The following is a 72,089-nucleotide window of genomic DNA, read 5'->3' as shown; positions in this document are numbered from 1 at the left end:
AAGAGATGTTAGGTCAACTCTAAGAGGAAGGTGACTAGAGGGGGTTCATGGGTTGCTCTAGTCTTGATCTTAAAATGAATAGTATAGCCAAAAAAATGGGCAGCATAACTTTACTCTACATCAAAGATGATTACAAGATAAGAGACACATTTATTTATAGGCTAACGATGTCTCCTAAAAACCCTAAAAGCATGACCTCCCACCTTTTCACTCATTGGCAAAAAATGAAGTCTTCTAAGAAGTGGACAAGTGTCCACAAATCCTCTCCAATGATTGGAGGACATGTGGCCACTCACAAAAAAAAAATCGTCTTGATTCCTAGAGTGTGAAGTGGCCACTACCAAAAACAAATCTTCTCTAATGGAAGTATGACACATGGGACATAATTTCCACATGGTTTGGATTTTCAACTAAGGAAAAACCTACATTAATTAGGCCTTACTACAAGACTTAAACAAACCTACAATACTTGGCCAAAATGCATGGCCTATATTAAACCTATACTACTTCAAGCTATGCTCCATGATGGCTCCAAAGGTGGTCCAAATGGTAGAGTTTAGATCATCTTCATAGATGACTTCAACTTTTTTTGTAGATGCTTGACCATCCCTATGGAGTATGTCATCATTCTCTCCCTCTTGAAAAGGATTTGCCCTCAAATCTTCAACTTGGGCTAAGGCAAACTTCCTCATCTTCTTTGGAGTCGTTATGTCTTTTTACATCGGGCTCAAATACCTATCTTATAACAAGTGTTATGATAGTGAGTAAATGAATAATATAGCTCCAAAGAATGATACACATTAAATCAAATGAATGATAAAGGTCTTGGAGAGTAGGAGCATCTTTAAAGCTTTTATTTGTCTTGTGTTGGATGTATATGTTTGAAAGACTATCCATTCCAACACAAGAGTCAACTTTTAGGGATATCCATCATACCCTCCTTTTTGAAAAGAATTTGTCCTGAAATATTCATGTTCTTTTATGACAAAAACCCTTTCTTATTATTGGTTAATTTGTGTCTCATTCCACCGGGATCAAAGATCCATATGCAAGTGTCATCAAACACAAATCCAATAATTTTATGAGTCATAAACAACATGTATCTAAATGAAACATTTGAAGAAGACCTTATATTATTTTCAGAATAATTTACTTGAAAACTTTGAAGGTCTACTCCACAAAATTTTTTGTGTTTACTTTGAATTAATTGTATCCTAGAAGGTAACATTAACTCAAAGTTTGATTTGGAAAAATTTGAGGAGTTAAAAATAGTGGGAGGTGAAAAACAAAATTGAAAATTTTTCAAAAGTAAAAGTTGGAGTTATAAAAAGTGGTTGGATGTATTGAGAAAAGTTCAAGGATTAGAAAAGAAGAATGCATACAAGGATTTATTATGGTTATGTCCCGTCTCTTAAGCCATTACTTAAGAATTTCACTAATCAACACCTTTGATGAGCATGAATATCAACCTCTCCAGGTTACAACAACTTTAACCTCTCCAGGTTACAACGGGTTTAACCTCTCGAGGTTACATCAAGTTTAACCTCTCCATGTATCACAAGGAACTCCTCTCCAAGTATGACTTTAACCTTTTCAGGTATCACAACTACAAACCTCTCCAGGTTACAACGAGTATTCATCTAGTCAAACTTCTAGTTAGATCTTCTAATGGAAGTAATCGTCTAATAGATGTTTTCATCATTTAGCTCATTTATTTGACTTTGACTCGTCTAACATAGATATACGTTTAATGCCTTATTGTGCTAGCGTTTGACTCATCTAATAAATACTCATCTAGTATCCTTTATATGCCTTTTGCATTGACTTGTCTGACCATCTAATGATTTTCCCCTACTTGTCTACTTGCTTGACTTGATTCATCTAATCCTTCTTTTTACTCATTTACTCTTTTGTAAAAGTCCAACATTTTGCTACTCTAGGTTTACTTCTCTAATACTATGTTTTTCTCTTTCACTATTTGAGTCATTTGGTCCTTATGCTCTAATTTATTGTCCTCAATCGTCTAACGTATTCAACTTCACCCAAGTCGTCTAACACTTGTGTAGAACCTGAGTCGTCTAATGGCTTAGTCATCTGATATAGACTTCCATATGCATATAGATATTCATATTCACAAGCAATACGTACACACATTCTTGGCTCATCTAATGGTTATGTTCATATGTCTAATGAAATTTAATGTTTGTCAAGTCCTTTTTTATGTCTAATGCTTTGTCTAAGATATAGTTTTAATTAATCTAAGCTTATTTGGAGTATTTATATTTAGTTGTCTCTATTTGTTTCATCATATATTTTCTTATCATCAAAACATATTTAACCTTAGACTCATCTAATGGGGTTTCTAGCTTTTAATGCTAACAACTTTGACCCTGAATCACTAATGGTTATGATCATTTAGAATTGATGTTTAGACTAGAAGATATAATTCTATAAACTCCATTAGACATTATAATCCATATAAACCATCTAATAACTTTTATGATAACAAATACTCTAACTTTTGATGTGAATCTGTTTTATAACTAGAATGAGCGCAAGATGTTTTTGTTAAATTTTCTTAAGAAAATTCCAAGAAGATTATTATTTGACATTAAGCTAACCAAAAGGTTATCTATAAGTGAAGGTGCACTTCAAAAGCTCAAAAGAAAGAAGAGAAGGTCAATAGAAACAAAGGAACAAGACAATGACAATGAATATAAAAGGTGTGGAAGCATAAAGAGCGACATAAAATAACATGGAATAGAATAGGAAAAGATGAAGAGAATAGAAAGGGATATAGAATGGGATGAGGCATGCCACTTGGGGAAATAGGCCACTCAAGATTAGTGGTGGTTGTCGCCACTTAAACCAAGGTTCAAGATAAGACTAAGAGTAAACATTCTCATAAGAGGAAAGCTCACAAATGCACATAAAGGTGTCTTTCAAATTCAATATTAATCAATTTTTTATATGTGCACTAAAAGTTCCCTTAAATAAGCATGGGTGCGAACCTCTTAGTAAATACAAAATACTATGTTTTGGAAATTATGTCAACCTAAACACCTTTTTGCTCTCCAAGTGATGTGAACCCATTTACAAAAGGGTTGATTAAGGATCACTCTTTCCAAGGAAGGCAACACACAAAGGATGAGAAGTCATTTGCTAAGTGTTCTTGAATCACTTAATAACATAGGATAATCACTCTCACTAAGATAAAAGATTACGAAACTCTAATATTTTGTAGAAAAACTTCACTTTTATTCTATTTTATCAAAATGGTTCAGTTTATATAGAAGCTTAAACCATCAAAACTATAAAAGATCATTAATTGCAATTGCATTACACTTAAGCTAATAATAATCCAACTAAACTAATGGCTGATTGTGACTGCAACTGTGGTAACCAAAATTCACCGAAAAGCATTCAACTTTGCATCCTTTTGGTCTCCAAAAGGCTTATGACTAAGTGGCCAAGTGGGCCCTTCTTACAACTTGAAATAAAACCAAAAATAAGGCCAATTTAATTTATTAAACCAAAACATAATTTGGTCAACTAATTTTACAAAGGATTGGACCATTATTTAAACAAACTAATTACTTAAAAAAATTGAAACAAAGTGGCACGTCACCATCATTGATTGAATTCACATCATATGCTCCTTCTTTGAGAAGATTAGTCCTGAATCTTAAAGATTTGTTTTCCTACTATTTTTAATAAAAGTTTATTATGTCCATATAAAGGACTTTATTTTTCAACAACTCGAAACTAATTCTCATCCTACAGGACAAATACAACTTGAATAAATTTATATTTGTTCCTTTTATAAAGGACTTTGTTTTTCAACAACTTGAAACTAATTCTAATCCTAGAGGACAAATACAACTTGAATAAATTTATATATGTTCCTCTTCAATGGTTGCAGTTCATTCAACACCTCTAACTCCATTACTCTCCCACCTTCATATGTAACAACAAATAACTCCAAGTGTTGTGTTTCATCAGCGAATTGGATGCATGATAAAGCACTACAAACAAGCTTCCTTTTCAAACACAACAATTGATATATTTCATTGACATGCCCATCCTTTTGTTATTGAAAAATGACATCACAAACAATAGAAGAAATATCATTAACAAATAAAATCCACATACTTTGTTTCTCTAGTTCTTTTTCTTCATTTTCTCTTCTTTCTTTTTCTCTCATTCTTTCTTCACTCTCTTTTTCTTCTTTTTCTATTCTTTCTTTTTCTTTTTTCTCCTTCATCCTATGTTGATATTTACTAACTTGTTCTGGTGTCATAAATTTCAACTTAATTTTATGTCCCTCATGCCTCAAATAAAGCGAGCATTCTTTAAGATTGAATGTTTTAAAACGAAGTCATGACCATCCTAAAAGAAGATGACAAGAGTCAACGAGAGAAATATCACATAATACTTCTTACACACACTTCCCCGTAGTGAATCTGATCCACGCTTGATTCGGATGAGAGCTTATTGGTAAGTGTAGTTTCTCAACAAATCTTTGGCTCACAACATAGTTAGCACTTCCATAATCATATGCAAGTAAACATGAGTGACCTTCGATTAAAAACCTTGTATAGAAAATTTCCATTAAGATTCCAAACATCGGTAACTTCAATTTGATGTTTAAACCCTTAAATCAAATCTTTGATACCAAATGATGAGAACCTCATTTTCACAAAGACTAAATTAGGACTTTTTTTAGGATTAGAACCTTAAGAAAAAATTTGGGAAAATTAGTGAAAAGGTTCACAAAATTTTAGAAACATTGATATCTCAAGCTACATAACTTCAAGTGGAGTGTTTCCAAAACGAGGTGAAAGATCACTTTTGAAATTCATTTTGGCTCAAGAAACACTTAATTTAGACACGTAAAATGTGTAAGTTATAATTACAAGAGAAACCCTCCTCTTTTATAGAACAAAGTAGTGCAAATACATCTCTTTTTCACTCATAGTAGTAGTAGGGTTTTTATGCCTAAACTTCACCTTAAGACTTTATTAATAAATTATGCTCAGCCTAATCATATACCCAAATCACCCACCAAGCCCTTTTTACTAAAATAGTTATCCCTCACCTGATAAAAAACCAACTAATCAGCTTTAGAAACTGATTTCCACTCAAAATTATCGATAGGGGGAGCTAAACCTACCCTTTATATCTTTGTTTTTTATGATGAAAAAAAGAATGATTTTATAAGTCACTTGCACAACAAATGGCATAACAATTGTTTTATCCATATGTGGTTTGTGATTGATATGAGAATTCATTTGTATTAAATGAATCATGTATTACACGGATTCATAATCTCATTTTTGGATGAAATAATCGATTTAACATAGTATATAATCTATTAGATTTCACGAGTTCATTTTGTATGCTTAACAGGGGCAAAATGCTCTGTAATAATCGATTACATAAGTTGTCTAATCGATTAAAACAGAAAGCAATGCCATTATTTGTTTCATAAGTGAGTAAATTTGTCTAGAATGGAAATTGGATTCAAAATTTGCTTAAGTATATGATTAATCGATTACGTAAGTTGTCTAATCAATTAAATCAGTTTACTTTGTTTAAATCCATTTCATTTAATAGTCTAATTTGTTGTAACTGTCAATTGAATTTATAACTGGCTTATATGATTAAATAATCGATTACATGCTCAGAATAATTTGTTAAAACATAAGCAAAAGCTTAACAGATTACATAAAAACCTTAATCGATTATAATGCGTTAGAATTTGAAAAATCTTATATATATGCAACTTGAGCTCTATTTCAAAACAATCAATTGCTATCATTTTCAAATACTAAGGTTTACATTGAGTTTTGAATGCATGCGCTCAAGAAGAGATCTTGGAGAATTAAGGCTACATTGGTTGCTTATACATCAAGATTCTTTCAAGAAAAGTGGACTAAAGTTGTTCTGATTTGATATGCACTAAAGGACTGTGACTTGGAGATCAATGTCATCATAGACAATTTGTATTTGTATACCTGTGCGGGTTGGCCAAGTGTTGAGATTTGTGAGTGTTCTCAAGTGTTGTAAGAGAGTAAGGTTATTCATCTCTTGTGTTGCTATATTGATTTTGAGTGTGGAGAGAAGTGCATTGAGAGAAGTATCTCTGTATTTCTGTAAACTGAATCAACTTTCAGTGGAATTCCTCAAACTAAGGTTGTTGAAGGAGGACTATATGTAGGCTTGTGATTAGCCAAACCAATATAGATTGTCTGTGTTGATCTTTCTCTCTACTCTTTCTCTTTTATTGTTTATTCATCACGTCTTGTTTATTGATTTCAAGAAAGCTAGAGATTTCCCAGAGATTTTCAAAAGAACAGTTTTTAAGGCTTAATCCAATTCACCCTTCCTCTTGGCTTGAGATATAAGGCATTTCTTGTTTATTGATTTCAAGAAAGCCAAAGATTTCACAAAGATTTTGAAAAGAACAAGTTTTAAGGCTTAATCCAATTCACCTCTCCTCTTGGTAGGAGATATGGGGCATTTCTTTTCTTACAGAAATCAATATTTTTCCTATTTTTCTACTTAACTGACTGAGGTTCAACTACCTTAAAGCCAAACATGTGGCAACTGATTGAGGTCGTACCCGAATCAAATTAATAGAGTGTAGTATAGACTAGGAAGTGACTCCTAGGTCGTCTCTCAAAGACCAAACAGTGGTTCAGGAATTAAGTCGAACACTTGGTGGGGGTGTTTATGGACAGTTTTGTGAACTAAAATGCTACCAAATTCAAGCCCGAATTCAAACAACAGTGCAAAACAAGTTGGCCACTAGTTTAGTTGTAAATGTTTCAATCCTAGATTAACAATAATTAATTTCTCCTCTCACCCTTAAACCAATAGAATCAATAAACTAAGCGAAGACAAATCTCATTTTCATAAAATGTGAATTAAGTAAACGCAATGCATCAATAATTAGTCGATTTTGGACCATACAACTTAATTAACTAAGCGATAATTAAACCCAATTACTACACTGAGCGTGTCCTAATTGGAATGACCAAAATAGATTCAATTATGATGCAGGGCACTCAAGAATAACATACGCTTAAGCACAATAATCTCATGAAACAGCGCAATCTTTCTAGTGTCTAACCCAACAGAATTACCCTTTCATTTCAACCAATTTCAATACAGAACCAACCAATAAATTCTACAAAAACGAAAACCCAAAAACAGAAAACAAAAACCCTAAAATAGAAAACGAAAACTAAGACCCAATGCAGAAAACGAAATTCCAATGCATAACAACGAAAACCAAATGAAGAAAAATGCAACTTCAAAGCACAAAAACGCAAACCCAAGAAAACGAAATTGCAAATGCAGATTGGGAATCCAAAATGAAAGTGCACAACAAGAAGGTAGAGAAAAACGAAAGCAATGGACAAAACAAAAGTGCAGAAATAGATATTAAATTGCTCCAATTCAAAGTGCTGAAAAATGTAAAATGAAACCTATGGGAGAGAGTTCCTTTTTACTATCCAATCCTAAGAATACGGAAATGAGATCATAAAGAATGTTTTGGGGGCTGCCCCCCCCCCCCCCTTTTTACACAAAACCCTAGGTCAGATTTCACTAATGGGCCTCTCCAAAAACGGCCCAAAACTTAAATATGTTCAAAAATGCCTAAAAACGAAATTACAACTTAAATTAAATTAAAATGCTGATGTGGCAAGTGAAGGATAACGTGGCAGCTCCCTTGATTTCCCAAATTAATATTCCAAAAATTTCCCAACAATTAATAATGGAAATAATTAGCCTCAGATAATTCAAATTAATTAAAATAAAAATTTCTGGTCAAATTAAGCTCAATTAGCAAAAATAGGGAAATAATGGACATTCAAGCACAATTCCCTAATTAAATCTAGTACAATAAGCCAAGTGAAGTCAGGAAAATATTGACTCATCAAACTCAGATAATTTAAATTAATTAAAATAAGAATTTCTAGTCAAATTAAGCTCAATTAGCAAAAATGGGGAACTAATGGACATTCAAGCACAATTCCCTAACTAAATATAGTACAATAAGCTAAGTGAAGTCAAGAAAATATGGACTCATCAGCAACCTCAAAATAAAAGCAATGCAAGCAAATACATAAAACATTGACCAAGGTTTAAAACCTTGCACCTTGCACTCTAATTTTCATGCCATACATTTTTGCTCAAACAACCAATCAATCATATTTATCTATTGTTACAACTATGCACAATAATTCACATAAATAAATTCAAGAACAATGCTCGAAATAAAAGCAACATACTTAAGACAACTTATTGCACACATAAGAATTGAACACAAGATCAAAAATTCTATAACAAGGTACTCTCACCAACTAGGCTACACAAGTCTTGTGGAAAACATACATATTTCTTATTAAAACACTAAACATGTTCAAATCATCCTTTACATTATATTATTCTCGAGTCTTAATTTAGATTGTATTAATTATTGTGAAATGAGTAATTGGATATTATTTTGATACATGAGATATATGAATTTGGTTTTTTTGGCTTTTTTTTAGTAGTATAGAGAGAAAAACTTGTTTTAGAATGTAAAAGTATACTTGTCTTAATTAAATTAGAATAAAAGGCTTAGTTTATTTATTGCACTTAAGTGCCCAAATCTTGCTCAAGCAATGATTGTTTCTAAGTTATGGATGGAAGCTTATTAGTGAGGGAGGTTGTAACATTTCTCTCTTGGTGTCTTGGTGTTTTGATGATGTATGGTTGCTTAACCAATAGAAGGACTAACAATTATCTCTCTTCTAAGAGTTTGGTCACTCATGTAATGACATTTAAGTAACAAAATGTAAATATTTAAATGTCAATTAGAGATTTAAGGGAGGAAGTGACTAAAAAAATTCTCTTTCTTTGTTCAAGTGAGAAAATCTCATTCAATTAATCACCCATTATTTTGAAACATTTCCCATGCACTTGTTTTACTTAAATTAAACAATGTCTATGTATGCTTTATTTGATATATAATGAATAATGACATGAAATGAAATATGAAAAATGATGAATTAAATATTATCAAATATGTAAAATTTTGTTTGCTAACTTTAAATTTAGGTTTTTAGTAGGAATCAAAGTTATATAATAGTCGTAGGTAGACAAACCTTTACATTTAACAAGAGTCGGTAGTAAATGTTAATATTCCATATTGCCTTTCAAAAATTCTCTATATATACATATACGTGTATATAATATTTGACTAATAAATGAATTAAATAAACAATATTATTGAATATTGTGAATATTATATTGTATTTTATTTCAACTAGCTTATTTCTTAAGTTGTATGTGTTATTTTTGAATAATTATAATTGTATTTATTTTTAAAGAAAATAATAGAAGAGAAGATGTAAAAAAAAAGTTTTTAATATTTTTATTTTTATTTTAGACTAGTGTATCTTTTTATCATAAAATAAATAGTGAACCAAGGACAAAATAGTAAAATAATAGTTATTTAAAAGTTAAAATGAAAAATTAATTATTTTAATTTAAAATAACAATTATTTAAAGCATAAAACTAAAAAAAAAGTGTACATAAAAAAAATATTCTTTATATATAATATAAATATAAATATATTATATTGGAATTTATGTAGATATTTAAGAAATGTAAATTTTGAATTTGTATAAAGTTATATATATATATATATATATATATATATATATATATATATATATATATATATATATATATATATATATATATATATTATATTCCCCACGTAGCTATAACTTATAAGTCGGTTTGATTTAAAGAAAATGAATGTTTGAATCAATTAAAGTTGAGTGTTAATTATCCAGGTAACTGAGACACTAACTTAAATAGGCTTTTTAAATTTCTAATTCATAGAATGTGAACAAATTCGTCTATTTATTGTAAGATATTTAATAATAACCTTTGAATTTAGAATGGCAGTTTGAATATAATTGCTAAGATGATGAAACCCAAAAAAAAAATTAAAAAATAAAATGAATCTCATATTTATCTTATTTTATTTTATCACTGACCACAAAATACTGCTTAAAATATTAAGAAAAAATATAAAAACAATTAACATGACATTACGGTCATGTCATAAGAATTTAAAAAATTAAAACATGTACCCAATAACCAAACTTTTGGCAGGTTATATATCTTATCATCTTCACATCTTTTTGACATTTAGATTTATGTACATTAATTTCACGTACAACATATCAACTGTGTATTTATTTAATGCATTTAGCTAAAGACATTACATTTAAATCAACTAACTGTATCTATCCCATTGGTCAAATATTTTTTTAGTTGACATTTATATTGAATGAATGAGAATCTTTATCATCTTTTATATTGGTCGACATGTCTGACAAATTAAGTGTAAACTTTATTCCTTTAAAATTGTTTCTATTTTTGAAATATTCTATTTTGATATATTTATATTATTTTCAGAATTTAAATAGCAGTACTTATGTAACTTGTCACTTGTTCCATTGCTTTTTAACAAATCTATAACTAATTTTAAAATATGTATTTATTATTAAAAAGAAATAGATTAGAAAAGGTACTTTTATATCTATATATATAATAAAAAAACAATTCAAAAGAATTCCACACTGATGATAATATGAAGTGATTTCAGCTATCCTCTTATCATAAATTACAATATATAATAAATTTAAGGTTTAATATCACTTTTGATCTCTATTTTCGTCAACTTTGTTTGATGTGAGACTCATTTTTTTCGAATGTTCAATGTAGTCTCTTATATCATAATTTATGTTCAATTTGATCTTTTTTGCTACGACATTTAGATTGTTAACGTCACAGTATTCAGATCAGCCATCATGAATGAGTTGTCACACAATAATACTTACAGTGGTTGACTCACATCATCATCTCGCTACATTATCATCATCTTCCCCAAATCAAAAACCCTAATTTCTGTAGGTTTTTGTGATTTAATGGAAAGCGATATGGAGTTTCGTTCCTTGTAGATGGTTAAACAATGGTGATGCAATTTGGGATTTTACAACTTTTGGGGGTTTATCGTGAATTGGATTTTTGCGATTTGGGTTTTTGTGATTTTTGGGTTTTATGCAGGTTCAATGGTTGTGATTTTGGGGCTTTCACTTTGCAGGTTCTTGTGAAGTTAGGGAGAAGATCAAGATGGTGAGATGTTGATGGTGGTTCTCATGGTGTATAGCTATTTGGGCTCGCGGTTTGGGGAAGATGGTGATGATGTGGCGAGATGTGTGACAGGTCATTCCATTTTTTTTACATGGAATCTACGTCATTAACGATTTAAACGTCGTCAGCCAAAAGGACCAAATTGAACATAAATTACGATATAAAAGACTACATTGAACATTCGAAAAAAATGAGTCCAACATTCAACAAAGCTACGAAAATAGAGACCAAAAGTAGTATTAAACCTAAAATTAATAATCTTTACTACAACTAAAATAAATTATACCAACAATAAGTTTTATTCAACCATGTGTTTATACTGACAATATACATAATCAATAAACTCGAATTGTATATTTTAATAAGTGTGTGTATATCATCATTTATAAATAAATGATGCAGTTTATAATCCAATAAAATATGAAGAATTCAATCTCACATTTTTTAATAAACATCAAACTTTATATACTTTGTTTTCATTTTGAAAAGAGCATTTTAGAAACTTTAGAAGTAGTAGTTTAAAAATAATAAAACTTAATTGTTTTAATATTAAATGGTTTTAATATAAATAGTTTCCTATGTGAAGGCGTTCTATTATTTTTAATCATACAATCTTGATAGAAGCTATTTTTCTAGAGTTCTTTGATTTCTCTCTAAGAGTTTTTGCTCTCTGTTCATCTGTTAGAAGATCAGAGATTGCTTGAGTAATTTTCGTAAGTGAGATTTTCAAGTCTAACTGATTAGTTTCTTAAACAGAGTAAGTTGGTTTCTCCTCCTTTCTTTGGTCAGTTTTGTTTTCTTTTTGCATGTAAGATTTTTGTCGTTGCATGCGATGTTTGAGTCCTCTATACTGATCAGTGGTCCGAACGGTATGCTTTGATCATGTTTTCATTGTTCGTAGAAGTAAATAGGGGTTATTGTGTATTTGGTACTGTTTTAAGTCTTTTATAGTGGTTTGATCATCTATAAGGTAAGTGAGTCTAAATATCATTATACTCAATTTCTTATATAAATTTGATTTGTGTGTGCATGTTTGATGGTCTATGATGGATTAGAATTACTGTTTTAATTGATTTAGTTACTATTGAAATTTGTTTCGAATTTTATGATAGTGTATGGTGTGATATGTTGAAATCGATAATTTGTTATGGTAAATTTGTTGTGGAACCTGTATATTATTGATTGATTTGAAATTATGGTGAAATATTGTCGTGATATGGTAAATTACTCGAGCTTTAGGTTTAAAGTCTCCTGATTTAGAATGAGAAAGATAAGAGGGAGTTGCTTGTTAAATTTAAATGGTATTGTTGGTTTGATTGGTTGAGATTGAGGAATAAATGGTGGTCTGCAATTGGGAACATGAGTAAGTAAAAGGTTAGGATATTTATTAAAAAAAGGGTTTAGTAATGGGGGTTTCGACAGGCAAAATTCTAAAGGAGTTGGTTCTTAAGTCAATTTCGAGTTAGGAATTTAAGTTTGTGTCATTTAAGAATTAGTTATCTTCTTGTTTTGTTGAAATTTGATATTTCAGTATGCTAAGTTTATATTTGGGTTGTGGTGAGTGTTGTTTTGATTTAATGGACTGAGTCATGGAACATTTCATTAAATTGATATTGAAATCAAGGTTTAAACATGTTTTTCAAACAATTACAAGTATAAGGATATCAATTTGGTCATTTGGATATGACTTGATACACACAGATCAAGGATCACAGTTTCTAGTTTTTGTTGTGGTCATGAGGGCCATTGATATAGCGTTGAGCGTTGGCCTTCTAGTGGCCTTGGTTTATTCTTTGGATGTAGGGCGTTGGGTGCTGGTCTTGTACCATTTAACACACCCTATTGCGAGTTGTGTTTTTGGTTTTTGTGTTTCCATATACTGAACTAAGTTGATTTTAGTAATATTAATTCTATAAGTATAATTGAATGGAATTGTTAATGCTTTGTTAATTTTAAATATGAATGTAAGTAGGCTTAAAGTATAATTGTAAACATGTATAAGTAAATGGTTGATGAATATGGTGGTGCATATGATGTTACTTCAAGTATGATAAGAGAGTGGTAATGAATTTTGGTTGTTGGTATCATATAGATGCTTTGTGTAATTCCATGGACCTTGTGGTGAGACTTTATAGTGGCATTCAATAGTTATATGTTTGGCTTAATTCCATGGATCTCCTGAGTAGATTGTATAGTGGCGTTTAGTAGTGTGATGTATTGATGTATGGACTTAATCTTGAAAGTTATCATGACGCTCCAATAATCATTGCATCTCAAGTAAAGAAGGGACTTATGTGGTGAGAAGTAGCATGAGGTCCTAGTATATGGTTTGATTCTTTGGTCATGGGTGGTAGACGAACTAGTTTTGTGTGGTAGCTTGGGTAGGCAAGTTGTTCCACCAGTACAAGTTCAAAACTTGCCACAGTCTGACATCAATACACATATTCGGATGGTCAAGTCTAGTATATATAAATGCATATGATAGGATTCATTGATATGAATGTTTATGTGTATTAAAACCTATATAAATTATATGAAATCTCTTTTGGTACATTAGCTTATCCTTTCTTTCCTTATTGTCTGTCTGTTTGTTTCTTCTTGTTTACGATGATCACCTTAATGGTGGGAGCAAATAAAGGTGTTTCAATTTGTTTAGTGCAGGCGGAAGTGGTGTTGAAGCTTAGAAGTGGACAGTTCCGTGTTATGTTTGATTAGTGTTAGAAATTAGTATTTCGCTTTAGTATTTAGTGTGATAAAATCCTTAAAGGTAAGATCCTTGTATATGTATATATTTGATTTTATAGTTATGTATAAGATAATTGTTGTAACTTTATGTGCATATTCTTTCTTATGAAATTTTTTTCTGTCCTCTCATTCCTTTGTGTGTGACATTTATTTTTATAGATGTATATTATTAAAATGGGATGTTTTATACTTGGTGTAAGCAATATCAACCCGTATATATAACAACAAAAGATATTTGGGGGACACTTAGGATCATATTTACATTAAAATTATATAAATAAATAAGAGTTACAAAGTGAGTCAATTTTGGTTATAGGGATTGGACCATCATGGGCTAAGCTAAAAATGAGTCAACTCAACTTGATTAACATTTTAGTGAGTCAAAATTTTTGTAACTTGACTCAATTTACCACAAGTTGATGGGTTACTGAGTCAATAGTTTAATGTTGTCTTTTTTTTTTTCTGCCAATTGAATGATGAGGTTGTGCACTTTAGTGGTTTTGTTATGAAACCCAAATATCCCAAAGTGGGATTTATTCACCAGGAAGTCGTCTTGAAGTATAACTTTGTTCAATGCATCATTAGGAGTAATTTTGATTCATTTTGTGTCAATCAGATGGTGTTTTAGAATGTCTTTAATTTCCAGCAATGCATTCTTTATGGTTTCTTATGTTTCACAAAGTGGATTTTGATTCATGTAGGAGTAGATTTTAAGTCATAGTCAGTTGATTGGATATTCTCCATTAGCTTATTAATTTCTTGGTACAATTTGTTTCATAATCTGCTTTTGAATCTTATTTTCCTTGCAACTTTACATTGGCTTCTTTATGTAGTTCTTGCTGAATTTTGGTTACCCAAATGGGGTTTCATTTCTCATGCATTTGAATTAGATTTTTTTTTCTTTTTATTTAATTTCTATTTCATTCTTTTTTTTCACCTTCCCTTGTTTGTAATTTCTTTTTCCTAGAATTAACTATACACTTTCTGAATTTAACATGCAATGAGTCTTAGAATTAGACCTTAGTTACCATTAACCTACATTAGTGGAAAATTGAGTTTTGTTGGTTTTTTTGCGATCAGAAAGTTATTCAACACACTTCTTCTAAAAAAATTTCAAACAATTACAAGATTTCATATTTCGCTTACTGAAACCATTACTAATCTAGCTAATTTGTTAGTTTAAACTTTTGATCATTAAATAAAAATTTAATAAATGACTTTTACCTTTCATATCCTTAATTAAGCTTCCATTTCTCTATAAAATTTGTAAGAAGTAAACAATAATCCACTTCAATAGGAAAAAGTATTTTAACAATGATTTTAATATCAATTAAAAAAGATTTTATAATATAAATACAACACAAAACAAGTTATTTTCAAACTATAATAGGTATGGCAACCAAAATTCCTAGTTATATTTTTTGGTACACTAATTAAGTTAATATATAAATAGAATAAAGGACCAGTTTCTTTATTTATTGTTTGAAATGTTTGGTATAAATATTTAAAACTTTGAATAGGTTAACGTAGGACAAAAGCACTAACTAGTATTAGCCGTCAAGTAGCTTTCCATTTACTTTTTTTATAGGCTTGCCTAATAATATTTAGAATATGAAGGTACGGATAGAGCTTATAACGTGAGTGAGTAATATTCTTGCAATATAGAATCATACTTATTAAACTATGGTGGGACTAGTTTGTTTGACACAAGTGAGTGTAAGGATATACACGTTCATACTCATCAAATTAAAAACCATAAAGTCACTCTACAACCACGGAAATTGACTTCTGCCAATTTAATGGCTTCCACGGTTTTCACTCATCATGAATGAAACACGAGTTTCACCAATGGCTAAAACCAGTACCAGTTTTTTTTTTATTATGGGTCCATGGTTTTGGAAAAGACCTCTTTTTCCATTTTGAAACTTTTTTAGAAGTAGCTTATTTCAAAATATTACCTTCTGCGTTTTTTAATATTTTTTTTATTTTATCTTTAAAATATTAACTAGTTTCCCTTTTACTCTTGTATAGTAGATAAAGCTTTATTATTTTATTTTACTCATCCTATCATAAAACCCAACTTTATCTTTTTAGGTAAAGTTTCTTATTTTTAATCTCTGACACTGAATAAAGTACTCTCAGTGATAGAAAATAAAAGTTATTATTATTGTTATTAATATGATAGAAAATAAAGTACCTTTTTTAACTATTATATCATTTGAAAGTCTGCTGTGCTGTTTCATCATTATTTTCAAAACCATTGATAGATGACAGATTTATTTTAAAATGTTTTCCATATTACATAGGGTACTTTAATTATATATCATTACTTCATTTTAAAAATCTTATGTCCATTTAGAATTATGTTATTTTTACTTTATTTTAAACTTAAAGAGAAATATAGTAAGATTTGCCATACGATTAATAAGAAGTACACAATACGAAAAATATAATACAACTGAAAGAAATATAGGTATGATTAGATTAATTTATCTATAAATAAAAGATTATGAGTTTAGAATTAATTAAAAACTAAAATTATAATCCAATTTGCGTCTCTTTGAAACATAGATAAACTGTAAAAAGAGGTTGAATAGAATTTAAGATTTTTTTTTTTCAAGAGAGTATTAGAGGCTATTTGCAGGAGTTAGACGTTATGCAGATAGTGTTGAATACTTAAAAATTTTAAAAAACGTTTAGAAAGCTTTTAAAATAATAACAAGAGCAAAGACTTGTTGATGGAAACATTTTCTGGTCTCTGGAACTTCAATTCCATAAGTCGAAAGCCAAGGTGCAACGGATTGGATGAAGCGTGATGCGGATGAAGGTGCAATTTGATGAATCTATGGTGTGTGCATGATGCCTCAAGCTCATACTGCCTATCCTCTAAGGAAGGAAGCTAGATGAGAAGAAAAAGGACTCCTAAATGAATAGACTCTTAAGCAAGCAAAGGCTCAAGGCATTTCTTTAGTGTTTCATTAATTGCATCAAAAGTAAATTGCAAAGAGATAAGCACTCTTATTTATAGAGAAGGGAAGCTCTTTATTATGTCCATTCTTCCCTTTGAAATTCAAAATAAAAGGCAACTTGAAAGGTCAATTGTAGAAGTTGTTTATCACACCAAGTCACAAGGGAAATGAGCAATGTAACTCGTGTGACAACATAACTCAATGGCGTTGAGTGCTCCTTGGTGGCCGTTGGCCAGTAGCTCTCGGCCAACTTGATTATTGGACCAATAGGCTTGGTTGGATGGTCCATGGACTTAGTGAATGTGTCCTAGAGCTTATTGGATCCTATAAGAAAAAAAATATACAAAGTTTTTAAGAGAAAAAGAAGGAAAAACTAATAGTCAATCTTTCATAGGAGCAAAGTCCTATGTAATCCATCTTCCCCTTGTATTCTTATTGTCATGGCTCTTCTAGAGGTTTTATGCTTCCTCTAGATGGTCCTCATGAAAAACAAGTATAGATGATAACTCTCATAGAGAGGATATTTCTTCAATACAAAGAATATATGAAAACTTATTACAAATATTTTCCTTTCAAATAAAGCATTAAACGATACAAACAAAAGAGAATGTTGACAGCGTAAGAGCAATAATAATTCTTATTGTCTTTTCTTCATGCGATCCTCTTTATATAGACTTCTTTGAAAAAGATTTATTACTCAAAGCATTGATTTTCACATAGGGTATAGTCTTTTGGTACAAGGTTAGATGTTAGGTTCCTTTTTCAAAGGCAATTGTGCTACTTTTACAAATATGTCAAACAGAAGGCATTGAGAAAACATTCTTGTAATGTCTTCCTATCTCTTAACGTTCTTCTGAATCAATGCAAAACTTTTGAATAAAGTTCTATCCTTTATAATCTGCACAGATAAAGAAAAAACAACATAACAAATAAGAAAGTAATATTCATACATTTATTTAAATGTTAGACGTTCATTAGTGTTTAGCTTAATGCGTGTACTATAGCATTTAGCGAAGTCTATTTTAGAGCAACATTATGTGTTTAGGATGTTAACACATGTATAGCGTTTAGCGTGTTATCCTAGACAGTTCCTTTTCATTAGACACTATTTCGTTAGACATTATTGTTAAACTTCAAAGCAAGGATTGCTATAAACGATCTTGTCTTAACACTTTTTTTTTATTTCATTGTTTATTATCATTGTGATTTCCCAAATAATTTCTCTTTCTCTCATTTGATCAAACCACCTTGACCTTTTAAATTTTTAATAAATAAACTTTGATCAAGTCCATCAATCTAAACTTAGAGTTGTGCTTATCGAGTAAGTAAAACAATTTCAGATTTTTAAGATTATAAATTTCGCTAGGTGAGTGGATGACTCAACAACCTCAATAAAGATGTTAGATCATCAATCTTGTTCTAACTAAATGTTTTTACTTCATTCACATACACTTAGCTAAAGAATGACTTGAGATAAATAAATTTGACTAAATTGATATATAAAAAATTCAACAAGTCACTAAACACAAACACTTTTATTTCAATCTTTATTCATTCGGTATTTAAAATCCATATCCCTTGTTCATTAAAAATAGAATCATCATGACAAGTACTACTTACATATAAATAGCCAAATTAACATCAAATTATAATCAATATAATTTCATTAAATGCTCATCAATATTAACTATTAAATTCACATATAATTAATACTCATAACAATTATCAAATTTGATTTATGTTATTCTCATACCAAATAATATAACTTAGAATACGATCTAAAATCCAACTAGCTTTCCTTAGATTAAGTTTCTTGATTCTAAAAAGAATTTTTAGAATTTCCACTCTTCACAAGATATTCTACTTGCACATAGAAAACTCAATTAAATAATCTGAACATATTTAACAATAATGAAAAAGAAAGAATTTGTCTTGAACCCACTCATATACAACAACTTACTATACATGCGTGCAATACTTTGAAAATAACTTAAGGAAAAAAAAAGATAAAAAATAATTTATTATTATTAATATCCTAACATCTCTCCACATTTATATTGTTTTCTTTAAGAGAAGTATTTTTTAAACATTAAACTTTTTCTTTTGGTTTATTATACATAAAGTTTTTTATTTAAATTAATGTAAAATATCTGTGTACGAATAAACATAAACTAATTGTATTGTTTATAATTATTCTCTTTTTCAAGTATTAGGAAGTATTGAAACTTAATTCAACCTCACTTAATGTTTTGACAGCAATTTAATAATAGGAAAGTGATAGATACAACAAACTTTTTAGTATGATAGACCCTAATATTAAATTAAAAATTAAATTTAATCTCACAAAATTAATTCATAAAGTAAATTTTGTTTATAATTATACATTATAGTTTGACTCTCTTTTTACTCAATATATAGCTGAAAAAAATTCAGTGGTTAATTATGTTGCCTATTTGGAGGCAAGTGACAGCAGCTCCTACCATAGTACTTCTAATTGCATGTAACATTCTCAAGTGTCTCTTCACTTTGTTTCATTTGGTCAAGTTTGTCTTGCAATTATGGTTCCATCTACTTAATTTGTTAAGTGAGAAAACCACATCAAAGCCTAAATTGATAACCACACATCCTTCACTCCACATGTTTGTCTTAATTTCACAAGCTTTGTTGAAAGCCCTAGAATAGGAGGAGAAATTATTTGTTTTAGATGCCAACTAAATAATGTTTACATGATATAGATCTAAATTTTATAATTTATAAAATATAATAATGCTTAATTATATATAACACAAGATTAATAAAAATCATGTGATTCACTTTAATAATTTTTTAGTAGGTGGCTCTCCTTGGTAGTATGACCTAGAAGAAGAGTAGCTGTTTTTCTTTCCCAACGGCACCCTTCACCCACACTAAAGCTATTATGCAAATTGCTACTTAGAATTTGTCGTACTCAAACAACATTTAGGGCTAACTAAAATGGACTTACTTCACCTAATCATTTGCGTAATATTCATCACAAATACAAAATAATTGACAATTATAAATAATTGATAAAACTTTTCAATTTGACATGTCATGGTGCTGTGCATAAGAGCAACTTGAAGCTACAAATTTGTTGATCCACTAGTGGCACACACCACTCGGTCCATGTAAACTTCATGTTGAATAACCGTTTTTAAAGTTAAATATAGATTGTCATTATATAAAATTGTAATAATAACAACACAAAGTTTAATAGTAAACTGTGCATATATTAGTAGAATATTTTTGTAGTCCTATAACAAAACGTACACCGGGATATTTTATGACATGTAAAAGTTTACTATGACTATGACATCACATTAAACAAACGACATAAAAAATATATTCTGATGTCACAAAAACTTATAATAAATCTCATTGCGAGATTGCAAAGAAAAGGAATTTCAACGTAGTATGTTAGGTGTGAAATTAATCAACATACTAAAATTTACTATAACATGTCTTTCAAAACTCAACATAATAATTTTTTATTATAATTTTATTTATGTTATTGTATTTCACTTAATATGACATATTTAATGTATCTGTTATAATAAGTTTACTCCGTTCACTTATTCAAAGTATTTTTCAAATCTTATATAAACTTTTCATTAAAATTACATTTATAACACTGTAAGTTTTACTTGACAAGTCTATTATAATTTTTAAATCCCTTTCTATTCATTATAGAATAATCATTTTTAATGCAAAAATACTTGCAATTAATTTATTATGATAGATAGATTACACCGGTTATAATAAGTTATTATTGATTTATTTTTTTCATTAATTAATGTTAATAATTCATGCAACTTTTTAAATAGATCTCTACATGATTAAAAATTGAATTTAACGAATGTATAATCATTTTAACAAACCCTTCTAGAGTATCATCATCATTTTTTGGCAAACCCTTTTACATAATACTATGTTTTCACCTTTTCTTTTATGATAAAAATTAATAAAATTATAACTATCAAAATAAATATAAATAATTTTTACAATTTTATTATGAATCATTTTTATTTATTTTATAGATGACTTTTTATTACAAATAGTTATTTTAATTTAAGAAAATATTAAATAAAAAATGATTAAATTTAAAAGAAATAGTCACTTAAAAAGTAAAGTTAGTAAGATAATTATTTTAATTTAAATAAAAGTTACTTATTAAAGATTAGAAATGAAATATGCACACTTTTTCCTTTTAAATAATAAAATAGATAATAGTCAACAAAGATCTTATAAGTTTCTATATATCACTGTATATTTACTTTAAATTTAAATGTTGAGAATTATAATTACTTTAAAAAATATATTTAGAAGGGTTTAAAACTAATTGATTTTATAAAAATCCTTACCGTATAAGTGTATCAAGTGTTATTCTCTGGTATCAAAATATTCTCGCAAAAAAAAAACGCATATATTATTTTATGAATTAAAATTAAATACATTTCATGCAAATATTTGACATTATTAATTAATATACATTATCGCGAACGATAAAATTATTTATTTTCGTAAGAAAATTTAAAAGATGTATTTAACATTAATATGAATTGACTGATAATGTAAAATGCCTTAAACTAAATGAACTCTCATGTTTTGGAAAAAGAAAAAAACATATTGTTTTTAAAATATTTGTTGATGTTCATTATATAAGATGGTTTGAGATTGCCTTAGGCAATGGTGCAAAAGTGTGAAAATTTCAAAAGTTTTATGTAAAGCATATTGGTCTCAGTGGCTGCAAAAATTATATTTTTTTAATACCTAAAGTTTAAAGAACAGTTTAAAATCCCGGTTTGTAAAGTGTACTGTGAAAACATAAATGGTGGTTTGAGGTTTCTTCCCATGGAGGCATTGTTTGGAGAATACTTTTTGCACAGGCTGACTCATTATTGAGTGTGACTAGAATCCGTCACTAACCCACAAAAGCCAAACACAGTACCACTGGTCAAGAATTAGCGAAAATGGCCCAAGCTAATATTTCAATCTCTGTCACCAAATACTAATTCCCTTCCAATGCTTTTTCTCTCACAACCACAAACCAGTACTATTTATAGAAGACAACTACAATATAAAAATAGAGAAACTCTATCAAACTACAATACTTCCATGTCACGTATAATATATAACACTATCTTTATAGACCCAATTAAAATAAAAAACACATAAACTTTGAAAAGTATATAACATTATGTGATTCCTAATTGATTTTTTATTTCAACTGTTTCTTTATCTGTATGTATAGTTCCTATTTGAAAATTTCTGAGACAAAAAAGTTCAATGGTTGTGAATTGTTTTTTTTTTGCGCTGTTAATTAATTTGATAGTACCATTTTTAGATAATTATTTGAAGTTTCAATACAAATATATTGCAATAATAGTTTGTAATAAGACGATAATATAAAATTATTTTACACTATCTATGCCTTGGTTTGGTTTATATTTATATGATTTTTAATCTAGTTATGGTAAAGTTAACAATTATACATTATACCCATGATTAATTGAAAAATATAGTTTGACACACGTAAAAGTATATCAACTTACACCACACTTTAATAATATAACGATATGTATTAGAATTTTAGTTAAAAGTATAATTGAAATATTATCATTTTGAATTCTTAGGTAACTTTTTTCCTATTTAGTCATCACTTAATTAATGTACCAAACTTTTCATTAGAATTTATAAGAAAGAAAAATAAAATAAAATAAATTTTATTATGAACCAAAGTTAGGTTGTACTTACATAGTAAATATTCTCACAATTTTTCTAAATTTATATATTTTTCAATTTGTACTTAAATTATTTCAATTTGTAAAGTTGATATCTTTTTTTTAAAAAAAATCCCAGATTGATAAGAGGTATTACTATCATAACTGAGTTCAAATATCATTTTATAAATTAGATTCCGAAGATAAATTAAATTTAAAATTTACTTTTGAAGATTAAATGATAAACAATCAATTATGAAGAAACTTTTGTGAAGATATGATGCATATATATAACATCGTAAAGCAATGTTACATGGGTATATATTTTTTATTTATCTTGAAGAAATTAGTAACATAGTTTCTGATATAGAAATTAAGGCAGCAATTTGAATGAGAGACATGTCCATGTGTACGTGGGGATGATAAGGACAGGAGAAGCATATGGATTTGAAGTTTGAAAAAATAGAGAGATGCGATTAAAGTAGAAATTTAGGAGTTAGGTCTGCGCAGCCTCTTTTCATCCTCTCATTATACTTTTGGAAACCAATTCAACTCGTATTGCGGATTATTCAAACTCATTTTGAAACGTCAAAAGCACGGTCACATTTTGCCACATTATTCTTCCTCTCCTTTTCTAGGACCCAATGCTTCAACACTTCTAGAAAAATTCAATAATGTTCTAGTTTTAATTTTCATCAATTTCATTTACTTTTTTACGTTACTTTCTTTATAGATAATATTCTGATAATTTAATAATATTATTTCAACGGATGATTTAGTTGGATATTTTTATTTGAAATGTTAAAGTATTTATAATACTTTGAATGTTTTATTAATTGATACTATTGGAGCAGACTGGGATGACTATAATAAATAAATTAATATATGAAAAGGAAACGAAATTAACCTCCATGATTCCTAACTTTTCCTTCTATCTTGTTTCAAACATCAAGATTCATCTAATTTCTACGAAAATGTCACCAATCTTACGTAAGAGAGGAGAAAATAGGAAGCATGAAGTTAAGAAGAATTATGATTTGGACCCTTGCATGGTCCACCTTCTCCTCCGCGTTCTGTATGGCACCATTCAGGGTGGAATTTCTGAGGGGTTGAACATGCAAGATATGAACAATATTTTTCCATATGTTCCACCAAACTATCGTTTTTATATCCCTTTTGCTTTATAATAAGGCATACAGTACGGAGGTTGTGCTAATCTTGGAAAACCACTTTTGACCATGTTTTCGTTGGTCTTCTCTTTTAGGTCGCTCGGAATATTTGCAACCCATACTTACAATTCACAAACGTTTTCTTTCTTAATCATTCATTTATACAAGCTATGTATATAACAGAAAATAACTTCAAGCTATCGTAATTACTATCAAATAAACTTTATATATGACTTAAATAAATGTTATCTAATACATTTAATTATTTTTTCTATGAATATTTAACAAACTTCCATTGACATGTTTTTTGTATTTTGAAGCAAGTTAGTCAATTATTTTATAACTTTAACTTTTCCTTATGTTACTAAATATCTAATATCTATTAGATAAACTAGTATGTGTTGCTATGACTTTGATTTTTTTCTTCTACCCTACACCAAATGGCAAATGGCACCCAAATCACTCCATTTCCCTTTTCTACTCCTTGTAATCATCATCTCTTTCACTTTTTTTCCCCTACAACAAATGGCAAATGACACCCACATCACTCATTTCCCTTTCCTCCTCCTTGTAACCATCATCTCCCTTTTATTTCACTTATATGGTCGTTCGTCTCATCATCCATGACTTTCACTCGCTAATGTTGTTTGAAGTCATTTTTGTAAAAAGAAGCCAACTGCATTAAAAAAGGAAGTTTACACAATAATTTAAGAATTTTTTAAAATGTTTCGGAAAACTTCGTTTGTTAGATACAAATAGATGAAGTTTAACACTAAACATATGCACCACCAAATAGGTTCTGTAAAAGATGGTGTTTAATGAGTAATTTTTTAGATACTATTTATTTTTTTTTTCATATATTTTGATTAGGTAAATTTCTCCTTACAGTATTAGATACAAATTAATACATAATAATGTAAAAAAGATACTAGGAAACACAACAATAAGAAATTTCCAACAAAATTTTATTAACAAAAAAAATTGTGTCGCTAAAATCAAAATTATTGACAAATTTTACTAATGAATCATAGAATTTTAATTATCGAAAAAAATATTTATGAATAATGAATCGGTCAATAAATTAGAATTTTAATTACAGTTGGTCATGAATCTGTTAATTAGTAAAATTCGTTAGTAATTTATAATAAGTGTCTCTCGTCACACTTTCCCACATTTATCTCTGCACTCTTACATTTTTTTTAAATTTCAAAACTATTCCCTGCATTTTAAAGAATCCTGCAACCCACTTTTTTTCTTTAATAGATTTCAAAATTCTTTGAAGGATTTTTCAAAAACTTCAACAGATTTCGAAATCCATTGAAGGAAGGTTATTTTTGGAATATGGGGGTACATGAAGAAATATGGAGAGGCGCAAGGAGAAATACTCATATTTAATTCTTTTTACTCATAAAACTTTTCGTCATTAAAAAAGATCCAAATTTCTGATTTTGGACTTGACCATTTTGTGGTAAAATCCATTTGTAATTCAACTTCTTTTTTAAATTAATGAGAAGAAAAGAAGGGAAGGAAGAGGAGAAGTCAGAGGCAGCGGTATTGGTGATAAGGCAATGCTACAATAGTGAAATACAGGAAAACACCAGAAAGGGAGATTTGAATAGTGTTTCAAAGCTTTTTTCAAAAACAAAGTTTAATAACTATTGTGAGTGTTAGTTAAACTACAATAGTTATTAAACATTTTTTGTTTTTAAGCAAGCATTTAGGAAAATGATTTAAACAATAAAAGCAATAACATAAGTATTGTTATATTGGTTCACTCAACCTAAGCTACATCTAGTCTCCCTTAAGAAGTCTTAAGGGGTTCAACTAATCTTATACAAGATTACAACCGAGTATAAACCACTCTTGGTATACACCGAGTATTATCAATTACTCTTGGTTCCCTTAATCAACCTAACTAGTCCGAGTTTAACCACTCTTAGTATCAACCTTAAACAACCATCTATAACGTTTAACTCTCCTAAGCTAAAATGTTGATAGGGGGAGCTTTAACCTCCTTATATCTTGATTTTTGATGATGAACAAAAGAATTATTTTATGGTTTCTTGCACAACAAATGACATAATTGTTTTATCTTTATCTTGTTTGTGCTTGATATATGAATTCTATTAGAAAAGAGACGCCTTATATCTCAAACCAAGAGGAGGTGAAATGGATTTTGCTTTAAAAAATTGATATTTTCAAAAGCTTTGCAAAATCTTTGATTTTCTTGAAATCAATCAAACAAGAATGATGAATAAACAATAAAAGAGAAAAGGATAGAGAAAGATAACACAAACAATTTATACTAGTTCGGCCAAGCCTAAATCTAGTCTTCATTCAACAACCTGAGTTGAAGGGATTCTATTATAATGATAGAGTTACAAGAATACAGATATATCCGCTCTCAATGTACTTCTCACCCCACTCAAAATCACTATAGCAAACAAGAGGTGAACACCCTCACACTTTTACCAAACAGAGAACAATCACAGCTCTCTCAACACTTTGAGAACAATCCCAACTCTCAATGAGAATACACATGGCTCTTTTCCTGGCACACCTGCACAAGAACGCAGTCCTCAAATTGTAGATGATAAAATTGATCTTCTAAGTACACTCTAGTAGTGTAGATCCAATCAGAATAATTCAGCCTAATTTCTTGATACAATCTTGATGTGTAAAACCCAAATTTAATCCTTGATTCATCAAGACTCTTCTTAGATGCTTCTATAATAAAACTCAATGAAATAGTTAGTTATGAAATTGATTGCAATTGAATTGATTTGAAATTGCGCTCAAGACAGTTATTTATAGGATTTTCTGAATCTTGACGCATTTTAATCGATTACAAAATTTATGTAATCTGTTAAATTTTTCCTTATGCTTTAACAAATTTGCTTTTATTTTAATTTAACAGATTATACAACGCATGTAATCGATTATACAATACTCATAAGCCAATAAATTTATTTGACCGTTAAAAATAGTTAAAGCTTTAAATGAAATTGATTTTGACATATGAAACATATTTAACCGATTATGAAACTTATGTAATCGGTTATGTCAACACTTGAGCAAATTTTCAAATCAACTTTCATTCCAAACATATCAATATACTAATGAAACATATTGGCATAGCAATGTGTTTTAATCGATTACAACTTATGTAATCGGTTATTACACAACTATTTGCCCTTGTTAAACATACAAGTGATCTAGAAAAATCTAACAGATTATATACTTTGCTTAACCGATTATTTCTTCCAGAAGTGAAATTTTAAATATGTTTTAAAGCATTATTCATCAACAAATAATGAATACATATATCAAGCTCATCAAGCACAAACACAATAAGGATAAAGGAATTGTTATGCCATTTGTTGTGCAAGAAACCATAAAATCATTTTCTTGTTCATCATATAAAATATAGATATAAAGGGTAGGTATAGCTCCCCCTATAAAAAATCTTGAAATTTGTAATTGCATCATTGAGTGATATGATGAAATTTGATATGCTGAATTTGGTCCATTGGATGTTGTTATGTTGAATTGCCTAGGTTAAGCATGCATTGACTGGGGAACTTAGGATATGATCAATTGAGCCAATTAGTATGTGCCTTGAGATTAAAAACTTTTCTTTTACCAAAGTACTAAGAAGGAACTACCAATTTCACCATTTGAACAAGTTTCATTTTTCCCAAATCACAAAATTTTATTTGTTGATGTGTGGTACATCGTTGAACAATGGTAGGCTAGTGAGCACTAGTTCATTGTGTAGGTCTAAGAGAATTTTAGCTTTAGGCTACTAAGCCTTAGTTTTATACCTCGGAGCTTAGAAAATTGCAAATGCTTTGGAGTTAGCAGGATACTATTGAGCATCATCCTTATATTGTAAGTACAACATATTTTAGCTCTAGGACACTGAACACTAGAAAGTGTCAATGAGTGTATCTTTTTACAAGAAGAATGACATTGAGCGCTAGTATTGTCGTTGGACGCTACCTTTTTATGAAAGGTTTTGTGTTGAATGCAAAAATGTATGTTGGAATTTTCTTTTACTATTATGAAAACAATATTGATCTCCACTTAGTTGATTGATTCGTGTTGGATTGGGGTGAGAAGAACGAATGATTTATTGTTACTCTAGGATTGGAAGCATTGCAATCTAACTAGTAGCTAACATGTTCTTAATTTTTATTTTAATTCGTATAGTCTGCTCTAACCCCCCACTACGTGTTTGATCCTTTGACAAAGAGAAAATTGGTCCTTGAGAGACGACCTAGGAGTCACTACCTAGTACTACACTTAATTGTAGTTTAATTTGATCGGGTACGACCTCAATCAACTACACAGAAGCATATGCTCATATAGCAAGGTTAGAAGTCATTCACATTCTCTTATCATTCGTGGTGTTCAACAAAATCAAGCTTTATCAAATGGATATCAAGAATGCATTCTTAAATGGTGATATTAAGGAAAAAGTGTACATGGAACAACCTTCAGGGTTTGAGTGCAAAGCTAATCCTACACACATCTTCAGACTTAACAAAGCCTTATATGGATTAAAATAATCTCCCAGAGCTTGGTATGAAAGGTTAAGTCTCTTCCTTATAAGGAATGGTTTCACAAGAGGTTAAGTAGACACCACGCTCTTCAGGAAGAATGTCAATCAAAGTTTCATAGTCATTTAGATATATGTTGATGACATTATCTTCGGTGCTACTAATGAAAAGTTATGCCAAGACTTCTCGAAAATGATGCAAGAAGAATTTGAGATTAGTATGATGAGCAAGCTAAAATTCTTTCTTGGACTATAAATCAAGCAAGAAGACGACACAATTTATATACATCAAACAAAGTATATAAAGGAGCTAATCAGAAAGTTCAAAATGGATGATGCCAAGGAGATGAAGAATCCAATGCATCCAACAACTAGCCTAGAACTATATGAAAGCTCAACAAAAGTGGACAACACTCTTTATCATCAAATGATAGGTTTACTTTTGTATCTTACAGTGTCTAGACTTGACATTATGTTTAGCATCTACCTTTGTGCAAGATTCCTGTCAGATCCTAGAGAAACTCATCTCAGTGTTGTTAAACGCAAATTTCACTATCTAAAAGGAATAAAAAATCTTAGTTTATGCTACAAAAGAAGTGAGAGATTTGATCTTGAAGGATACTGTGATGTTGATTTTGCTGGAGACAAAGTTGAGCGCAAAAGCACAAGTGAAGGTTGCCACTTCATTGGAAGAAACCTATTATCATGGCTGATCAAGAAGCAGAACACAATCGCACCATCAACTGCTGAAGCTGAATATGTTTCAGCTGCACATTGCTGCTCTCAACTATTATGGATCAAGAATCAACTCGAAGACTATAGTCACATTCAAGGTACAATTCTTATCTTCTACGATAATATGTTGCAATTAGTTTGTCTAAAAATCAACCATTGCATTCACGCACTAAAAATATTGAGGTCAAGCATCACTTCATACGTGGTCATGTTAACAAGGGTACTGTGGATTTACAATATGTAAACACAAAAGATCAGCAAGCTGACATAGTCACTAAGTCATTAGTTGAAGATAGACTTAACCGTCTAATAACCCTTATTGGTATGTGATTGAGGTCGTACCTGAATCAAATTGATATGCAATTAAGTGTAGTATAGACTAGGAAGTGACTCCTAGGTCGTTTCTCAAGGACTAAATATTGGTTCAGTCATTAGATCGAACACTTGGTGGGGGATGTTTTTGGACAGTTTTGTGTAATGAAATCAAACTAATTAAAGCACTAATTCAAACACAGATTAAAAACGGTTGATACTAGCTCGATTATAATGCTTCCAATCACAGATTAACAATAATTACACACTACTTTAACCCCTAATCCAACACAAGCTAACCAACTAAGCGAAGGCTAACCATGTTTTCAAAAAAGCGAATTAAGCAAACACAATGCTCCCATTTAATCATGTCCATGCTGCCACAGATTAAGAAAATGTAGTTTAATCGACTAAGCGAAGATTAAATACAATTAGGCAATTAAGCGTGTACCCAATTGCAAGCATAGAACATAATTAAATATGGAGTAAGGTTAGAACAAAAAAATCACCACGATAAACCAACAATCTCAAGGAAAACGTTGCAATCTCACTAAGACCAACCAAGCACACTTAGACTACCATTAAAAGAAAATTCAAACAACAAACAAAACGGAAGTAAAGCACATAAAACGTAACAGTAGCACCAAATGGAAATGAAAACGCAAAGCCAAATTACAAAAGAAAACAAAACCAAATCTGAAACGTAAATGCAAAGCTTGAAACGAAATTGAACTTGCAATTGAAAAATGGAATTGATTCAATACAAGAAAGAGGAAAACGAAAGCAAACCCCACAAGGGGGGTGGAAAATGCCCAATGCTAGGAAACCTAAATGGAAAACGTGAAAATTGAGGGAGAAAGAGCTTGCAAATCTAATTTGGAGTTTTTAAAAGCTCCATTTACCGTTTTGTCTTTCATACGAGCTTCTACAAAATATGACTTAAAATTGGGCCCAAAAGTGGAAATCTGTCCAAAACTAAAATAATTAAAATTACAAAACGAAATTAAAAGATGTGATAACCCTCTTGAAGTCCTAATCATAATTATAAAATTGTTCTGCAATTAATAATGAGAATAATTAGATTCAGATAATCCAAATTAATTAAAATATGAATTACTGATCAAATTAAGCCCAATTAGTAAAAATGAGACAATAATGAAGAATTAAACACAATTCACTAATATAATTTGGTGCGAAAAGCTAAATGAATAATACAAAATAACGATTCATCAGTATGAGAGACGTTGAATGAATTTTTGATTCAAATATGTTAAGTGTGTTCATATATGATTCATATAGGAGTCTAAAGAGTCAATCGTCTAGGACACGTAGTCCAAAAGACATCATTTTGTTGCATCGTCTATAAGACAACTGCATTCATGCATTAAGTGTGTCTAGTACTAAGCCCATATCTAAAAGTTGTCTAAGATTTCCTAAGCCCAAACCATCTCTCCTATCTACCAAATCTTCTTCGTATCAATCAAGCCACCCTCCTCTCTACTCAAGCCAATCTCTCTCTTCCTCAAAACACTAAAATCTCTTATTTCTCACTCTTACCACTGCTGACTAATACTCTTCACAACATCTTTTCGGTATTTAAAGAGATGTAAATCTCTTTCGAATATTTTCATACTAACTTCATTAAATGGACGAGACTGATCAATCGCCCATGACTAACTTTTTCTTCTATTTAAACGCACTTCTCTTCTTAACCTCTCAACTCATCCTCTCAAACCCTAAATCCTATCTTACTGTCATGTCCTGTCTAAATCTATAGTCTCCCAATCCTCAATATTCCAAGCCAATGAAACCCTCTTCCAAACCTCCTGATCGTCATTGTCATTTCATCCGTTGTCCAAGCTGCAAAAAACTTTAGTGCAAGGGAAGACTGATGGTGTTTTGGAGTTGTAGATAAAGCCTTAAGATTGGCCAAGGATTGGGGAAACTTACCTTTGTTTGTTTTCTTGTTGGTTTGTTTGATGAATAGGGTTTGCTCTTGATTATTTTGAAAGGTAAAGTTGTTTTGATGCATATGTATGAATGAGAATATGTTCTGTATGATGATAGGGTTTATATCATGTTTGTGTTGGGTTTTTCTCTATGAAGGTATGTATGTTTTTGTTGGGTTATCCCATGATAATATGCATTGATGCTAAGGGAGGGAAAATGTATGCTATTTAGAGGTTTTACCATACAAATATATGTTATAAAAGAGTGGTATGATGATCATATGCAGTATGTCAAGTTTGTTCGGGTTATAATATGCATAATGATGGGTTTAGGATGATTCAAGTGATGTAATGTATGTATTAGGGTATGTTCATAAGGGTATATGAGACTTGAATGCATGCATGATGTTCTGGGCGTGTTCACTCGTGATTTAGGATCGATGTATGTGTGTTTTGAACTCTATAAATATGTTCAGGATGTGTTTCGATTCGGTAATAATCGATTATCATTTCTTATAATTGATTATTTGCACATTAGTTTTGAGTTGTGTTTCAGGAATAATCGATTATTTAGGATGATAATCGATTATCCTAACATATGCGATTAATCTGGAAATTTGTTGTGTCAAAACCACTAAAATAATTGATTATCTTAAGTGATAATCGATTATCACAGTGTATTTTGTGTAAATGTGATCCTCTCGAGAATAATCGATTATCACTTTTGATAATCGATTATCCTAGTGTATTTTTGTTGAAAAATTGCGTTTTGATGAAGAATGAATGTGGACCAAGCTGGAGGTGTTGTAGAACATGATGATAACCAAAGAATGAGATTAATGGTTATGTTTAGGGTTAGATTTGACTTGTGGTTGAGATTAGAACATGAGTGAATGTTGGAGTGTACCTCATGGTATGGTTGATGGGCATAAGAGTGGAGGATAGGTCTACTTTTTGTACCAAGTAAATCCTGAGTTTATCTACATATAAGTGCTTCCTTTTTCCTTATTTGCAAAGGAAGCATTGTTCGGGTATTAAACCTTCCTTGTGTGGGAGTGATGGTGTTTTCCTTGTCCTTATGTGGCAGGATTACATGTTCTTTAATTGGATTACAGAACTATTCGAGCAGATCTGTAAGGGAGGCTATAAATTGGTCTGTAGGAGTGGCTACAGATGGGTGAGGTAGGGTAGGGTGTTCATGGAACAATGATGCTCATAATGTTGTTCATGACTGAGATAGTCATTATGATGGTGTATCTATGATAATGATCATAATATTAGAGATGCTCCAAGTGATGCTATGTTGATAGTCATGTTACTATAATGGTTATAGTAAGTAGTTAACATAGGTGCTAATGAGTAGATAACCAAGGGTCTATGTGTGAGATGTTAGTAATGACATCAAGGGTTAAGGAAATCAAAGATCGAGGATCGAAGATCAAGGATCATGGATCGAGAATTGAGTAATTCATTGTGATCAAGGACTAGGGATGCTAGAGGATTATGAATATTATTGTTATTACCATTGGGTATATGATGCTTTATGGTTGATATATATATATTCAGTGTGTTTATATGTTGTTATTATTATTATTATTGTTTTATTAGTAACTTACCCCATATGTGTTTGTATTTGTGTGTTGTAAATGAAATTATCGGCGATGATCATATAATATGTTATATGTGAGATGATGTTGCAGATGATGTTGAGGCATGATAGATTTGAGAGATGACGGGAAACAAACGTGAAATTTTTAATGAAAGCTATTTTTCTTAAATTTAAGACAATGTAGTTGGAGTTATTTTAATTCATTTGTAACTCCCATTATTTGAATAATGTAATTGGACAAGTCTTTTGAAACTCATATACTTTGAATAAATTATGCATGTTTAAATGTTATGTTTTCGAAAAATACATATTCGTGCTATAAGAAAGTTTTGAATTTTACGATTTTTTAATAACTTGTGACACCCTGAAATTTGGGGCATCACACTGAACTCTTCTAATCATTCATACTCATGTAGAGGAGAATGATTAGGTGGTAAGAGTGACAAAAGGTCCTATTATAAGGACGACTCCCAAGTTCTTATGACCATGACGTGAACTAACCTTGTGTGTGTCAACTCGGTAGAACAACTCAGTAGAGTAGTATTTTTGTCACCACAAGTGTATGGCTTCACTAGTCTAGCTTAATGGCACATACCTAGATAAATGAAGTCTAGTAAGAGTCTTTAAATGTGATATGTTTGTTTCATGAATGAATGATGGTGATGAAAAATCTTTATCTATTTTATGAATATTTTTTTTATATATATGACCCTTTCTTCTGTGTTGTTCTGCTTGTGTTGTACTTTTAGTTTGCAATAATAATCTTAATGGTGTGAGCATATGAAGATAAAATTGTTGATCCAGTTTAGGATCATGCGGTAACTTAGATTAGGTTGATGAGCAGTGACTAGAGATGGCAACGGGTTGGGTCGGGCACAAATAATTCCTACCCACAACTCGACCCGCTACCCGTTGGATATCTACATAAAAAAAATCCCCAAATTGTTTTCAACCCACGAATACCCATTGGATACCCGTTTTCAACCTACAAATATTTAAAAAATATATTTTGTGAATTTTTAAATAAGGTTTAAATTAAATTACAAGTTAAAGAAAATAATTTAATATATTTGCTACATATTAAAAAGACACAATGTAATTTTTAAACAAGTTAAAGAAAACAAATACTGAACAACTTTTGAAGAAAAAAAGATATGAGGAAGAAACACCCAGTAACTTAAGTTTCAATTTAGTCATAGGATTAACCCATAAATACTTATCAATGTATGAAACAAAGAGATAAGGAATTTCCAAGAGAACGTAAACAGGAACCCTAAACCCAAATTCTGAAAACGAACGCAATCACTGAAATCTCTAAACCGCGATAACCACCAGGGTCTTCAAAAATCCAATCTGCATCAATGAACTAAAATCCAAAAAAACTCAAAACACTCATTCGAATCATAACCCCAAAATCGCATCACCAATTAACAAGGAAGAAATCAAGAAACGAACTCCCAAAATGCAAATCAAAACATACGAAAGAAACCCCCAAAATCAGAGAACAAATCCTAATTTCAAATCCCAAATCGGAACAAAACTCCAATCACAACCAAAAGAGAGAGAGGAAGAGGGAATGAAGCCTACTCCCTGCACGAGCTGAACCAGAAGGAAGAAGAAAAGAGTCCTCCGTGAGAGAATTTTCTAATGAGATTCTATGTATATGTTTCATATCTCTATTAGGGTTGGGTCAAAAGTAATGTAACTTTTTTTTTCTTTTTTTCTTTTAAAAAAAGGGTAATTGAAAGAATCCTAAGTCATTATTATTAAAATTTTCCTTTTTTAAGAGTAATAAAAAAAATTAATTAAATTATTATTATTATTTTTTTCGTCAAATAACGAATATCTGCGGATTGAATAGTATAATACTCGCATCTTACTCATTTAAAAATGAATATTAAAATGTTCATTACTCGCTACCCACGGATAATAAATATCTGCGGATAGTAACTATTTGTCATGGATTTTATCTATGGATGTAGACTTTTTTGTCATCCTTAACATTGACTTAGACTAAGTTGATAAATAATTGTAATTTTTAACTTTTGAAAATTTTTAATTTTTCTTAGTGTAGTTATGATTATCTATATTCAATACATAATAAGTATAATATTTGTTATCATATCTATAATGTTCTCTTTGATAGCCTATACTTTTAAACAGATCTTAGGTATTTTTATGCATTTAATTATAGATTTTTATTTTTATTTTAATTAAAATTAAAATTGACTAGTATTTCTGTTATATAATTATGATATTATAAAATTCATAAAAACATTTTATAATTTTTAAAATTTTGATATAAATTTTAGTAATATTTTTAATTAATTTCATTATAGCAATTAATTTTTAATTATTTCATCGTATCAATTAATTTTTAACTATTTCATCATAAAATATAATTATTAATTAATTTATAATAATATTTTTGTTTTTATTATCATATTGTAGTAATGACAAATGTAAAACAATTATAAAGAATAGTGAAAACATATTTTTGCTATGCGTAAGTCTATTATTTTTATGATAAAAAAAAATAAAATTATAATTATTAAAATAAATATAAATATTTTTTATAATTTTATTCTAAACAACTTTAATTTATTTTATATTTAATATTTTATTATGAATAGTTATTTTAATTTGAAAATGATAAATTTAATAAAAACATTGAATTAAGAAACGGTTAAATTAAAAAAAAAAACGGAAGAACAAAATTGATAAATAGTTATTTAATAAATAATCTATATATAAAGAGGAGGATTTCTCCTTATCATATATAATATAATAATCTAGAGGAGGATTATTTTTTGTGTCAATATTTTCTAATTTTATTCTATAAATAAAATATTTTTAATAAAATGATTGTTTTATAATTTTATTTTTTAAGTCATTTTTATTAAATTTAATTATTTTTTCAATTTGGAAATTTTTTAAAATTTAATTATCTTTTTAATTAGAAAATTACTTATAAGAAAACTACTTATAATAATATCATAAAAATTAAAATATATAATTTTATAATAATAATAATAATAATAATTTTACTATTTTATTATAATATCATAAAAAAACACATGTTAATAATAGTATAAATATGTCTAATTACCTTTTAAACGCTTAATATTGTATCTTTAATGTAGACTCATTATACTACCAAAAATAAGTGAAAAAAACTCTAGATACAGAGACTTTAGTATTTTTAGATTCTCTACAGATTAAATAAGAAAAACACAATAGTTTGATAACCATATTTTGAACAAGTATCTGCACAAAACTGAAGTTGTACAGGCAGCCATAGGCTATGACCACCACTTTAAAGCCACCAATTGGGTTGCGCTTCCTCCAACAACCGCCGTTTTTTCTTGGTTCCAAATCGTGTGTTTCGACCTCTCCTCTTTCTCAATTGCATTTTGTTGGGACAAATCCTTAACCATATTCCTAATTGCAGGCTAAAGTTCCCAACTACTCAGCTTCCCAGAATCAACTGTAGCCACTCCTCTTTCGAAGTATGTTCTACTCCAGTTACTCTAAGGCCTTTGCTTTACCACTAACCATTTCCATTATTTATTGCACTCACATGAACTAGAATTGTTTTTGTCTCTTGCGAATTATAATTTTGGTAAATATACAGTGCATGTTTGATTGAATTTGGGATAACCTAAAATACCTTTTACCCTGGAATAAGCAATTTTTTTTTTTGTCGTTTTTCATTTGATGTATTGGAATTTATTATTCTGCATTGGATGGATTGGAACATTACGTGGAAACTGCAGGAATGTATGTATTGAAAGGCTATATTTTTGCTTAAGGTTCGAGAGGTTAGCTATCAACCCCCGGGGACTCAGCTTAAACTTCTAAATTCAGTTAGCTTTTCACTTCCAGAGAAAAGGTTCGTAATTGTATGTGTCTTTGTTTCGTTGTATTACTAACTTCAAAATACTAAGATGATTGTCCTTACTATGAAAGTTTCAATGATGCATCTTCCAAGTTTTTTTTTTCTTTTTTTCTTTTGTATTATGTGGCAGCTTATTTCTGTCAATTGCAACAGTTTCGGCCTAATTTTCGGACAGAGTGGAAGTGGAAAAACAACCCTATTGCAGGTTATACGTTTTGTCCCTTTAGTTCATGTTGCTTTTAGGTTGATGGTGGTCATAGCTCACGAAATGGCCTTGCATTTCTTCATTTAGCTTCTTGCAGGAATATGCAAACCAACCTCGGGATCTATTTACATCCAAAAGTATGGGAATGATGGAAATCCTAGTCAAACTCCGGAGCCCTTGGTGCCAGAAAGGGTTGGTATTGTCTTCCAGTTTCCTGAGAGGTATGAATATAAACAAATTGAATATAGTAAGAGGTTTTGTTAATCTCTATCTTGCATTTGTTTTAATTTTGTGCCATAAATCTTGACTACATGTCAAATATGTTGTTTGAGTGTAAGTGAATTGGCTGTTAAGGTGAGTAATTGAGTGTGAAGAAGAGAAAGAAAGGCGATATCAAGGTGAAGGTTGTGGAAAGTGTGAAGGCTAAGAAAAGCAAGAAGGTGTCGTGAGTTGGACTATGTTGTCCGTCAGTGATATATGCTAGAAATTTGTGCTTGTTGTGGCTTTAGGCAAGCCTATGTGGTTTTGCTTCTTGAGTCCTTTGGTGGATTTTGGTTTTTGATTATGTTATTATGGTGGTTGCTTTTATGTTGGTTCAATTTGTGTGATTTGTTTCAAAATTATAATTGAGGCTTAGAATATTGTTAAATGGGTAAAATCAAACCGTGGCATTCTCTTAGAAAATGAACTTTAGTTCTTAACTCTAATTTATAAAACCTGTTTTGTATGTTAAGGTTTGCATTCACTTATATACTATAATTTGCCATACTTGTATTTGATTTAGGATCTACAACAAGCTTCCTCACATCGGCTCAAACATGAAAATAGGGGTTGAATAACAGGTGATGTGATAGGATATGTTAGATACCATCTTATAGAAAAATGGACTTTAAGGATAACTCAATCTTACAAAACTAGTTTTATAGGAGGACTAAAGTGGACTTTAAGCTTGTTTGAACCACATAAAACTGTCTTAGTAAGATGGAGTTTGTGTGTGTGTGTATGTATGTATATATATATATATATATTTATATATGTATGTATGCATGTATATGTATGTATATAGTGTGGCCATCTTTTGAAGATGTGAGATCTCAAACACATACCTTTACATCAAGGACATCAAACATGTGAATAGAGGTGTGTTGAATAGTGGGTGGTACGATAGGCCAACAAACATACTAGGATAGACTTTTTATTTTCTTGAAAAATAAATTTTAAGTCTAATTCAACCTTATAATACCAACTTAGTAATGTGAGATTTGCCCCCACAATAGTAGACAACGAGAGATCTTCAACAATGATAAATGAGTTGTCTAATACACGAGGCTCCAACCATTGAGAGACTTGGAGAGGATAAAATTATGTAACCTTTACCCCTATGGACAATGAGGCTTTTTTTTTGTTTTTTTTTTGTGTGTGTGACTAGAAGAACCATGAATTCATGACTCCAGATCTCGAGGCAGCAGTATTGTTAACTTACTGGCTCACCATCTTCTTGATGGAAAAAAAATGTATTATATAACTGTCTAACATTAAGATGTAAATAACTACGATATTTTAGCTGATATGTTTTCTGGGCTCTTGTCAAAAAACAGGCAGCAGCAGCATAATACCTTTTGTAGCATTAGATATAACTTTCTTATGCTCTTTCCTCTAATTGAAATATTTTGAACTTTGAAGAATAATTATATTTATTTGAATATCAAAAAATTTATGGCAGTACCTTCTCTGATCTTTTATTCAGAATGGTGTGTTGTTTAATTGTCTGCATTGTACACTTTGATCATTTCATTTTTGTTGGATTGTCATTTCTAAAGTGCTACATATTTTGGTGTTGCAACCTAGGTATTTTGTCGCAGATAATGTGCTTGATGAAGTCACTTTTGGTTGGCCAAGGCAAAAGGGTAACCATCACCTCAGGGAGAATCTTACTCTAGGGCTACAAAGGGCAATTAACTGGGTAGTTATGCTTTTGTATACCACCAAGTGTATTTTTATAATACATGTATACACACACACATGGTTATCAAACTCTCAAGTTAACTCGTAAACTCTTACGAGTTTACGTTTCCAGACATGGCTTCCGAGTTAACTCGGAAGTAAAATCGTTTTCTGCGTAAACTCGATAGAATCGACTGTGAAATTGGTAGGATCATGTAAAATCGTGAGTTTAGAGCGATTATGCGAACTTGAAAGTTATATATTTAATTAAATGCATCAAAATTAATGACAATAATTCAAGTATTTATGTTTTACAATATTTATTTTTATGAACAATATAACTATAAATTTTATTTATTTAAAGTTATATAATTTTGTAGACTTATTTGAATTAAGATATTATTTATATAATTTTTTTCATCTGAAGTAAACTCATCGTATGAGTTTACGAGTTAAATTTACGAGTCGAGTTTACTTGATTCTCACGAGTTTACGTAAACTCTCGAATTTGATAACCTTGCACACATACCACTTATTTTCATTCTCTTTTCTATGTTTATTGTTGAAATTAGAAGAAAATCTTTCTAATTAGGGAAAATATTTGTAGAATCTTCTTAATTAGAGAAAATATCTATAGAATTTTCTAGTTTATTTTTTTGTATATTGTTTCCTTATTTTCCTTTTTTGGAAGATTAGATTGTTATAAATAGGTGTAAGGAGAATGTAATAGACATGAATGATAATAATAAAATTCATTCTCTTTTCAGGATTTATTTAATTTAATGTGATTGACGACTTTCTTCTCCACTAACTTATTTATATGTTTCATATGCAATGTTTTTCTTGTTTGTTACTATAGGTTGGATTAAGTGGGATATCATTGGATAAAAATCCTCACTCCCTTAGTGGTGGTTACAAACGCCGTCTTGCCTTGGCAATACAATTAGTAAGATGTTCTTTTCTAAATTCCTGCATGCTATTGCTTCGTGCTTGCACCCGACTTGCTCCTCAGTAGTATATAGATGTACCTCATTTATTACATTTTAGATGTCAATCAAGCAAGCATGAATTGGCATATGGTTAATGGTTTTTCCAAATTTATTTTTCAGGTGCAAACCCCTGATCTATTGATATTGGATGAACCTCTTGCTGGACTCGGTATGACAATGCAACATATGATTTCTTATTCTGTTTAGCTAGTTGCTATTGTAGTTGTTAGATATATTATCTTTATCTTTTATCTTCATTAGTTAGTCTGTTATTATTTCTTATTTGTATTTTAGCCTTAGCCCATATTTGTTCTATTATAAATAAAGGACCCTATGTGTATATTGGACACAAGAGAGTTTTCACTATATTCAACTTGGTATCAGAGCGGGACCCGCTCTGGTTTGTGTCTCATATCATTTGTCTGATGTCTCCTAGAATTACTCCTAATATAGGCATTAGTCCAAACCCTAACTAATGCCTATATTATCCTATGTGTATCTTCTACACAAGAGGAATTACTCCCATGTCTAATTTTCACTATATTCAACATCTTATTTATGCCAATGTTATAGTCATTAGTTAAAGTAACAAATAGAAGAAAGAAAATAGAATAAGAATGCATAAGAAATGCAAAATGTCATCCAACACTTGGTTTTTTAGGTAATTAAAAGAATTTAAAAGGATGTATTTTATTTTTTAGTAGGTACCTTTCGAAACTTATTAGCAAGACCATTTACTTTTATTATGATTTTAATGAAAGAAATTTAAGAGATAGTGGGACAAGGGGAGGAGAGGATAAGGTAGAATTGGGGCAAAGTGTTAAAACAAATATTTCCTTAGATCAAGGAATTGACCTAACGGTGTCTCTATAACTTGAATCCATGAAACTAATTTTGGCATAGCCTTTTCTAATGACATGTTGACGAAGATCCTCTCATCTTCTTCAGCAACCTTCATTTCTAGCAACGCCACTCTAGCGAACCCACTTGAGCTTTCTCTTCCTTTACATACTATTTGTTCTCTCAGTTTGTGTTTTCTTATTTTTCCTTTTTTCATTTTTAATACAAACTGTTATTTCCCTTTTGTTCTACTTTTTCCCTATTTTTATTTTCCCTGTAGTCCTAATAGCACCCATGCGCCCATAATGGGTGCAAATCAAGATGTTACATCTAATAATTTCCCACTGGTCAGATTGGAAAGCACGTGCTGATGTTGTGAAGCTGTTGAAGCATTTAAAAAAGGAGTTAACTGTGCTAGTTGTTAGTCATGATTTGAGGTTGTTTCAATTTACTCTACTATATTGATTTTCATTTTCTTATTACATTCTTCTGTTATGGAGTTGTTTAATTAATGATTTGTGAATGTGATTTATGAATTCTTTGGTTGTTGCAAAGATATTGATGTATCGTGTATTCCAAAATGATATCATTCATTGATGGGTAAACACATCATGTTCATATTTACATGACTTATGTGTATCAACATAATTGCTTGGTTTTTATGCAATAAATTAATGTCAATCAAAAGTGTTTTAGGAGGACTTGGAATTCTGACCCTTGTTTCTGTCTTGCACAATAAAACTTCTTTTGATGTTGTTGGCTCAAATTAAGAAAATAAACAAACAAATTCTATTCCAAAGTTTGTTTCCCAAAATTGTTTGTGGAAGTTTTTCTTTTGATGGTTATCTAATGAACACTTAGTCACAAACTAGGAGGAACACATCATTGTTGACAAACTCAACCCAAAGATCAAATACATAAAATATGCGGAAGAAGACAAGTAATGAAGAAGATGCCACAATCAAGATAGATTGATAAGCCACCGAAGATTATTCTCTTCAAATTATCAATTCAAAGATAAAAATTGAAAGTCCTTCACAAGAACCTGAAGAGGATTCCTCTTCTGTAGCATAAAGCTTAAGACGCAAATGAGTCCAAACTAATTAGAAAAGTTAACAGATGCCTACTTATGCTATGGACCTATGATTACTATGCTGATCTAACTATTTAGGTTCATCCAACATGGTATATAATAATATCCAAGAAGAGTTTTTAATTACAAAAATTAGAAACAAATACGAAAAGCACAACAAGGTCCAATAAAGAGTACACAACTTATAATCAACAATGTGGAGGGGAAGAATTATGATTCAATGGAGGAGGTCATGCCACTTGATCCTATGAACCAAAATAAGACATAAGCCAAAAAGAATTCCCTTTCTCAGACGCACTCTAGAAAAGCTCTGTTATTCAAATATGCATTCAATATCATTAAAAGTTGTTTACAAAGAAAATGAGTGAATATTTATAGCCAAAGGTTCCACTCAAGAAGAAATTAAAATGTTTCTAAAATGAAATGCAAATCTAACCTAGTGGCCTTGAGCAGTTCACAAAATTTAGAAGTCCAAAAAATTGAGGACATGTTCCATGCTTGGTCATGCCTTTCTATCACCGTAAATTCTGCTTATCAAGAAAGAGAGAGAAGTTTACGTTTCTCTTTTTTATCCCAATATTGTGACTTAATAATTTTTCTTATGGAGATTTATGTGCATTTCAGAGAATTTGCGAATCTAGTTGATCGATCATGGAGAATGGAAATGGGTGGAAACCTTAAAGAAGAATTTCTACCATTGTAATCTATGCTCATTGCCTTTTTAATCTCCATGACATTCTATGAGGTTTGTAGCTGTATCTTCAAGTGAGTGATTTATTTTCTATTGTACCTTGGATGCTTAGACTGGAAATTCTGAAACGAAAAAAATAAAAATATAATTCTATAAATAGCTTTCTTGAGATTTGATCATTGAAATGGTCTCGCGGCCTCTATGAAAATTAGTCATGGGTTCAGTTCTTGTTATTCCCATTTTAAAAATTGAAAAATAAAAATATAATTCTATAAAAAGCTTTCTTGGGATATGGACATTAATATGGTCTGGAGGCTTCTTTGACAAGTAGTCATGTGTTCAATTCTTGCTATTCCTATTTTAAAAACTATTTAAAATTTCTGCATATATGCCTATGGCACTCTTGTTTTGCCCATGTTTCAAGCTAAAGGCCAACAAGTGAGGTAATTTAGAGATATAATTGTATAAAAAGCATATAACATTTTCTATGAAAGATAATGTAGGAACTTGGTTATCATAGCTCATAATCTCTTTCTTGGATAGAGTTGCCTACGAAGGAATTCTGATTTGTGGAGGGTCTAACTTGTAGGAGGTAGAGTAAAGTGTTACCAAGCAACATGTTGTAGAGTAAAAACCACCAAGGCATAAACTCTTTGGGGCAATGCTATCATAAGAACTTGGGTCATACTGGGTGCTTAAGTCACACATTGAATTGTATTAAGATACTCAGTGGAATATATTGGGAGTCTCACATCGACTAGAGATAACATCAATTTAGAGTATATAAGTGAGTGCAAACCTCACCTTATACGCCGATTTTGTAAGGTTGAATTAAGTTTAAAGTTCACTTTTTAACATGGTATCAGAGCATGAGTTTGAGCCTATCCTAGCGAGAATTGTTGTTTATTGGGTCTGTTGTTCCACCCTTTATTGGGTCACTATCGAAGCATCCATTAATATCTAGTCTCACGCTCGAGATGTACTTTCCTCGGCGTGACAGGAGTGTGTTGGAGGTCTCACATCGACTAGAGATAAGATCAATTTATAGTATATAAGCGGGTGCAAACCTTACCTTACAAGACAATTTGTAGGGTTAAGTTAGACTTAAAGTCCACTTCTTAACTGAATAATAAGTGCTTTATTTCTTTTTCCTTAATAGCTAGCTTTTAAGGGTGGGCTCGTCAAGTACTTATTAGATAACTAGCAATATTAACATTTAATAGGTAAATTATGATTCTTGTGTTTTAACCAGTGGCCTGCACATTCATATCATTAGGTCTATTTGAGGGTCAGTTGAATGCTCATAAAATCCTAGTCAAGAGAGTTTGTATTGACCTCATACCAAGTCCTAGAAATCTGTTCTTGTGGTTGATGATGCATATCATTGGTTGCAATTGATTTGTTCATTTTATTTGCGCTCTAGTCTTCTTTGACACGGTAAAATCAAGTAAGTTTATAACAAACTAGTAAAATTAAACCAAACATGTCTATTTATTGAGAAACTGTCAGGAAACACAGATTTATTTGTTGTATGATTACTTCAAGTACAGGCATAACACAATCATTTTATCAAATTACCAATACTAGTTTTACAAGTCTCACTTATAGTGCAATTCATCACCACTTCAGCGCAGTTTAATTTAACTTGCTACAGCTCCAGCACCAAATCTACAATATAAAAAATTATGAATAAGTAATAATAGTAATCATAATTTAATTATACTTCAGTCATGCATGTATTATGATACTTCATGATATATTAATTTGCTTTCAAATCTAGAAATATGCTCAGGATTAGTTTGAGATTGATGTTATGTTTACATATTATAAAACATTTTAATCAAAATACTTATTGATAGGGTGTTTGGGTATATGTGTTTAGGTGGTGGGAAAGAGGATCAATGCTAGAATCCTTTTTATCTTGATAAGTGTCCGAGGACAAGAATTTTCAAAGTAGTTTGTATTTCAGTTAAGTAAATAATTATATGATCAAAGTAATTGGCAGTAATGCTGAAAGTATTAGAGGAAATGCAGAAAAAATGCTTTGGAAGATTATACAATCAGAACTGATACACAGACCTGCCCTCCCTGGCTTAAACAACAATACGGCTCTACAAAATTATGTTATGCCTCCCCACAATTTCTGATAGGATATAATGTAATAGGTTATAATGAGTAATGTGTGCAGAATAAAACGAAACAATTTAGGAATTAGTTGGGAGTTTTGGTTAGTTGGTTGGGGGGCCTGTATAAGAAGGCAGGGAGCTCTTGTGTGAAGTCACTTTTGGATAATCTTGTACATTGAGCTTTGGCTCTTTGTGAAGGGGAAACCCTTGGAGGAGAGAGTGCTCTCCTATTCTTTGTGTTCTATACACTCTATACAATAAAGAATATTATTCTTTTGTCTCTTTTAAATTCTGGGTTCCTATCAATTTCACATCCCCTTATTTGATATTTTCCTTTTCTCTCTGTTGCACAACAATACTCAACACTCCCTTGATCCAACATTCTTGTCCCCTCTCTGTTTATTTTGGCAATTTGTACTGTATTGTGTTGTTGAGATGAGACTTTATATGAATACGTAAAATGGTGCTAATGGAAGATATTTATCAAATTGGTGTGTGAGGAATTGCATTCTAGATGTATGTAGTACTTACACTCTGCGTCTGTTCTAATCCAGTGCTCATTATTTCCAGTTGAGCTGCTGCATATTTGCCCAAGCTGTGGTTGGTTCCAATTGATCATACGTTGTTGGGACCACTCTCTTGATTTGGTATCTGGATGAAATTTTTTGCCGTTGTCTGGATTTGTGGACTTCCGATTATCATATTCATGGAAGAATTTATGAGAAACATATTGTATCTCATCTTTGTGGGATTTAATGCAGTCTTTTCCGTTTATGGGGCTTTCAGGATAGACTTTTCTGTGAAACAAACGTAGAGCCTGCATACCAAGATGAATGAATCAAATCATTTATGATAACGTCATAGTATTCAATGTATTTTCAAGACATTCATATTGAAATTGTGAGTTTGCTTTCATAGCTAATTTTATTCTGGCACTTTACTCATCAGGACTGATATTTGGCACATTACTCTTTGACAAACACCCAAGAAATAAATATGTTGTTATCGTATTGATAATTTTTTGCTAATAAATCTGAGAAATTAATGATTCTCATAATCTGGTAAGAGACTTTTTAAATGTGGTTCAGAAGATCTAGTATTAGAGACCAACCTTGTGGAGTTTTTTATTGGTTGAAGCAGAATCAGCATCTTTCCTGGAAGTGTTGCAGCTTTTTGAAGAACTGCAGACCTTTTTCAATACCTTTCTCATAATATGCCTGGCAGCAGACTTATGTGTTTCCTTGACATGTGTTTCACCTCTTATTCCTGTCTCTGTACAATCTTGACTTGTTGCCTTTGTCCTATAAAGTAGCTCAGCTAAGGATGCTCTCTTTTTACTTACTTGTTTTGTTTCTGGTAGTTCAAATGAGGACCCCAGTAAATATCCTTGCAGTGGACATACAGCTTTGTTTCTGTAATCTTCAGCTTTGGGTCCATCTATTTCCTTTCCACTAAGTGTAATAGTGCTAACATAGCTGTTTCTTCCTGATGAATCATGGAAACTTTCTTCTCTTTCAGCCTCTAGAAATTTCTCGAGCTCATAGGTTATGAGCTTGAGTTCATTTTCTGTCACCTCTTCACTTCTCATTGGTATGTTTCCCAAAGGCTCCGCAAATGTTGGTGTTCCTGGTTCATTGGTTTCTGTTTCTGTACCAAGTGTTCCAATTGTTAGGAAACCTTCAAAGAGCTGAGAGCATATTGCTGTTGTTTCTTCTTGAGACTTGTCTTCTCTGCTGTCAACCAATCCAGAATAAGATATTTGATTTTCCTGATTGTGTGACTTTGAGAAATTGGGCTGATTTATGGAGCTGAAGCATGGCTTTGTATGGGAGTATTGATTGTCAAGCGTTGGCTTCACTGTAAGGCAAGTAGAAGGGTTTCCTGATATTTGAGTCCAAACAAATTACTAAGCTTGTGAAATTAACAATTAATGATAGATACACGTGCTACATATCTTGGTGAAACATTGATTCTCTGTATTGTTCTCCTCGTACTCTGGAAAGAGGACTAAGGAACTTGAGAGAAAAGGGATAATAGTTAGATGAGTTAAATTTGGACCCGGGAAGTGGAGAGTGATACAGGTACAAAATTTTAATTGCAGTACGTTAGTGTTTGCAACCACGTGATAAAGTGGGATGCAGATGTTTCAAGTACAGTAGTCGTCTTGATATCTTTAAAAGGCCTACTGTACAAAATACCTTACGTTTACTTAAGCTGAATCTCTTAAAAATTTTGGTAAGATTAATATTCATAGGCTAGAGATCAGAAAAATCAACGTAGTATTCATATTGTGCTATTTCATTGACTGACAGTAACCACTCAGTCACCGAATATAGAAGTGTTTAGCTGTGACTGGTGACAGTCTTTAGCCTTCACTGAATACCTTAAAGATTCTCATTCCTTTTCATTCACTTCCATTAAGAAAAATAGAGGAAAATTGGAATCTATGAGATAAGATAATAAGGACAGCTTAATACCAAATGTGAAATCCTTGAAAGCTTCTATACTATTCTGCCGATGTTTTCGATGCACCCATTGAAAGAACTGCAATAAGGAAAGTCAGGGATGAAGCTGAACGAATGAAGAAATTTTTAATTTTCAATGGGCAGAGTTTAGACTCACCTTCATTTTGATCTCTTTTCCTGTTTGAGAACCAAATTTTTCTAGTTGACTGATTATGCTGGTAGATATATATGTGCAAAGAAAAAGATCTCTAGGATTGGCAGGTTACGATTGCTAAAGTGAAAAGGCAAAAGACCTTTTCTTTGTGATTCATTATGAGTTGGAAGTAGATTTATGCTAGAAGAGTCTACGTTGGATGTGCCCATAGAGAAAAACAATTAGATAGATACAACAGTGTGGTTGGCTATTCTTTTCAAAAATTCTAATCATGAGGGTGTATTGTAAATTGTGTGTGGAATAGGTACACCAACAAATTTCTATTTGTCTATATTTGTCTCTGTACGAACTTAATGGAGTTTGATCACTTTCAGATGTAAATACGTAATGTTTGATGGCAAATACTGTCATTTTGAATGATGAGGCTAAAACACTATCAGAAAAATTTACTCTATTATGGTTACAGATGTGTCTAATAATATACTATTACCAATTAGGAAAATTTAAATTTGTAGTTGTTGGGTTCTTTCAGTGACATGCTATTGCTGGAAACATTGCTGTTTAATTCGAAAGTCTTTCTTCTATTAAGTGATTAATTCTTCCTGTACTCTGCAAGATGTAAACCATCCTTTTTGTAGTATCAGCTATAAACTGAGAAACTTTTTCTCTATCTAGCTTGAAAAATCCACGGTCCCAGTGTTTTGAATTTTCGGACGCTGTTATGGAATCAGTAGAATTTGCTTAGACACTTGTAATGTTAGTTAGAATTAAAACGCTAGACTTCATTCTTTGCAGGGCTAGTGTGAGAAGTTTCTGAATGAGCTAAAAGCATTAAGAAAATATCTTTTCATGATGTGCCTGATAATATATTTGTGTGCTTATATCATCGTCAATATTATTGTTATCATGAACATGTAGATAGGAGGTGCAAGTATCAGCGTAAAGGGAGGGGCAGGGGTAGATAGTCAAGTGGATCAACCTTCAATCCTTATCACATCGAGCCCAAAGTCAACTGTGCAAATAGCTCTTTTACTATTATTGTGTTGATTTTGGATTGTTATTAACGTTCTTTATGATGCATTGTGGTAATTCTTGATAAAACCTTTTGCGTCTTTCAAATTTCTCAGATTTCCACACAAGCACATTGCAGATTGATTAAAAGTAAGTTAAAGTCTTCTAGAAAATTTGTATGGTTTGCCATGTGATTTTAAGAAAAAATATTGCAGTTTTAAACCTGGGAACGAGATCATAAAAGGGATGTTAACCCCTAGGCCTGCACATTGTTTGATGTGACTTGACTTCTTTCATCTTTCTCAATCAAGAAGCACTTCCCGTTGCATGCTATCCGCGGTTCAATCTTTTAGGCTTTTATCCGAGCCATTTTTGTTTGTAGTTATGCCTTATGAACTGCCTTTATTGTCGTACAGCATGTTGAAGAGATAATTCCTGTACCTGAAAGTTCAGTATCACGCCTAGAAAGTGAACAGTCATACTTTCCCAGGGGAAAACTGTAGTAACAGCTCAGGCGTGAACACAAACTGTAGTGAAGTTTCGGCGTAAACACTATGTAGCAATGTTTACTTTTAAGATATACATGAATGTTCTGCAGGGTTAGCACTTTCTTTAATAAGGACAAATAATTGTTATGGCCCATTCTAAGTTATACATGTTTGGCTGTTTCTTCCTGCTTCCTGCACCTTTACAAGTTTCTTTATCACCTCTGTTAATTGTGGAATGGATTTTTCATAGTGCACATTCCTGAATGAACAGGAGGTAGCAGAAAAAACTTGTGGGGTGCATGAAGTCAGTGTCAATATACTTTAGAACACTGGTTTCTCCAAGGATGGTAATTTGTAATTGAATTAGCTCATGAACATACTTATATTATATCTGCTTTTTTATCCAAAATTTAGAACACCCTTGGTTCAAGATGGGCCTTTCTTTCTAGTCAATTTATTTGGCACTAAGCAATAATTTTCTTGAAAATAGTACACTACAGAAGACTGGATTGCTCCTGCACAATCCAAAAAAGAGCTGAATTATTGAGTTAAGTACGACTGGCTTACTGTTGATGTGTCGTTCCTAATATATTCTCCTTTGGATTGGTTGATATAAAGTGTGCAGCGTCAACATCACACTTGCAGCATCAACTGCATTTGTTTGTCACATGCTTACCTGCTTTCTCAGGAGTGTTGTCTCAAATCTTGTTTAACTTTACTGCTTAATCTTTTCCTTCAAGTTGTTTTCATGACCAATATTTTCTATTAACTGTGCATGTGGAACAAGGCCAAAATACTTGACTAACAATGAGGACGTTCCCATTTTAGAAACAATTTCTTCGCATCACGACACCAGTTCACTATGTTTCAACAGGGGAATATGTCCCAAGTCCTAGCCCAATAATTGCTTAGTCAGATAGGTTTATTACTGATTCTAACAAATCCCACTAATGAGCTCAACTTTTGTGTTATGGCATCTTCAAATTTAGCAGCAAGCTGGGCATACTAACTTGAAACTTGCCATTTGCTAGTAAGGACAGAGCCAAGTCAGCCATTCAAAAAGTGATATCCAAAACAAACACTAAGTCTTTAGAGTTATGGGGTCACCTTAGTCAGTGTAGCAGGGTACATGTGTGACCCATATAAAGGATAGATGGTGACCATGTGAATTCCACGTGACTATGAAATTGAATCTGGTTTATACTTATAATTTAAGCAAATAATCAAAACCCAGTCTCTTCTTACAACCACTGACTTATCTTCTTTCCATTACAGGTCTTTTTTTTATCACTGAGTGTGTTTCACGGATTAAAAATCCATTTTTAATATAAGTTTTAATTTTATAAGATTTGAAAAATTATTTTCTGGTGTTATTGATTCTTGTAAAAGTTTTAACTTGTAATTTTATGGTATTTCTCTACATTTTCTTTCTTATCAAGAGATAAAGAAGTGATGGAAATATATGAAGCTATTATTTCAAATTAGCTAACGCTAGTCATCATTGTCATTCAATGAAAATTTTATTGAAAAAGAAACCAAAAAAAAGGAAAGAAAAATAGGAGAGAACCACACTAAATCCATGATAAAATTATATTGCACACATAATTATAAAGTCACTTACTATGAAGAAAACCCATTATTGTCTTCATGAAAATTTTGAAATCCATATACCAGGAAAAAGGAAAATTGCTCGGCATATTAAAAATTTGATCATTAATCAATCCTCTCCCGTTCCAAAAAAAGCTTTTAATTTTTATAAGTTTTTGCTTTGGAAGATTTAGTATTAATTTTCTTTGGTTTACCTCTACCAAGTTTCCTTATAGTTTGAACAGACTTATCATAGACTTATCATTCTTTTCAAGTTGGTATCAAGAGCCAAACCTTTGTGTCTTCCTCGTTTATCGTCGACGGCATTGTCTCTCTATCATTTCCGTCGTTTGCTCCGCTGTCCGTCGCCGCTGTTGTTTGTCGTCGTTGCTGTCTGCCACTGCCAAATGTTGCTTTCTCCGACGAAGTCAAGGGTTTGGTGCGCCTTGAGAAGCGCAACCCAACCCTGGTGGTCCCGTCCTCCGAAGCCTCGGCACGAGCCGCCACGCGCCGCCACGCGTCGCTTCTTTCTGGCCATTCTCGACCGCGTGTTCCGCACGCGCTGCCTTCCCGATGTCAGAGTTACACTGCGTCACTGCAGATCGTCTCGCTGGGGCTTCTTGAGTGTGTTTTGGTTCTTGTTTCTTCGTTTTGTTGGCTTAAGCTCATACCTAGGGTTTCCTCCCTCACGTTTTTTGAAACCCTAAGTCCTATTTCTTCTCACAGTTTTAAAATGGGCTCTTCTACTGGAATTAATTCCTCTTTATCTACTACCCCTATTATTACATCTGCAAAACTGAATTGAAAAAATTATTTGTCATGGTCCTCTACTGTGGAATTGTGGTTTCTTGGTCAAGGACACCATAATCACCTTGAACAAGATATTTTTGTGGTCCCAGATGAAGAAAAATCTCAATGGCAAAAATTAGACTTTCAGTTATGTGTTGTTTTGTGGCAATCGGTTGAGCAAGAGGTTCTAGATATCTTGAGACCCTATAAGACATGTTCCTCTTTTTGGAAAAGGGCTCAAGATATTTTTTTAATGATGTACAATGTCTTTTCGATGCAACCCAAAGAGCAACTTCTCTCAAACAAGTCAATCATGATATGGTTTTCCATATAGCAAAAGCTCGGGTTGCAGTAGAAAAGTTAAAGAACTTCTTTGTAGCTGATTCATTAGAAAATATCAACAAAAAGCTTGACAAGTTTTACATGGTCCTAATTTTGAAAAGTTTACACTCTGATTTTGATCATGTACGTGATCAAGTTTTAGCTGGTGATCAAATTCCATCAATGGATGACTTAATTACTCGACTCCTTCGGGTACCTGCATTGGTTAAAGACGAGAATTTAAGTGATGCTATTGAAACATCAGCAATGGTGACACCACGAGGAAGTGGAGGAGGTAGGAGCAACCGAGGAGGACGTGGTGGTCGAAGTGGACGTCCTCAATGCTCATATTGTAAGAGAATGGGTCATACCCAAGATAAATGTTATTCCTTGCATGGCTTTCCAGACAAAGCTGCTCATGTGTCTAAATCTGATAATTCAGAATCTAGAATTTTTTATGAAGAGTACCAAGAGTTTTTGAGGTGCAAGTCTGAAAAATCTTCTAATCTTGGTCAATCCTCCTAAATGTCAAATGTGTCAACTGCTTGCATCTCTCAATCTGTGGAAGGTCATAGTCTATGAATTCTTGACTCGGGTGCCTCAAATCATATCTCTGGTAACATCCTTTCATTTTCTTCTATGTCTTCTCCGAAAAATCCTCATTTCATTACTATTGCCAATGAATCCAAAGTTGCATCTCAAGGGATTGGCAAAGTTTCCCTATCTCCTTCACTAAAATTGAATTTTGTTTTGTATATTCCTCATTGTCCTTACAATTTAATCTCTTTGAGTCAATTGACTCGTTCCTTAAATTATTTTGTAACCTTTTATGCTAATTCCTTTGTTATACAGGAACATGGTACGGGTCATTTGATTGGAGAAGGACATGAGTCACGAGGACTTTATTTCTTAAAATCTAACTCCTCAGTTTCCTGTTTCGCAACTTCATCCCCGAAACTTTTGCATGATCGGTTGGGCCACCCAAGCTTATCCAAGTTGAAGATCATGGTTCCAAGTTTCAAACACATTCAAGTCTTAGATTGTGAGTCTTGCCAGTTAGGAAAACAAGATTGAGAGAAGAAGTTGATCATGTATCAGACGCCTCAAGTGCAGGTTGATCAATGTTGATGGATTGACAAGTGTACCAAATCGCACAAGTAATATAAAATGGTAAGACCAAGTATCGTATCTCAAAGGACTCTCGGCACTAAAAAGTTGTGTGATAACTCAATTAATTAAGACTTAAATAAAATGAGATTGTTGGTTTCAAATGCAAAGACATAAAATTAAATATGAATGCAAATTGATCAATAGTAGAGTAACACAAAGATGAACGGAGGTTGTTTATAAAATGTGATGAGTATGTTGTTAGGGTTTGATTTCACCAAGTTTACTCTCATGTATATAAGAATTCTTCTTTTTACATTAATATTAACGTCATTCACTAAATTACTTAGAACTCGATCCCTCGACACAATAAGCCTGCCTTAATTCCTAGTTCGTGCAATTCCTAGCGATCCTAGAAAATTAAGTCTGAAGATCAAGAGCTTAAGACGACCAAGTACTCATACCCTCATCCCTAAGAAATATTACCCTTGGGAGAATTCAACAAGAACTTGAATTGTAAGGAACCTCCCAGCACTCATGCAATTCATAAATCATGCTACTAAATGAGTTAAATAGAGCAAGCATTGAAACAGACGAATTCCCTAATAATTAATGAAAAAGCATATAAATTAAGAATCAATTCAAATACATGAGAGTTCACAAGGTTACATCATTCTCCAACAACAAATAGAGTTTAGTTCATAGACATGGAGAAACTATATGAATAATGGAAAAGCATGAGATAGTGAAACCCTAAGAGTAGAAGAGGAAGCTCCTACCTCCAAATCCGCGTTTAGAGTGTGGAAGGGTGTGCTGTTGTGTTGCTCCAGCCAGAGATGCAAAACCTACAACGCCTAGGTCCTTTAAATAAAGTCGAAAAAGAGTAGAAACAGGGCCCAGTCCAAAAGAGTCAAAATAGAGCAAAAACTGGGCCGGATCTGCGACGCACGACACTCAGGTGCCCCATGTAGGGTGCCCGGGCGGTGGGCAATCTTCATGTAGGGCTTGAGCCTTCAAGTGGACACCCAGGCTTCGGGGGCCGCCGCTCGGGCGGCTTAGGAAGGCGCCCAGGCAGTGGACGTCGATTTTCCGAGGCTCAAGCCTCGGACAGGGCGCCCAAGCTTCGTGCAGTTCCTCCTTTTGGTGCTTTTCCAAGCCTTTCTGAGCTCTAACTCCCTAGCAATTCATCTCTGCTTTCTGCATTCTCTCATTACCTATCAAAACAAGGGAAATTAGTCATAAAATCATCAAATTCAACCTCAACTCTCTTATTCACACAACTTAATGAAAAAACATGAGTCCAAGCAAGTTTCTAAGTGAAAAAGGGTGTATTTAGTATCAAAATTACATCACCAATAATGGATTTTCAACTGTTAACACAACCCCAAAGTTAGAACTTTGCTTGTCCTCAAGCAAAACAAAATGTAACTCAGCTTTTCAGAACAATCACTACAATGACTCAACATTTTTCAAAAACTTTTCCTTCCAAGACAAGAAATCACTTTTATCAATTCAGCATAAAGATCTCAGTCAAGATGTGCAGATGTCTTAATTCAATCAAAAGCAATGTGATGTTCATATACTTTCAACAGATGATATCCTTAAGAATGATCAATCAACTAAGCAGAGAGGCAATCAGAAATTCAGAGAACTACTCCTCACCAAATAAAGTGTTTTACTCAAGCACTCAAAAGTGTATCACTCAAGCATCCAAAAGTGTATCACTCAACTCACAGGTGTATAGTGAGGTGTTGGTGTTTCTTTCACTCTGTTATCACAATGTCACACAAATTAATTTTGCCTTTCATTTAACCATAATCAAACATACTCACAAGTAGGTTTTCATCACAAGGGCTTTTCTTGGCTTGTAACTTGGCTGGGCTAAGAAGAAACATGGTTTTTCAAGAATGCAAAATCCTTGAGTTAAGAGAGATATTTATGAAATTAACAATTACACACAGGTTCTCTTTTTAAGAAGATCTTTCCCAACATTTTTCCCTTGCATTGAGCTTTCTTTTCTTTTCTTTTTATTTTTTTCTTTTCTTTTGATTTCTCTTTTTCTTTTTCTTTGTGCTCACTGCTTATTTTTCTAGCAATCCCAAACTTGAACCTTTATCAATACCTCACAAATATTCTCAACTCAACTCAAGGTAAAGAATTTAAAACAGGGTTTTCAAAACATGCTTAAGGCTAAAGGTTCAAAGGATGGAGCAAACTGTTCTCTTTTTATTTGGAAAAATTCATGAGTAGGCTAAAAAATAAGGGATAACAAAATATGGCCTTGATCATATAAAACCTACAAGCAAGTAGTTCAATCACAGAAAATTTGGGCAAAATCATTCATGCTTTCAAAGTAATAGCAATTATTCACAACACTCTGAAGCCCAAAACTCACACAGGTAAACTCTCAAGTCCTAGAATTCAGAAAAACATCCTGCTCAGTATCTCAATCAAATTTTATCTCAAGCACCTGTTTCATACTTTTTGAGCTAACACATAATGCATGATCTCAACATTAATCAATACACTAAAATATCACAAAGTAATATTCATCACAAAACACATCACAGTTGAATCAAAGCAGTGTGGTTCATTCAAACAAAGTACAATAACAAAACAATTGATTAAAAACAAAACAAATAACAAAACAAAACAAAAGATTAAAAAGAAAGGTTTAGAAAGCTGGGTTGCCTCCCAATAAGCGCTTCTTTAACGTCACTAGCTTGACCTAATAAGCTCAATCTAGATCAACCAGCTCCATGACTGTGGACATGTGTTCTACCTCACCACCAAGATAATGCTTGAAACATTGTCCATTGACAATCCAACTTCTTTGTGGATCTTCAAAGGAAGGATCTGTTAACTCAACTGCTCCATGTGGATCTTCAGAGGAAGGATCTGTTAACTCAACTGCTCCATATGGAAGAACATTCTTGACCATAAATGGACCAGACCACTTGGACTTCAACTTTCCAAGGAAAAGTTTCAGTCTTGAATTGAACAGCAGCACCCTCTGTCCTGGATTAAAGACTTTCTTCACCAGCTTCTTGTCATGATAAAACTTAACCTTTTCTTTGTAGTTTTTTAAGGAATCGTAGGCATGCAGTCGCATCTCCTCAAGCTCAATAAGTTGTCTTCTTCTCCTTTCAGTAGAGTCACAAGGATCATAATTCAAGAATTTTAAGGCCCACAGAGCTCGATGTTCCATCTCCACGGAAGGTGACATGTCTTTCCATAGACCATTGGGAAAAGAGATAATTCAATAGTTGTCTTCATTGCAGTTTTATAGGCCCAAAGGGCATCATCTAACTTCTGAGACCAATCCTTTCTTGATGAGGCAACTGTCTTTTCTAGAATTCTTTTTATCTCCCTATTTGAAACTTCTGCTTGCCCGTTTGTTTGTGGATGATAAGGTGTAGCTACCTTGTTTCTCACACCATAGTGCTTGAGTACCCTTGTCAGCTGAAAATTTCAAAAATGAGATCCTTCATCACTAATGAGTACTCGGGGCGTTCCAAACCGGGAAAAAATTTGCTTTTTCAGAAAATTAATAACAGTTTTCGAATCATTCCTGAGACAAGCTAGGGCTTCCACACATTTGCTCACATAATCCACTGCCACCAATATATATTCATTATTGAAAGAGGGTGGAAAAGGTCCAACAAAGTCTATGCCCCACCAATCAAAGACTTCAACTTCTAGTATTCCTTGCAGTGGCATTTCATGACGTCTGAAGATACTTCCCATCCTTTGACACTTATCACAGTTTCTGGCATGATTATGAGCATCCTTAAACAAAGTTGGCCAATAAAATCCTGACTGAAGTACCTTTGCAGTTGTTCTCTCTCCACTAAAATGCCCCCCATAAGGCGAATCATGACAATGCCATAAAATTCCTTCCATTTCTTCCTTAGTAACACAGCGCCTTAGAAGATTATCTGCCCCAATTTTTAACAAGTAAGGATCATCCCAAATATGGCATCATGTAAAAACTTTTTTCTTTGTTGCCAATTTAGATTTTCTGGGATTACTCCTGCAACTTTGAAATTGGCCATATCAGCAAACCACGACCTTTGTTGAATATACATGAGTGTTTCATCCGAGAAGGATTCCTAGATTTCTACTTCCTTGCTTGTAACTTCATTGTTAATCAACCGAGACAAGTGATCCGCAATTATATTTTCACTTTCCTTCTTGTCACGGATTTCCACATCAAACTCTTGTAGCAGAAGTACCTATCTAATCAACTGCGGCTTAAAATCCGGCTTGGTCAGCAAATACTTTATAGCTGCATGGTCTGTGTAGATATTCACTTTAGACCCAATGAGATAAGGTCTAAATTTCTCCAAGGCATACACAATAGCAAGAAATTATTTTTCTATGGTGCTATAATTCAACTAGACTTCATTCAAAACTTTGCTTGCATAATAAATAGTGTGGAATACCTTCTTTCTTCTCTGGCCAAGAACAACTCCTATAGCATAATTGTTGGCATCACACATCAGCTCAAAAGCTTGGTTCCAATCAGGAGCTACAATTACTGGGGCAGAAATCAACTTTTTCTTCAAGCATAAAATGCCTTAAGGCACTCATCATCCATCACAAATGGTGCGTCTTTAACAAGGAGGTTGCTCAGTGGTTTGGCAATCTTTGAGAAGTCTTTGATGAATCTTCTATAGAAACCAGCATGACCTAAAAAGCTTCTGATTCCCTTCACATTGGTTGGTGGTGGAAGTTTTTCAATAACCTCCACTTTGGCTCTATCAACCTCAACTCCCTTGGAAGAAATTTTATGACCCAAGACAATGCCTTCCTTTACCATAAAGTGACATTTTTCCCAATTAAGAACAATATTGGATTGGGTGCATCTTTTAAGTACAACATCCAGGTTAGACAAACACTCATGGAAGGAACTACCAAACACTAAAAAATCATCCATAAAGATTTCAATGCATTTTTCTATCAAGTTTGCGAATATTTCCTGCATGCATCTTTGAAAAGTAGTTGGAGCATTACATAACCCAAACGACATTTTTCTGTAAGCAAAAACTCCAAATAGGCAAGTGAAAGCCGTCTTTTCTTGGTCTTTTGGATCCACCACAATTTGATTATATCCAGAGTATCCATCCAGAAAACAATAGAAAGCCTGACCTGCTAATCTCTCCAGCATTTGATCCATGAAAGGAAGGGAAAAGTGATCCTTCCTAGTAGCACTATTCAACTTTCTATAGTCGATACACATCCTCCATCCAGTAACAGTCCTTGTGGGTATGAGCTCATTTTTTTCATTATAAATAAATGTCATTCCACCTTTCTTTGGTACCACCTGTACTGGGCTTACCCATGCACTATTATAAATAGGGTAAATAATGCCAGCCTCAAGTAACTTTAGCACTTCCTTTCTCACCTCCTCCTTCATTACTGGATTTAACCTTCTTTGTGGTTGAGCAACTGGTTTGTAGTCATCTTCCATGAATATTTTGTGCATGCAATATGTTGGACTTATGCCTTTGAGATCTGAGATTGACCATCCAATAGCTCATTTGTTGGCTTTAAGTACTTCTACCAACTTTTCTTCTTCTATGGGAAAGAGAGAGAGTTGTTGATGATAACTGGTTTGTTTCCACCTTCTTCTAGAAACACATACTTCAAGTGTGGCGGTAGCATCTTCAGCTCTACTTTGCTTCCTTTGACTTTTTCTTCTGTGTTTTGCAAAGGAACCTTTCATAATTCTTCCAAATTAGTCAAGCACTCATCCATTAGTTCCTCTTCTTTTTCATTTAACTCTTCACAAGTGTCAACTAGTATCTCCTCCAAAGAAAGCGTATCACTTGCATTGTTTTCTTGTATCATGCAAATCTCATCAAGAAAATCAAGATGAAAGCATTCTTTATCATCTTTTGGGTGAGACATGGCTTTAAAGACATCAAAATTTACTTCTTCATCTTGTACTCTCACCTTCAGTTTGTCATTTTCCACATCAATCAAAACTCTTGCTATCTTCATAAAAGGTCTCCCAAGAATAAGAGGTACATTCACATCCTCCTCCATCTCCATGATGACAAAGTCCACAGGAAAAAGAAATTTGTCTACCTTCACAAGCACATCTTCAGCTACCCCATAAGGATATTTCAAAGAATTGTCTGCAAGTTGAAGAGTCATCCGAGTAGGCTTGAGTTTCAACCCTTCAATCTTTTCAAACATGGAAAGCGGCATGAGATTAATACTGGCTCCCAGATCAATAAGTCCTTTCCCAACAGAGATATTCCCTATAGTGCAAGGAATAGTGAAGCTTCCTGGATCTTTAAACTTGGGGGGTAAGAGTTTTTGTATGATAGCACTGCAGTTTTCTTGAACTTCAATGGTTTCTTCTTCAATGTACTTCCTTTTCTTTGTGAGGAGCTCCTTCAAAAATTTAGCATATGAAGGTATTTGTTGCAAAGCCTCAAAGAAGGGTATATTAATCTCCAATTTCTTGAAGATTTCCATGAAACGCTCAAACTGTTTTCCTTTTTCCTTCCTGGAATAATTCTTTGGGTAAGGAAGGGGTTTTTCATAAGAGTCTTTCTTTTTCCTCTCTTCTTCCTCTCTCTCTCTCTCTTCTTCTTCTTCTCTCTCTTTTGCTTTTCTCTCAATCTCTTCTTTTTCTCTTTCTTTTTCATCTTTTTTACTCAATCTCTCTTTTTCTTTTCTCTCTATTTTTCTCTCATCTAAAATCTTGCCACTTCTAGTAATAACATTTTTGCATTCCTCTCTGGAGTTAGCTTTCATGTTACTCCCAAGATCGTCCAGCTTCTGAAGTATGTGATCAAGTTGGCTCCCTATCCTTCTGAATGTCGCCTGATTGTTTTATGATGAGAATCAGACATATGCATGAACTATTGAAGTGCATCATCCATCTTAGTCCATGAGTATTCGCACCACTCAGGGTATTAGACTATCCTGCCTAGATTTTCCTTGAGTATTCGCAATACTCTTGGTACTAGAATATCGTGCTTAGATTTCCTTAAGTATTATCACCACTCCTAGTACCTATGTTAAGCCTCTGGGTTGATTTTGCTATAATTTCTTAACTAGATTCTAAGGTTAGATGAATAAGTTTTTTTGTTCTTTTAATTCTAGTTGTGATTTATTTTTATCTATGTCTTTTGCTTCTTAATTAAGTAAAAGTAATGATTTTTACATTATACCAAGTAAGCATGGTGTTAAATCTACCTAACATATCAATCATATGAGTACAAGGGTTTTTAATTTTAATTGAGAATTTACTTTGATTAAACTTCGAAACTTTCATATGATTGAATGAATTTTTCCACTAATTGAGAATGTACTTTGATTAGTGGTAAAATCTTTAACAAGAATTAATCAAGAATATACTTTGGTTAATTAGCTTTTTACTTGACATAAGAGGTAAAAAAATAAACATGATTAGACATAGTAATATTTAATTGAGAATGTACTTTGGTTAAATTTACTATGATTAATCTATAAAGTTCTTGCTTTTAATTGAGAATGTACTTAGGTTAAGAGTGAGAATGCCAACAAATTAATTCAGAATTTACATTGATTAATTTGAAAATCTAACACAATAACTAATTGAACAATAATCTTAATCTTTATATAACCAATGATGAATCCTATTTTGTAAAAGCAGTGAAATCATATTTTCTTTACAATTATTTTTATCTTTTTAAATCTTTTTATAAATTTATTTCTTTCTATCTTTTTGTTATTTTGTTCTTTAATCTTTTATTGATCTTTATCTTCTTTATCATTTTTATTTTACTAACCCTTTTGTATAGCTTTTATAAGAACTAATTTGGTAAGAATTAATTTTGTGTTCGTTGGGAGACAACTTAGAGTTGACTTTACCTTTTTTATTTTGTTGGTTACTCTCTTAGCAATACTGAAGTTGTTATAGTTTAGTAATATTAATTTGATCACGTCAACGACAATGTTATCAACAAAAAAGATAAAGTTATACATGATGAGGGCAGACATAGTTGAGAATCAAGATATAACCTTCACTAGGTTTATGAGCAGACTCAATTTTGATATAAGAGATATAGTGGCACTTCTACCTTATACAAATTTAAATGATTTGGTTCAAATGTACATTAAGATAGAACAACTAAATATGAGAAAATCATCAAGAGAGACTCAAGTTCCCTTGGCTTCTTATGAAACGAAAAGTTTTAAAACAGAAGAGTCATTTAAACCTCTAGCCAAGATTCCTGAAAAGGATAAACAAAAAACCTCCACATGCACTCACATTATAGTGACATAAATTGTGTTAAATGTAACACCCCAATTTCTGAGATGTCACGGGTTATTAAAAATCAGTAAAATTCAAAATTTATCATAGCCTAGAAATGTATTAAAAGAAAACCTTATCCATTACATTATTTCAAGTAATAAAATAACGAAGGAAATACTCCAATTATATTGTCTTAACTTGTAAAACAAAATAACTTTAAATGAATCCCAAGGTTATTCCTCATCTTCTCTCGAATCAATCACGCCTTTGGAACATCTGTAACATTATCTACTCACGTAGAACACATTATACGATCATTGCCGATAATTTCATTCACAAACACACAAACACAAACATGTATAGGATAAGCTACCGGTAAAACAATCATAACAACAAGGTACATACATACTGATTATATAAACCATAATCAAACACACAACAAGATACATACCTTATGATCATATAAACCATAATCAAACACATAACAAGATACATACCTTATGATTATATCAACTATAATCAAATACCTTATACATAGTAGTAATAACAATAGGATTCTTAATCCTCTAACATAAACAATTCAATCATACTGAATTACTCAATCCTCAATCCCTAATCCTTGAACTTCGATCATTGATCCTTGATCTCTAACCCTTGATGTCATCACTAACATCTCACACATAAACCATTGGTCTATCCATTCATTAACACTCATGCTAACTACTTACTATAATCATTATAGTAACACCACTATCAACATAACATAACTTGGAGCATCTCAAGTACCATGATCATCATCATAAATACACCATCATCATGACTGTCCTAGTCATGAACAACACCATGAGCATCACCGTACCAATATAATATATTGGAAAGTGTACATCTTACTCTTGTACCTTATCTCACCGATTGTACTCGCTCTTATAGTCCACCTGTAGCCTCTCCTTCAGCACATATGTAACCTCCCTTATAGGTCATCTCCTTCTAATGCACACAAGGCAAAAGGAAGCAACTATTCGTAGATAGAACCAAGATTTACGAGGTACAACAAGTAGACTTATCCCCCACTTTCATGCTCATCAATCACATACTCAGGTACATCGCATCACTTACTCATTGTCCACTCTCAACCACAACTCAAACTGACCCTAAACATAACTACTAACCTCAATCTTTGATTATCATCATGTTCCACGACTCCTCATGCTTGGTTCAAATCCATTCTTCACCAAATTCGCCATTTTTCACCAAAATGCATTGTGATAATCGATTATCACATAAGATAATCGATTATCTCAGTGAAATTTACCTAGAAACATAACGCAAGAAGGGATAATCCATTATCATCCTAGATAATTGATTATTCTCGAAATCACACTCAAAACCAACGCGTAGATAATCGATTATAATTAATGATAATCAATTATTTCCGAATCGAACACATCCTAGATATGATTCAAGCATTCAAACATACATATATCAATCCTAGATCACGTGGAAACATAGTTAACACATCATACATGCATTCAAGCATCACATATCTATGTAAACATACTCAAACACACATAATACATCATTTGAATAATTTAGATACAATAATTGACATACTATACCCTCAATAATAAGGTACAAAAGAGTCTCCGATAAAAACACCAAATGGGTTTTTCAATCAACCAAACTAACTAAGCATATGCTTACAAATGAGAACAAAGAAGATGAAAATTCTCCAAAACAAAGCTGCTGATGTGAGGCTGTTTTCTCCCAAACTAGACCTCCGATTGACGATCAGAACAGTCATAATGAAGAACCATATGTTTGGAACACACAACGACGAAATCATCAGTGCAGGTTTAGTGTTATACAAGAATAATTTCCTCTTTTCATTTAGGTTGTTCTCTCCCAAATTAGACCTCCTATGGACGATCCAAACGGTCAGAATGAAGAAACATACGTCTGGAACCCACTGTCCAAATATTAGCAAGATCCAACGGTGAACGACTTCACAACGATGAAAACACCAGTGTAGATTTTGTGTTATGCGAGAATAATTTCTTCTCTTCCTTTCTCTCTCACTTAGTTTTTTCCTCTCTTCAAATGACTCTAATGTTCCCTACTAATTTGACTCACCTCCATTAAAACAAAGTGAGACATAATGGTCCATATTATTTGGCCCATTCTCCACATAGGAAGGGATCCCAATAACCCAACACTTACAACATATATTTGCATGGAAACCCCCAAACATCATAACTTTGTTCTCCCTTAGCATCAAACCCTCTATTGGGATAACCCAACAACCCATACATAAATTCATAGGGAAAACCCAACACAAATATTACATGAACCCTATGCCCATTCATACACAAACCCTTGCCCAACAATAGCAACATATAATCATAATCATATAAATATGTATCAACAAGGATTATTAATCCAAAATAACCAAGAACACATATAACACACAACAATAAAAAAACAAAGGTAAGCTTCCCATACCTTGGCCAAGCATAAGGATTTATCTACAACCCTAAAACACCATCAATCTTCCTTTACACCAAGAGTTTCTCGTCGCTCTCTCTCTTCTTCTCCCAAAACGTCAATCTCCTTTCTTTCTCTATTTTCTCTCATTAATTTAGAGTTTCTAGGGTTTTTAAACACAAAACCACCTTTTTCTCTATATTTTAATATTTATGAATCCACCTAACTTTATCTGTAATATTTCTTACTTATAATAATACTTTTTATTTTAATTTATTATAATGAGTCTATCAATAATATATATTATTATTATCTAGCCATAATATCTAATTATATATAATAATATCTCAATATATCATTTAATGTATCTACAATATCTAATAATAATAATATCACTTTTAAATATCTAAATCCACCAAAAAAATTTCTCCTATCAACTACTTTATTTCTAAGACTCCTATTTTCTTGGGTCTTACATTAAATGCCTAGGAAGAGGCCATATAGCTGCTTAGTGTCCCACCAAGAGAACCATCATCATGAAGGGCATTGACATCTATAGTAGTGAGGAAGAGTCCAAAACTAATGAGAGTGAGAGTGAACATGAAGAAGAGTTAAATGGAGAGGAAGTTTATCCTTGTTCTAGCAAACTTCTCATGGTGAGAAGGGTTCTTAACAACAAACCATGTGTTGAACACATATCCTAAAGAGAGAACATCTTTCATACAAGATGTCAAATTCAAAAGAAAACTTGTTCTCTCATTATGGACAATAGATCTTGTTGCAATTGTTGTAGCACTAGATTGGTTGAAAAGTTGAACCTAACTATGATACCCCATCCTATTGTAAAGACTTATTGAATTTGAATTTCTGCAATGGTATTATGATTTTAAAGTTCTAAATTTTTATTCGTTATAGTGACATCCCAAAATTAGGGTGTTACAAAGATTTTCTTCATAATTCACTCAAACACCTTCCATTCATTTATTAGTTCCACTGCCTCATCCATTCTTTGACTCTATTTTGCATCTATAACCGTGAAGAGCTCGAATCCAGCCATGAAGGGAACATATCACCCTTACTACCAAGCTTGCAATCAATGCCACATTAGTATCCCTTAATGCCATACGAGAAATCCACAACATCTAAACTGCAAATTGGGAAACCAGAGACCTATTCAGTTGACTAAATTGGCTTTCCTAACTAAGTGAATGGTTCAAAAACAAGTTTAGGTGTCACAAAGAATACCAATTCACTTCAATGGCCAGATTCTCATTTCCTCAACTCAACACAATTTTTAGTCTAAACAAGCACACATTCAACAGAATTCACAACAACAACTCCACATATCAATTTATCATGTTCAAAAAAACAAACATAGGTACACTATCAAGCAAAACTCTCAACAGAAAATCCTTATAATATACTTATCAATTATAGACCAATTCAAACATGTTACAAAACACACTACTATAAATTTTAAAACAAAATTTTTATAGTGACTCAATAAATTAAAACAACAATTCCAATCAATCACATACCATCAAATGTACACACATTAATGAAATTATATTAGAAATTGAGAATAATGGTATTTAGCTTCCCTTACCTAACAAATGACCAAAACGCTCTAGAAGGCCTAAAACAGTTCCAAACGCTTAGGAACCTCTATTTGCTCTTACGAACAATAGAAACATGATTAAGGTATATGTTAGGACCACTAATTAGCAGAAAGTCTTATAGAAAACTCCAACATCACATGCAACCACGAAAAGCTTACATGCAAGAGAGAAAACAAAACTAACCAAAGAAAGAAGCAAAAACCAACTTTCTTTATCTGAGAAATTAATCAGATGTACTTGAAGATATCGTCTCAAGATCACTCAGGAAATATCTAATCTTCAAACAAATGAACAATGAGTGAGAACTCTTAAAGAGAAGTTAGAGAAGTGGCTTAGAGATAAAATGTTTTAAAATTATGAAACTCGTTCATAATAAATTTATTTATATTAAAATCTTTTAATTTTAAAATAATTTAGTCTCATTATTTTTAAACCACTATCACCTCTAAAATGTAATTTTCTATATCTTTACATATTATAAATATTTTTATTATGTAAATACTTTTTATTACAAGTAATTATTTATATATGAAAAAGTAATTACTAGAAAAACCGCAAAATGATATTTTTATAAGTAATTACTTAGAATTCAAAAAATAGTTATTAAAACGGTAAAATTAGAATTTTAAAATATTAAAACGGTAAAATCAGAAAAAGGAAAAGTGATGTAACACATCGTGAGCCATCCGCCAAAATTTAACGTTGTTGCTTTTGAAAGACTAAAAATTATAGTTTTCTAAGAAAAATGATCAAAGTGAAGAAAATTTTGAAGGAAGGACAAAACCCAAAATCGCTTGATAATTGAGAGATTAAAAACATATTTAACCCAATTATAAAATACTTTTTATTAAAAATTATAAAAAGAAATAATTTGTATGTTTTTTATTATATAAGTAATTTTTTATTATAAATAATAATTTTTAAATCAAAAAAAGTAGTTAGTAAAAGAATAATATCAAAAAATATTTTCTTAATCATTTAAATTTTAAAAGATAATTATTAAAAGATAAAATGAAAAAGAAATGTATTCATCATGAGTCCTTTTTACATAATAGTAGGTATAGATAATATAGATTTAAATATAAATAATACATGTATTTAATAAGGAGGAACTAAATACATCAATATATCTTTTATTAAATATTAAAGATAAACTTTTTTTTTACATAATAGTATAGATATAAATAATATAAATATAGATAATATATGTATTTATTAAGGAGGAATTAAAATACAACAATACATCTTTCATTAAATATTAACTTTCAAAATACCAAAATATTTCCATAGCCTGATTTTTTATACTATTTATTCATAGTTTTGTTTTTAGCAATTATTCAGACTCACTCAATTTGAAATCTACGAACCCTCAAAATCGCTGTTTACCAACCTAATTCGCGTCCTCATTCTCAATCTCTCCGAGTTCACTCGCAGGCCTTTCTGTCTCTTGGCTTCGGAGGTATAGTCTTTAATTTGCTTTCTCTCTTTTTGATCCATGTGCTAACCTTCGGAATCGTATTTATTTTCCATCGTTGATAAACAGAGGGTTTTAATGGGTCAAACATAGGTCTAACTTGTACTATTTCATTTCAAATGTTGTTTATTCCAAAACTGGGTAAAGTTGGAAGGTTCTCTGTTATTGGAATTTAGGATTAAATGATTATTAGTTATACTTGTTCATTGTTTTCTTATTATATCCCGTTTTCGTATAGCTTTTGGCAGTGATCTGTAATTTTTCATCGAGGAATTTGTGTTTCAAACACTGTTTCTTTTTCTAGCTTTTAGACGAAGCGAGATTGACTTCGTTCTCCTGCAGGACAACTCTGCTACTAAACTGCAAATTTTGATTTTTATCGCTACGAAGGGTATTCAAAATAAGGGTATTCAAAATAATGTCGTGCAAATTGGCCTAGGTTTATCTATTGTGTATTTTTTTTTTTAATGTTTTTGTTAGGATATTTATCCTATTTTATCATCATTATAGTGTGTCAAGGGTTACCCTATTTATCTTGTGTCTAGGATTACCCTATTTATTGTATCAATTTATTCTTATAAATAGAAGATTGTGAGAGGGATCAATCAAGCCCTCTAAGTGCTAAGCTTATGAAAGAATTAGGATTCTTATCAAAGAGCTATTAAAGGGAAACATTTTTAATAAAACTTTGAGAGCCTTACTTAGTTTTCGTGTTTCAATTGCTTAGCTTTCCTTGGACCAATAAGTTATTGATATTTAGCATTAGTGCAGATTGGTATCAAATTAAACTTTTTAGTCACTTCTGTTGAATTATAGAAACTTTGGTGGGATGTTATTTGCACTATCAAATTGGATTTCTGTGTTATAAACAGAATCTTGTGTGTTACCGTGCTCTTTTTGCTAGCATATTGATATGTGGTATTATAGGAAGATCATTAATTTTGTTTTTGCAATAAAATCAATTTTCTGGGGTGTACAATTTGTTAAGTGCATTATATACATCTTCTTTTTATGATTAGATCTCTAAATTACCTTTGAAATTGGTTTCTAATCATTTGTTCATTTTTTTTTTTTCAGTTTTAATTTCAGTGAGTTGATATGTACAATGGAATAGGATTACAGACCCCAAGAGGGTCTGGTACAAATGGGTACATTCAGAGTAACAAGTTCTTTGTAAAGCCCAAGATTTCAAAGGTTGCGGAAAACACAAAGGGGTTTGAGTCAGATCAGGGCACTGCTGGGCTTTCCAGGAAGCCCAACAAAGAGATCCTTGAGCATGATCGCAAGCGTCAGATCGAGCTTAAGCTTGTCATCCTTGAAGACAAGCTCATCGATCAGGGCTACACTGATGCTGAGATTGCTGAGAAACTCGAAGAAACTCGCCAAAATTTGGAAGCTGCTGCTGCCACTGATGAGCTTGCATCTGTATCTGCATCAGATAAGAAGTAATTGATCTTGAATTCTGATATTTGTGTTAGAATTGTGGTTTTTGTGAAGTAATTATGTTAGCATTGTGATTGTTACTATTTGTGATGCCGGTATCTGTGTCAGAAGAAGTTATTGATCTTTTATGGCATGTCTTGGGGTTGTGATTCTTGTGATATAATTGTTTCAATCATGCTTTTTGTTGATGAGCTCTTTTATCTTTTTGGTGAATTATTCTGTTTCCTATGTGCTGTTTTTGTCTGTCATCTAAGTTAATCCTCAACTCTTTTTGAGAAGAAAGCTCAATGTAAGAACAAAAGGAAACTTTAGGTGGATAGTCTCTTGATCTTTTACGTTTGGGCTTTACTAAATTGAATAGAATTAAGTGTAACAGAAAATTCAAATGGTAACATCCTACGTTTAGATGGTAGGAACATATCATTGTCTATACCTCCACAACATCTGTGAATCAAATCTGGTACACCGGTTATCCAATTCTTCCACAGCGGGTTACGATATGCTTTATCCGAAGGCTGTTGCTCCACATCTATTCAAGCAGCCAAAGCAGCTATTTTTGCAGCCAAAAGAACAAAGAATGGCTGCTGGAGCTGTCAAATCACTGCACTGCAGTCTACACTTCCTCCGTTCCATTTAAGTTGTGTTTACTGTTGTGGATTAAGAAGGGAGGTATCCCACAACCCTAAAATATACTACAACGTATTAGCTTCTTTTTCTTATGTTAGGGTCTTTTATATTTTAGTACCAAGACAAACACCACCCGGTCTCATCTTATCACTTTGGGCCAAAAGTTATCTATTGGACCGTTTTATTCGTAGGCTTTCTAATATTTCTTTTATCAAAATATAAATAAGAAAATCTAGACTCATTAAGTTGAAGGTTTTAGATTGGAAAACAATGTGTGTTCAGACTCCGGCTGATGTGTGTGTGTCTCTCTCTCTCTCTCTCTCTCTCTCTCTCTCTCTCTCTCTCTCTATATATATATATATATATATATATATATATATATATATATATATATATATATATATATATATATATATATATATATTGAGTAATTGACAATACAACTTTGAGAAATCATAAATAAGGGTTACTGGCTATAACATAATAGGTATAACAAAAGCAGATAAAGGCTATACATCTAAAGATAATCATTATTCAACGCATTATAATTAAGTTATATTTTCATATTTAAACTAAGATATTTTGGAAACTGGAATGAAAATAATTTTGAATGTCATTTGGAAAAGGAGCTGTCCGATTCACACTTTCGTATCCTAATTCGACTACCATAATTGCACGTTGGATTATTGGAATATATGTTGGAAGTCCCGATTAGAGATAAGGACAATTCATAGTGTATAAACGAGTGCAAATCTCACTTTACAAGCCAGTTTTGTGGGGTTGAATTAGGCTTAAAGTCTATTTCTAACAGAATATAAGGTTGTTTTAATTATTTTATTGGTGTTGGTAGATGTTTTGAAGGCATAAATGTAGTTAGATTTGGATTAATGTGAATGGAGTATATGCCACTTTTTGACTGGTATGTGTAAAGTTATGACTAGATATAATTAATAAAAATTCTTTGGAGTTTTTCAGGGTTTCAGATACACAGACTCATCAAATTGCTGCTAGAAAGGAAAAACAGATGGAATCTTTAAAAGCTGCTCTTGGCATTGTATCATCTGAATTCAATGAAAATGCAGATGGGACTGATGGCCATGGGAATGATGGGAAAAATGGTTCTAACATGGATGGGAAACATAATTCAAAGCCAGAACATGCCTTTTTGGACAGAGATTTCAGTAGGAAGAAACAAATGGTTGAAGGTCAAAACGATGAAAATGTTAAGAAGAGCCTTAGAGATACAAGGCACCATAAGAAGATTGGAACTCGTGAGAAAAAGTCCGAGGATGATTCTTCTGATTCTTCTGACTCTTCTGAATCTTCTGATTCAGAAACCTCTTCTCCAAATGAGAAGAGAAGTACAAAGAAGCGTGGTAAAAATTATGCAAGCAGCAGTGATGAATCTGATTCTGATAGTGATGCTAAGAGGAAGGTCAAGGCCAAAAAGAAGATGAAAATTCCTAAGCACAGCAAGAAGGGTAGGGTGGAGGATAGCAATTCTGATGACAGCAATATTGCAAGAAAAAGTTACAAGAGACTAGAGTCTCATAAGAAGCACACTTCAGAGTACGATTCTGATCATCATGATGACGTCCCCAAGCATAAGACTAAGGATGGGATTAAACATTCAAAAATGAGCAGACGTCATGATTCTGAGGAGGAATCTGATATTGATAGTGAGGAAAAGAAATATGGTAGACCTGGGAAGCAGAGGACAAGAAGGCATAATTCTGAGGATGAGGATTCTGATAGAGACCGTGTTAAGCATCCTTCGGGTCATGACAAAAATGTTAAAAGGGGAACATACACTTCCTCTGAGAATAGCAGTGACAGTGATTCAGAAAGAAATTATAGTGATCATAGATATGGAAAAAAGGGTAGTTCTGCTGTAGCAAAGAAAGGTAAAGGGTATGACATGAAAGAAAGTAAATCCAGAGATAGTGGTGCAGAAAAAGGGAAGAACGGTGCTAACACTGATGCATTGGACTCCCTGAAAAGGTCATATGGGAAAGATTTTACCCAGGGACCGAATAGTAGAACTCAAGAAATGATACACAGTAACAGGAAAACTCGTACAGAACGAGATAGGGAGCCCTTCCCATTTGCCAAGCATGATGGAGATGATAGAAAAACTGAGACTGAATCTAAATCAGTTAGGCTGGCAGGGCGTGATGATGATACCTCTGAGCAGAGAGGCAGAGATTATTATAACAAGGATGTTGAATCACATTTTGTTGGTCAGGCTGCCCGCTATGGTGAGGATCATTTAGCAAGGAGGCATAGAAGAGATGATGATAATCACATGGGTAATGATGACGGTGGGGAAAGAAAACGTGGAAGGGATGAAGATCGCAGAGAAAGAAATCACTTGAAGGATGAGGGTGTTGGAGAAAGAAAGCATGCTAGGGATGAAGATGATTCCAAAGAAGAGAAGCACGGAAGGCATGAGGATGGTCGGGGAGTTAACCGAACAGGAAGAAAGAACTCAAGATATGAGGATGATCTTGGAGAAAGAAAACAGGCAAGGGATGATGATGATTCTAAAGAAGGGAACCGTAGAAGAGATGAGGATGACCAAGGAGAGAGGAAGAACTTGAGGGATGTAGTTGACCGTGTTGAGAGGAAGCGTGGTAGGGATGAAGATTATCAAACAGGAAGAAATTACACAAGGGATGAGGATGAACATAGAGAAAGAAAGTTCAGAAGGGATGAGGATTATCATGCAGCAAGAAAGTTCAGAAGGGAGGATGATAATGATTATGGAGAAAGGAAGCACTTAAGGGATGAGAGTGATGTTCATATGGAAGCAAAACACAATAGGGTTGAGGATGGTCGTGGAGAACGTAGGAACTCAAGGGAGGATGATGATAGAGAGAGAAGGCACTCAAAGGATGAAGATGGTCGTAGTGAAAGAAAGCACAGAAGGGATGATGATGATGATGATGGTCATGAAGAAAGAAAGCGGCGAAGGGATGATGATGGCAGAGGAGAAAGAAAGCACAGGAGAGAGGAGGAGGACCGCAGAAGGGATGAGAGGGAAAGCCGAGGAGATTATTCCAGAAGAGCCAAATACTAAGTTTTTCCTTCTAGTGGAGCAATGGAAGACTTCTGAACTGTGATCCAAGCATTGGGAATACTTATTTTCTGCTTTAATTTTGGATTGCCCGTGTGTTGGTTTTGCTTTTTGAACGATATAACTTGTGTTTGAATTACTCTTCTTGTGTGCTTATTTCAAATCCTGTATTCTGCTGTGACTGGTAGTTTTTTTAAAAGTAAAATACAAAAGTTACTTTTGTTAAAATTATATTTCAGAAGCTTGGACTAATTGTCAGGCTTCGCTAGTATAATTGTTGAATACCATAAAAGTGAAATGGTGCATGTGCCGATTTTTTTCAATCAATGCGGAATAACGATTATATCTATTATATACGGAGATAAACAAACCTATTTTACTTTAATATTTAGG

The 72,089-nt window shown here is 32.1% G+C and overlaps 4 protein-coding genes across 12 annotated transcripts; 2 read left to right on the top strand and 2 right to left on the bottom strand.

Annotated features, from left to right (window-relative positions):
* The first annotated feature begins 36,231 nt into the window (after positions 1–36,231).
* On the top strand, positions 36,232–49,317 carry LOC108329597 (ABC transporter I family member 11, chloroplastic). 8 transcript variants are annotated; one of them, XR_008247141.1, is made up of 13 exons: positions 36,233–36,389; positions 36,463–36,520; positions 36,824–36,903; positions 37,063–37,114; positions 37,202–37,335; positions 38,963–39,077; positions 39,918–40,004; positions 40,168–40,216; positions 41,240–41,324; positions 42,605–42,725; positions 45,368–45,697; positions 48,544–48,577; positions 48,844–49,317. XR_008247141.1 is itself a non-coding variant. In XM_052873421.1 (11 exons), the coding sequence occupies exons 1-10, from the start codon at positions 36,316–36,318 to the stop codon at positions 42,681–42,683; spliced, it is 747 nt and encodes a 248-aa protein (XP_052729381.1). In that variant the 5' UTR covers positions 36,232–36,315; the 3' UTR covers positions 42,684–42,725; positions 45,368–45,712. The 8 variants fall into 8 exon arrangements, 4 of the variants coding, with proteins under 4 accessions (XP_052729381.1, XP_017419371.1, XP_017419370.1 ...); XR_001832243.2 differs by lacking the exon at positions 45,368–45,697; XR_008247142.1 differs by lacking the exon at positions 48,544–48,577.
* On the bottom strand, positions 44,200–47,549 carry LOC108329596 (protein LAZY 1). 2 transcript variants are annotated; one of them, XM_017563880.2, is made up of 5 exons: positions 47,420–47,549; positions 47,275–47,341; positions 45,909–46,678; positions 45,329–45,614; positions 44,200–44,339 (listed from the first exon to the last, which is right to left on the bottom strand). In XM_017563880.2, exons 1-5 carry the CDS (start codon positions 47,423–47,425, stop codon positions 44,320–44,322), a joined length of 1,149 nt encoding a protein of 382 aa, XP_017419369.1. In that variant the 5' UTR covers positions 47,426–47,549; the 3' UTR covers positions 44,200–44,319. The 2 variants fall into 2 exon arrangements, with proteins under 2 accessions (XP_017419369.1, XP_052729379.1); XM_052873419.1 differs by having other exon boundaries at positions 45,909–46,654.
* A 6,139-nt stretch (positions 49,318–55,456) lies between the features above and the next one.
* On the bottom strand, positions 55,457–55,831 carry LOC108327495 (uncharacterized). The gene has a single exon (XM_017561191.2). The coding sequence runs from the start codon at positions 55,829–55,831 to the stop codon at positions 55,457–55,459; it is 375 nt and encodes a 124-aa protein (XP_017416680.2).
* A 10,488-nt stretch (positions 55,832–66,319) lies between these two features.
* Positions 66,320–71,924, top strand: LOC108329321 (uncharacterized). The gene is made up of 3 exons (XM_017563487.2): positions 66,320–66,535; positions 67,628–67,995; positions 69,596–71,924. The coding sequence occupies exons 2-3, from the start codon at positions 67,649–67,651 to the stop codon at positions 71,697–71,699; spliced, it is 2,451 nt and encodes an 816-aa protein (XP_017418976.1). The 5' UTR covers positions 66,320–66,535; positions 67,628–67,648; the 3' UTR covers positions 71,700–71,924.
* Positions 71,925–72,089: the final 165 nt, after the last annotated feature.

The sequence above is a fragment of the Vigna angularis genome, chromosome 2, assembly GCF_016808095.1.
Source record: "Vigna angularis cultivar LongXiaoDou No.4 chromosome 2, ASM1680809v1, whole genome shotgun sequence".
Lineage (NCBI taxonomy): Eukaryota > Viridiplantae > Streptophyta > Magnoliopsida > Fabales > Fabaceae > Vigna > Vigna angularis.
This window is presented reverse-complemented; position numbering and strand designations above follow the sequence as displayed.

Coding starts and splice junctions, on each gene's coding strand:
- LOC108329597 (XM_017563882.2), top strand. CDS start 36,316: ATGACCACCACTTTAAAGCCACCAATTGGGTTGCGCTTCCTCCAACAA. Junction 36,390..36,462: donor TTTTTTCTTGGTTCCAAATC/GTGTGTTTCGAC, acceptor TCCTAATTGCAG/GCTAAAGTTCCCAACTACTC. Junction 36,521..36,823: donor GTAGCCACTCCTCTTTCGAA/GTATGTTCTACT, acceptor TTTTTGCTTAAG/GTTCGAGAGGTTAGCTATCA.
- LOC108329596 (XM_017563880.2), bottom strand. Junction 46,679..47,274: donor TTTCAAGGATTTCACATTTG/GTATTAAGCTGT, acceptor CTCAAATATCAG/GAAACCCTTCTACTTGCCTT. Junction 45,615..45,908: donor CCAATAAAAAACTCCACAAG/GTTGGTCTCTAA, acceptor CTTGGTATGCAG/GCTCTACGTTTGTTTCACAG.
- LOC108327495 (XM_017561191.2), bottom strand. CDS start 55,831: ATGCGACTGCATGCCTACGATTCCTTAAAAAACTACAAAGAAAAGGTT.
- LOC108329321 (XM_017563487.2), top strand. CDS start 67,649: ATGTACAATGGAATAGGATTACAGACCCCAAGAGGGTCTGGTACAAAT. Junction 67,996..69,595: donor GTATCTGCATCAGATAAGAA/GTAATTGATCTT, acceptor GGAGTTTTTCAG/GGTTTCAGATACACAGACTC.